At 43.3% G+C, this 72089-nt stretch overlaps 2 protein-coding genes across 2 annotated transcripts; both read left to right on the top strand.

Moving 5' to 3' along the window:
- The first annotated feature begins 1350 nt into the window (after positions 1 to 1350).
- Positions 1351 to 14781, top strand: snx25 (sorting nexin 25). Its single transcript, XM_070913233.1, has 21 exons — positions 1351 to 1701; positions 2495 to 2579; positions 5036 to 5252; positions 5869 to 6041; positions 6433 to 6619; positions 7240 to 7310; positions 8285 to 8475; positions 8700 to 8831; positions 9111 to 9260; positions 9439 to 9564; positions 9662 to 9826; positions 10348 to 10479; positions 11051 to 11191; positions 11574 to 11687; positions 12181 to 12258; positions 12519 to 12602; positions 12713 to 12830; positions 13049 to 13115; positions 13321 to 13502; positions 13600 to 13700; positions 13824 to 14781. Exons 1-21 carry the CDS (start codon positions 1351 to 1353, stop codon positions 13887 to 13889), a joined length of 2931 nt encoding a protein of 976 aa, XP_070769334.1. The 3' UTR covers positions 13890 to 14781.
- A 1868-nt stretch (positions 14782 to 16649) lies between these two features.
- LOC139291503 (centrosome and spindle pole-associated protein 1-like) lies at positions 16650 to 29067 on the top strand. The gene is made up of 27 exons (XM_070913549.1): positions 16650 to 16748; positions 17018 to 17090; positions 17319 to 17422; positions 18250 to 18306; positions 18765 to 19090; positions 19229 to 19323; positions 19562 to 19658; positions 19748 to 19805; positions 20132 to 20409; positions 21369 to 21487; positions 21584 to 21725; positions 22023 to 22116; positions 23467 to 23614; positions 23721 to 23897; positions 24306 to 24418; positions 24636 to 24785; positions 24892 to 25035; positions 25421 to 25534; positions 25784 to 25850; positions 26114 to 26240; positions 26650 to 26789; positions 26881 to 27009; positions 27609 to 27649; positions 27787 to 27847; positions 28074 to 28183; positions 28314 to 28470; positions 28808 to 29067. Exons 1-27 carry the CDS (start codon positions 16650 to 16652, stop codon positions 28987 to 28989), a joined length of 3402 nt encoding a protein of 1133 aa, XP_070769650.1. The 3' UTR covers positions 28990 to 29067.
- Positions 29068 to 72089: the final 43022 nt, after the last annotated feature.

Raw genomic sequence — 72089 nt, forward strand, 5'->3', positions numbered from 1 at the left:
TCAAGTTTGCTACTTTAATAATCTTTATTATTATTATTATTATTATTATTATCATTATATTTTTACAAAATAGAGAAAAGGAGAACAAGAAATAATATACAGGAGATGTCCAGAGTAATATGTGTGAAATTATCTGAGTTGGATATAGCTGAAATATCATTTTTCATCACTGTAAAAAAACATCATTTTGTATTTACACTTTATGACGCCTTAGTACTACAAAAGATTTTTTTTTATAATGCCAGACAGCAACATAAACCAATGTCTGAAACTAAAATCAATCGTCAGAGAACCGAGGCATGATCCTTTATCTCCTTGTGTGCTTGATTACCATCTGTAGCTGCCCCAGTTTGTTTGGTATCTTTTTCCCAGCGCATCCACAGCAACGTTCAAACAAACCCCACCCCGTCCACTCGGGCCGCCGTGATCCTGAAAACAGGCGCACAGTCCGTGGTTAACACGGGCGCTGATTGGCTGCCACCCTTTCACGTTCAGAGAGATTGTCAGTCAGCTGGAGCTCGAGGAAAATAACAGTTGCTTGTTTTTATCTGTCGGGGGTTTTGAACCTGACATATTTTGTCGTTGCGTTTATGATACATTCAAGTCGCCGCTGCAAAGCATCCGATACGTTCTTTTACAGAGAGGAAGGCGAGAATGTAGCGTAGTTATCGCACACCTTTTTTAAACGATAGGTAAGTAAGCTAACATTAGCTGATGTTGAATTGGTTACTTAGCAAGCAAGCTAATTAGCTAGCTGTCGTTATTGTAGTTATTGTAGTAGCCGAACCATACAGTAATTCGAGATTATCTGCTGGCTCTTCCTTGTATTTTATGTATTTTCTCGCTTTAAGTCAGGTGGCAATAACTTATGTTGGCTTCCTAGCTTAGCTCCCTGCTAGCCCAGTTGGTTAGCAACAGTCACTAAGCTACCCCTTCCACCTATTTGTCTCCAAGGTGACGGCGGATGTTGCTCCATCCAGCCCATCACCCCGGGTCTCTCTCTCCGTCTGCTTTCAGGGCGGACTGTCAGCTCCTGTCGCCCGTTTCGAGACAAGCCTGGAACTTGCCCCGTTGTGTTGTCCGGAGCGTCGTGTTGTGGATGACTGAGCTGACGGCGCTCCGTGTCTGTGGCCGCCCGGCGGGCCGATGCTAGGAGCGTGGAACACGTAGCGGTGTGGGTCGGCGAGGAGATGTCAGAGCGGGGATGCCTCGTCTTGGAGACAGTGTTGTAGTCGAGGGTATACACGCGTGTACACAGTATACCTCCCTCTCTGACTCGGCGTATAGACTAGCGGACCAACTTTTCAGCCTAACTAGCAGTGACACGTATATGGATGGTGGGGTCGCAGTATGCCCACCCCCTCAACTACCACCACACCACTGGCTGGAGGGAGTAGCAGCACCGGAGGAGAAGAGGGGCCCATGTCTGCCACCCCCACCTCTTCCATCGGCTCCTCTTTCCGGTTCGTCCCGGCTTTCTGCCTGGGCGTGGCGGCAGCAGTAGTGTTTCAGCTGGCCTGGGGAGGCCTGACTCTCACCTCTTTCTTCTTGAAGTTGTTCATCTATGTGTCCTTCGCCCTGCTGTGTTTCCTGGCTGGGAGCTTTGTTCTGCTAGTCAGGAAGAGTCCCCTCAAAGTCAGCTGCTTTCACAGAAACAGGAGGCAGTCAGCTGTACGGCTGGAGTTCTTCAACAGGCTCATGGTAAGACACTCTTATTATTACTCACATGTAGTACTCTGGCACCAGCCCCCTGTGATGTGTTATATTAGCATGACACCAACCACTGGAGTTCATTGATGGAGAGAAAAACTGCCATGTTCTCCTATTATCTGATGGCACCTCTGCCAGATCTAACCTTTATTCCAACAGACTGGAGTGCACACAACACCAACAAAATGTTGAACACGTTTCCATTTTTGCATCCCTAACTGTCCCCTTTTGCTCCCCTCAACTGCTTCACCTCCCTCAATTTCCCCCCTCCCCTTCCCCATCTTTCCCCCTTCTCTCTCCCTTCTCTCATCTTCTCTCCCTGCCCCCGGATCCTCACTGTGCTGTTCTATAATAGATGAGGTGGAGTCATGCTGCTGGATTTAGACACACTTATACACACACAAACATGCACACACATAGGGGGATTTATTCTTCAAGGAAAGTGATTGTGTCCTTGCAGCCGGCTGGTGGTTTGCCTTAACAGGCAGCTGCCCAGCGGCTGCCTTTCAGCAAGTGTTTGTTTGCTGCCGTGTGCTGTTGACTTATTGATGTTGACAGTGGAGGGATATTGTCACAAGCATTTGTCCGGTCGACATGTTGTATGAGCTGTGACAAATTTGGGCCGCCTTGTTTTGTAAGAATTTTAGGCTTGTTAGCCACACAGCTCTCAATCTTCTCTTCCGTCTCTTCCTGTTGTTGCCCAATATGTCCTGATTTTACGCCGTCGTCAACATCTGTGTCGTGAAGAGAAGAGATGTGATCTGATGCGCTTGTTGTTTTTCAGGCCCGTTTCTTGGTGCCAGTTCAGGAGTCGAGCCAGAGCAAGAGGGTGGTGGTGTCGCACAATGTGGACAAAGCCCTGAAGGAAGGTAATGGGATCACCTTTTGCCTAAGAGATTTTCCAAGGTGTTTTAAGACCATCTTATATCCACATTCACGCTAATACATTTGGAAACTGTGAGAGTAGTTTCGGATCATTGTGTAAAAGTTAGCTGCGGACATTGAAACATCGAAACAACACAAAAACATGCATGTACCACTCAGCCCGCAGTGTTACCGTTACTGCTAAGTGTTCTTTGTGTTACCATTTCTGAAGTGTTTCTTGTTCTTTACACAGCAAGCATGGAGAGCAAAGTGCACCAGCTAATCAGGCTTCTTAAATTGAATCATGTGACTGATGTTTGCTGCTCACACTATAACAATAAAATGTACAGGACCTTTATTTGCATTCATATATACAAGAATATAGGTTTGAATTTATCACCAAAACACTACATATTCAACGAACTAAATAATTCAACATGTCACAATATTTAATATTATTATGTTAATATCATTTTACGTGTATGTATGTTCATATCATGTAAAAAATGATACCAGTTTTATCATGTACAATATGACACCTCCACTGCTTTTGGAAAAATCCCACAATGCAATGCTTGCCTTTTAAGTGAAGTCACAGTTATGCAACACTACATTTGACAGTGTTTATGCCAAATGGTGACAATTAGGTGTCAAAAATCTCCCAATTTAGAGAATAATGTTTAAACATCCCACAAAAAAATCTGTCCGGGTGTCTTGGCTGGAGTGTTGAGGCCCTTCACGAAATGTTTCTGACACTCTTGGAAAAAACTTGCAACTTCTGTTTTTGAGAAAACTGCTGACTAGTGGAGCTCTGTTTCTGTCAGCCACCATGGCCTGTCAGTGATCCCTACCACTCATACTGGATTACAACAGTAGAACGTCCTGGTCATAATGTCCCCACACACACACACACACACACAGGCACAGTCAGTTGAACTGTGTGTCTGGCTGCCAAGTAACAGATGGTTCCAGGATTTACTCCATGGGCGTGTATTTGCACATGCTCCCGTGTGTGTTTTTTGGTCGTAGTGTGCTCCGACTTTATGATGACATTATTAAGCTCACAGTCACCGGCTGTGTCAGTTATTTAGATGCACAGTGTTTCTGTGTCAGTTTTGTGTTAGTGCCCAATTCTTTGATTCAAATCAAGCACTCAAGTTCAGAGCATTAGCTTCGCAGGGGAGCTATCATTGTTATTAGCTTAGCTTTATTGTTGTAAGAATAGCCCATAAAAGTAAAAGAAAACGGTGCCTGATATTGATCTTGACAGGTGATATTTCAGTAAAATGATTTGGACTGACAATTGAGAAATGGAATTGATCTACCAATGTAAAATTTGCACTTTAACTTTCTATCCATCCTCTCATCTGTAAATCTGATTTCTGAACCACTGACCCTTTTCAGGGTCACGGTGGCTGGAGGCTACACACACTCAAGAGGTCGCCAGTCCATCACAGGCCTAACTCATACAGACAGCCAAATGCATTCTCACCTACAGGCAGCAGAGTCACCAGTTCACCTAACCTGCCTGTCTGTGGACTGTGGGAGGAGGGATAAAACCAGACAAAAGGGAGAACGTGCAGAACCCTTTTGTATGGTTTAAATGAAAAGGGCACTGATATATATATACCTGCCAAACCTGTTTTTATGTGAGAGAAGAAGGTATATACTGCACATAGTGACATGTGACAGTCTTAGATCAGATCAGATTCATCAAAACCCCCTTGACTTGCCATGACCCTGGTGTCTCATGTGATACCACTGTCGGTTATTAGAGTAAAGATGTAAAGATCTCTTCAAGTTCATACAGTTGGAAGGCTAAAAGACGGTTCTTTTAGTTAATAGATCAGAGAAGGAAACATTGATTTGATTCACATCTATGGCGCTTCACTTTAGTTACGATTCAAAGGGGGGGGGGAGTACCATACTCTTTCATTCAAAGCAAATGTGAATTAGTGCCATCAGTATGCAGTTATTACAGCATTAATGTACATTTCACTGTCGAATTTCCCTTTAAATGCATGAATAGTGCTGTTACTTTCAACAGTTCCATATGCTACTTTACTTCTTGGCTTATAAGTAACATCCACTTGCAGCCGTGGAAAGCTACAACAATATGTGGAGAAATGATGAAATTCACCGTTACCCTGCACAGGATAAGTGCATATAGAAAATGGATGGATGGAGGGACAATGCTTCCTCCACCTTTCAAATGCTGCACCAGTGTTAACCTGTGTTTTGAGGAAATGAAACCTGGTGCAATACCCACACAGTGAGTAATTCAGGTGGCCTGGGAGATTAGAGCATTCACATTGAAAACAGAGCCGCAATCTCAGCCACCATTTGGTAACAGTGGACCGGCATTGATCAGCAACACTTGTTGGTGCAGACAGTGATTGTCATTCTTCTGGAAAAACAAAATACCTATATTGTAATTCTTTCTCGTTCTGTCTTTCCCCAGTATTTGACTATGCCTACAGGGACTACATCTTGTCCTGGTACATCCCTTTGAGTCGGGATGAGGGTCAGTTGTACTCCATGCTGTCAGAGGACTGGTGGCAGATGATTGGACAACTGAGATCCAGGCTTGCTGACATCGACCTTGTCAACGTGGTGTGTTATGACACCATCCGAATCCTACACTCGCACTTCACTGACCTCAAGGCTGCATCTGCAAGGTACACAAACACACACACACACACACAGAATTGTAAATAGTTGCATTAGCTTACTCAGTGCTTGGGTGTCTCGAGTGAAATAATGTGTTCATACAGCACAGCATTCTGTTGATTGACAGGAAATATGTTTCAGCTTTCATTTGTTCCTGGAAAGACTTCCCATCCCAACAGCGTCCATACCCACCATCATTTTATGTGTGCATATGGGGTGAAATTATGGCTACTCAGTCCAGCGTAAATAACACTAAAATCCTCCACTCACTTCCTTCATCTCCAGGCAGCATCTGCCAGGTGCACTTTACAGACAGAGTGATGATTCACACATCATCTGGTTTCATTATCCTGGCAAGTCAGGCGAGACTTATGATTTGATCACACCACAGAGATGCCCCCCCCCCCCCCCCCATCCTCAGTAGCTCAGGAACGAAGCAGCAGAGCAGCAGTGTGTTTTGCTCAGACAACTTTTAGGAGGAGACACAGCTGAAGTATGAATAACAATGGCAGTGCTGGCTGTGTCCATGGAGTTGCATCTCGTATGATATCATCTGACACCTAGCTCTGCCAGAGTAGCGTTTCAAATCCCTGTGTCTCTCTCTCTCTGTGTGTGTGTGTCCAGACCAGAGGAGTGTGCTCGGCCGTTTCCTCTCCATCCCTGTTTGGTCAGTCCGGACTCAGAGCTGGCCTTCCTCCGCTGTGTAGCCAGAATACTGCTGCTATGTCTGCTGCCACAAAAGGATGCCAAGTCACATACACTTCGCTGCTGCCTCACAGAAGTCATCACTACTAAAGGTACTGTGAGTGTGCGCCTGTGTTCTTGCCACTGTAGTTATCAGAAGTTACGGGTATGCCGTGATGGGAGAATAAATAAATGGACTGAAGTTGATTTGAAATCACCTTGTTCAGGACATCCCAAATTACAAGTTAGTGAATCCTTTTCACGGTAGACTTTTTGATATTACAGCAGGAGAAGCACAGGGGTAATTAATAAGAGTACTAATAAGGGGGCGCCCCGGTAGCCCCTTTGCTGCATCACTATCCAATAAAAGCAAAAAAAAGTACATGTACAGTCACTTCATTCAGGGTTCGTACAAAGTCTTTAAAGTCTTAAAACTATTCTGTCAGTTATTCTCCATGTATATTGACCTTTTTATATGTGTTGGTACGTGTCTGTGTGCTCCAGTGTTGAAGCCTTTGGTAGAAGTGCTGAGCGATCCAGACTCCATAAACCGGATGCTGTTGTCTCAGCTGGAGCAGAGGGAGCAGCAGGCCGAGCAGCAGAAGAAAGCCTACACCTACGCTGCCTCCTACGAAGACTTCATCAAACTCATATCAACTTCTGCTGATGTCAATTTCCTCAAACAACTCAGGCATGGCACCAACAGCACGCGCACAAACACACACACACACACACACACACACACACACACACCTGTGCTGCCTTATTAAATGGAGACTATCCTGTACTGACATAGACCTCTTTAAATGAAGCATACTGTGTGTGTATATATATATATATATATATATATATATATATATATATATATATATATACACACACACACACACAAACATGTTAACCAGACTGTGTTAACCCACCGGTCTATTTGCTCCTGTGGGGTTACCATGGGAACAGACAGTGTCTCTGCGGCAATATACTGGATCTAAACGCAGGGGAGATATGATACTGCTGTATTGTCTTGTTAGTTTGAGAAATAATGGCTCAACGCTGACTTGTTGCTGATATATTCGATCAATTCTGTAAACAAAGATTGGGTTACCTCCATGTTTACATACTGTATTATATGCTGTTCTTGCTTTAGAATGACAGCACATGTAACATGTTCTCATTGTGTCACGTCATGCTATATTTATATCTTGTTTACTTCAGTGGTATTCTGTTTATTCATCCTAAGACAGCCCATTTTGATTTTATTGATGGATTCAGACAGCTGATTGAAATTGAACATCCGTCTGTCTCTCCCTGCAGGTATCAGATAGTGGTAGAGATTATTCATGCCACCACCATCAGCAGCCTGCCTCAGCTCAAGAAGCAGAAAGGTACAGAGACACTACAGTTCACCCTATGACAGAAAGAATGTGGGGATTTAAGCATTGTGGTGCAATTTTAAATCCACTGCAGCTAAACAGCTAGTTGATCTGCTGTTAATACACCATGCTGGGAAGTATTCATTATAGTGACTAAAGCAGTTGTACAATTCTCCACTTTGTTGCTGCAACAACTCTGAAGGTCCCTTGTATAGAGCCGGGTGGTCAGGTCTGACGTGACCTTTGAGCTGTGTCAGTCACTTGGCGAGGTGGCCTTTAGGCACCGAGTTTACCCTCACGTCAAAGTAGGTTAACGAAAACTGAACCTGAGCGTTAAGGTTCAAGTGACGTGTAACAAGACTAAGAATTGAGCTAAATGCTAATGCTAATGCAATGACAATGTCAACATGCTGATGTTTAGCAGGTATAATGTTTACCATGTTCACCATCTTATATTGATGTATGAGCATGCTAACATTTGCAAATTAGCACTTAACAAAAAGTACAACAAAGGGTACTGGTAAAAAAAAAAAAAAAATGTTGACCTATATAGCACTAGATGAAAAGTCACGGGACCATCGAAATTACTGTCATCCTGAAGACAACATGAATGTCACTTCACGCATTCATCCATGGAGCCATGCCGCTAACGTGGCTAAAACCAAACAAAGACCTGACAGTGAAAATCAGTTGTTGGACATTGGACAAATGAATAGAGCCGGCATAACTGAATCTGTGACTTCACTCTCTGTCACAATTTACTTGTTTCTTGTTCGCAAATGATGTTTTTCAATTACTGTATTGCTTTCTGTGCTTACGTTGGGATTTCAGATTTACAAAACTTGCCTGAAAGTGTGTAACACAAGATTAGCAATGTCTACTACGTAATCCACATCGGGTGATTGTCTCGTTCTGTATTACTGTGTGACCAAAGATGGCTCAGACTTTTCTGCCAACCACTGCTTTCCCTTTCCCTTCTCTCCTAGAGCGAAAAGGTAAAGAGTCAGCAGCCATGAAGGCAGACCTGCTCAGGGCCAGAGATACGAAACGATATATCAATCAGCTGACTGTTGCTAAGAAACAATGTGAGAAACGGATCCGCCTACTCGGCGGGCCAAACTATGAGAATAACGAGGAAGGAGGGGCTGATGACAGCGATGAGCCTCAAAGTCAGAAGGTAAGACTGTGGTCTGTGATGGAAAAGAAGCTTGAGAAACTTGTGTCAAGTTGCCAAATGATTTTAGTTTTTGGAACATAAATATGATATGATATTGAGAGTTTGAATGATATATTCTTTGTAAGGAGCATGGCATTAGACTTTGCTTGAGGGTTTGTGCTCGGGTTAAAGCGTGCTCCGCATGGCTGATGTTTTATCATTTTCTCTCATCCCCTCACATCCAGATTCTCCAGTTTGATGACATCATGGGTAATCCAAGTTACAGGGAGCATTTCAGAGTTTACATGGAGAGAGTTGACAAGAGAGCTCTGATAAGCTTCTGGGAACTGGTGGAAACCCTGAAAACTGCCAACAAGGTGACGTGTACACAAATTCCAGAGGGCTTAGCCCAACACTGCTCATAGTATATGGTATTATGGAAGTGGGGATATAGTCATGAGTGACAGTGTTTTCCTACTAACTGAAGTAGTGTGCTTTTCCAGTGCTGGGCCGAGGTGTTGTTTTCACACAACAATGCAAAATGTTGGTACTGTTGTTCCAAGTGGATGTTTCTGTACTGCGATATTAGTGCTATAGCAAAGCACATTAATGCAGTGTAAAAAGTGCACGAGTAACTGGTTATGTGTTTGTGACAGAATGAGGTGCCCCAAATCGTTGGGAAAATCTACCAGAAGTTCTTTGTGGAGAGCAGGGAGATTCCTGTGGAAAAGTTTCTCCTTAAGGAGATCCAACAGAGTCTGGTGGGGAACAGAGGAACGCAAGTCTTTGTTAGACTACAGGAACAGGTAACTGCTGTTTTTGCTACGAACTAACTTAACTAACTGCAGCCAAAGTGGAGGGAAGGGACTTGTAGCTTTCCTTATTAAAGGTGCTCAGAGGTGCAATAACAACGGTATGCTTATGTTCCACAGTGTTAAAGTGTTTTTACAATGACATTTTCTGTTGCTTTCATACATCCTCTAGGTGGCTGAGACGATGAGAGAGCGCTACTATCCCTCCTTCCTGGTTTCTGACCTCTACGATAGGCTGATCAGACGAGACGAGCACCATAGCCAATCACAGTGTAGCACTGAGGAAAAGGAGGAAGGGGTCAGACATAAACAATGTTGTAAAAAAAATCGTTTTTACATTTGTACCTCTGCTATTGCATATTTAAAAATATATATATATTTTTTTTTTTCTGTAGTGTCAGGGTCTAGATGCAGGAGAGGAGGTGTGTGATGAAGGCAGTAAAGGAATCAATGAGCAGGCCAGCTATGCTGCTACGAAACTCCGCCAACTCTACGACAAACTGGAATACAAGAGACAGGCCCTGGGCTCCATCCAGAATGCACCCAAACCAGACAAAAAGGTAACAAAATACAGGCAAATGTGATAAGACACACCCTGAGGTCAAATCAGAATTCACTCCAAAAGGTCACAGTGGGATAGCATGACACACACAAGCACAAGATCAAAATTAGTGAGTGTGTACATCCAGACCCTTCCGGCATGATGCCCTGAACTTGTCTGCAGTGTGGAGATATTAACGTTAACATTGACATGGAAAAAGTGACAATTAATCTTCGAATAAAGAGCCAATTTTAGCACATCTGATTTGCTTAAAGCCCAAATACCTGCTCTTGTGCATTTTTATACTCTATTGTTTTCGAAGTGGAGTAACATGAACAAATATCCAACAACACTCATGACAGATTTGTGATGCGGTATAAAAACATTACGTTACTTAACTATGATTTGCATGCTAGTTAAAGTCAGTTTCTGTGTGTGTGTGTGTGTGTGTGTGTGTGTGTGTGTGTGTGTGTGTGTGTGTGTGTGTGTGTGTGTGTGTGTGTGTGTGTGTGTGTGTGTGTGTGTGTGTGTGTTTTGCAGATCGTGAGCAAACTAAAGGAAGAGATAGGAACCATGGAGAGAGAACACAGTGAACTCCAGCAACATATCACCAGGACTGACTGGTGGTGTGAAAACCTGGGGCACTGGAGGGCTACTATCACTACTGCTGAGGTAATGTTTATTTTTCTTCACAAACAATAAAGGGCTGATTCTACGAATGCTGAGGAGACAAGCTAGCCATAACTAGCTGGCTGATATGCACTGGAGTGCTCTGATGATGACATCAACATGCTTTTTGGAGGAGCAGAGAATACGTGACGTTGGATTAAAGATGCAGTCACCCAAACCATTTACAGAAGTGTGCAGGGATGCATTTGACCTCATGAACAGCAAAGCCTAGTGGGCCTCCAGTCCACACAGAACGACTACAGTATAGAAGCATTCGTCATTCTTTCAGATGATTTTATGGCCCCAAGAAAACTATATTAGTGCTAAAGTAAGCACATAAAAACACAGCTAAATAGAATATCATGTAATGACAAAGTCTCAAGTCAGTATAAGTAGTGGAAAGACGGGAATCAATACATATCGATGTCAATTTAATACCATCGAACTTTAACCTTGCTACACCTAATGTGCCAGGCATTATTTAGATGTGCATTCATAGTTGTTGTCAATAGATCTGATCAATGAAGCTAATGTTAATGTTGTGTGTGTGTGTGTGTGTGTGTGTGTATTCCAGGCCACAGAGGAAGGTGGCGAGACAGTAGCTTGTTACAGTGTGTGCGTTAGCCTTGTAGAAGGAGAGGAGACGGCCAGCAGTCGCTGGAGCGTCCAGAGGAAACTCACTGAATTCCAGATGCTGCACCGCAAACTCACTGAGGTAACACCGAACGCCAAACCTGCACATGCACGGACACGTTTTCTTTCTGAACGTCAGAAAGCAGTTATCGCCGTGCTTTGTGGTTATACTGCATTACCACTAGTTGAGAAATGTCTGTTGCCTTGCTGTTCCAATGCTTCACCCCCCCCCACCCCCCCCCAGTCTCTATTGATTTGATGATGGATTTAATGCAGACTGCACACCATACAAAGCGGAGACTGAACTTCTACGACTTCCCCACTATACACTATACTATGTTATCTAAAATGGAAGAAACCATTTGGAAATGTAATACAAACGAACTCCGTTTTGGCAATAATGTGGTATATCTGTCATGACTTTGAAATCACATTTCAAACTCTTGTGTGTCTGTCTTTCTCAGTGTTTTCCATCATTGAAGAAACTCCAGTTACCGTCACTCAGTAAACTTCCCTTCAAATCCATCGACCAGAAATTCTTAGACAAGAGCAAAACACAGCTCAATGCCTTCCTCCAGGTAAATATGCAAACGGTACATATTACACTTGACTAATATGACTTTTAACTTGGCAAGAGGATACTTTGGTGCTTCGTGCCTTTTCTACTGTCCGCTGTAATAGTGGGATTGAAAAGTGCTTCTCTTTATACTGACAAGTAAATCCATGTTAACTTAAACGTAATGTCACGCAAATTTAAATGAGAGAATCAGAGAAGATGTTCTGCAGGTACGTGGACTGATTGTGAAAATGAAATTTAAAAAGATGCATATTGAGTCAGCTACAACGCCTGAACACCGTGTGCCGCGATTGAGAGTTCATGAAAACTGGTCACCAAGCGGGCAGAGTAAAAGTAATGGAGAAACAGTTGAAATAGTTTGATAAAATATTGGATAAATGGTTGACATAGGTTCTGACAAAAAGGTTGGGAGCCACTGCATCAGAGAACATCACCCAGCTCTTGCTCAACAATGTTGATGATGACTTCAGCTCTGTGTGTGTGTGTGTGTGTAGCGTCTGCTGACAGATGAGCGATTGTGCCAGTCAGAGGCTCTCTATGCGTTCCTCAGCCCGTCCCCAGAGCACCTCAAGGTAACCAATTTCTCATACTTGCATTTCAAATAAGACAGGGCTACTAATAATATACATATATATTCATTGCGCTGCTTTTATCTCAATACATGATGACACATGCAAGTGAGATTATTGGGTCCCTTGCAAACTCACTTGACAAATACCTATTCTACTGATCCAGATGAGATCATACCTTGCTTTGGCCTATTCGGGCATTGGTAGTATAGTATATTGTAGTGATGATATCCAAGTGACGACATCTTGTTCAATGTTTGAAGGTGATGTCAATCCAGAAGAAATCGTCTTTCTCCCTGGCCTCCTTCCTGGAGAGGCTACCTGGGGATTTCTTCTCCCACACTGAGGTACACATTCACTCACAACTGGGGAAGCGACAGTAAATTGTGGACTGCCCTTGTGCTCTAGCTGCGTCCTCATTTGGACTGCGTGTGCTGTGTGTAATTGTTGTTTACAGGAGGAGGCTGACGATGACAGCGACTTGTCGGACTACGGCGATGAGGCAGACGGGAGGAGGGACGCCCTGGCTGAACCCTGCTTCATGCTCATCGGAGAGATCTTTGAACTCAGAGGAAGTGAGTAATGCACTCGTCGTCTTTTCCACTTTTTATATCAATGTACAAATAAGTCTTACGTGACAAAGACAGAGGCCTATATGAAGAAACTAGAAATGTATCTCTTTGACAAACAATGAGGTTACATCTTTGTCTTTTTGGGACCAAATCATGAATTCTAACTGCATCTGAGTGAAGTTATCTAATCAGTTTCCTTCTCTGTCTGTCTGTCTGCTCAGTGTTTAAGTGGGTGAGGAAGACTCTAATTGCACTAGTCCAGGTGACATTTGGACGCACTATCAACAAGTAAGTTCCAGCAAGTTGGCATTTTAATGAACTATGCCTTTGGGGGCTGTCACATTTTCAAAACAATCCAGTTTTAACAAATAACTAACACATAATTTGTTCGAATCCATTGAATGATGTTCTAAAGTGCTAGAGATTGTAACTATGTGATCACTCGCACTTTTCTGAGATCAGTTGTGAGGGACCGTCTATGCTTTTATCTTAGACAGATCCGGGACACGGTGAACTGGATCTTCTGTGAACAGATGTTGGTGTGTTACATCAGCGTGTTCAGGGACACCTTCTGGCCCGACGGGAAGTTGGCGCCACATGTCAAAGTCCGAACGGACACTGAACGCAGTGAAACTAAGGAACGGGCTCAGCAGAAACTACTTGACAATATCCCAGGTAGCAACTGAAACACATGTTAACATGACCTGTAGATCTTAAACGTATGAATCGTCTGACCTCTTTTACTTTGTTTCAATGTGACCTCTTATATCAGATGCACTAGCAAATCTAGTCGGCCAGCAGAATGCCCGCTATGGAATCATCAAGATCTTCAATGCCCTGCAGGAGGCTAGTGCCAACAAACATCTTCTCTATGTAAGAATGATACATTATTATTATGTTAAATAATATCTTTGACATAAAAACAGATTTCATAGAATTGATTGTATAATATGTAGAGCCTCAAACATGATTATTTTGTCTCACCGTCTCCGTTAGGTATTGATGGAAATGTTACTCAAGGAAGTATGCCCTGAACTCAGCGCAGAGGTGGACAACATCTGAACACACACACACACACACACACACACACACACACGTATCACTTAACACACACACACACACACACACACACACACACACACACACACACACACACACACACACAGTCTTTGGATCTTTATGGCCTCTCTGTAGCTGACCAATCATAAACTGCCAAGCTAGACCGGGAGACGGCCTTCTGGTGAAACCTCAGACAGAAGCTGTGTTGGTCAGAGCTGAGACACATGCTGATTCCTGTCGGTCGAACCTTGCTGTGAAATGATGAAAAGCGGGGCTGACGGCAGACCGAAAGGGGCTGATGTTTGACTTTGTCGTGGTACAGATCTAAACGTGTCTGTCTGAACAGGGAGAAACCTCATAGAGTCTGACTTTGTCCTATTTAGGCAGCAGTCTAACTAGACGGATCACATTTGTAGCCGACAGTCCACATTCACACGAGAACAAATTGTCTTTTTGACATCACTTCTGCTGTGTTTTCTTTTCTTATTTCAACAGCACAGAAACATCAGATCTGCACCACAACAAACTGAAAGGAAACCTTTTGTTCCTGTGTAAATCATGGCGGTCTATAGATCACAGGGCAGAGTAACAGTTTGTGAAAGTACACTACTTGATTGTTTGGTCATCAGTCACAGCTGATAATCTAAAGACCTCAGTTAAATGCAGCAAAGACAGCTGAAGTTGGGATTCTCTGTTGCCCTCCAAAGGCAACCAGCGTGCGTCATGGCCCACGGACCTCTGAACATTCCTCCTACACACAACCTGAGCAACACTTGTGTTCTGTGATTCTTGTTAAGGCTTATAATTGTGCAATATAATGTCATGTAAAAGTCATTGTGATGATTTTATTTATGATTGTTATTGATAGATTTTATTTTTACCAAAAATTGTTTAGAGAGCGTTTATATAAGCAATAAATTGCAAACATAAAAGTTGATGTGGCGTTTTGAATTTTTCTAAAATGGCCTTTGATACTACAAGATTGATTCGATTGAAATATTATCCATATATCCATTATCATTGACACAGGTTGTCCGCTAATCCAGCGCCCGGAAGCTGAAAACACTGAACAGCATAAAATCTAGTTAAAAAAAGTAAAAATGCATTCATTGCACCTCCCTGTTGCGAAAACAATTCCATAAAATATATATATCATACATTTCCCTATTAACTATTCAAGTGTTTTCAGTGGTACTCTGCTGCATTCATATCACATGGGATGAATTTAGTGTTTAAGTGCTGCCCACGAATGGATAGAAAGTGTTCATCCGTGACCCAGTATTTTGAAACTGCTTCTGGAAGTGGTTGAGGCTGAGATTGCAAAAGGTTTTAGGCTTTTAATAGTTTTTTGAATGCACGAACACATGAATGCAACATGTGTTCCCCACAGGGTGGATTGAGTGAGTGAGTGAGTGAGTGAGTGAGTGTGTGTGTGTGTGTGTGTGTGTGTGTGTGTGTGTGTGTGTGTGTGTGTGTGTGTGTGGGGGGGGGGGGGGGTAGGGTTAGGCTGATAAGTCAAGTGTGAGAGTGCACGTCAAAAGACAGGAAGTGTAGCAAAATAAGAGCACAAAATAAGCAGCGTGAGCTTGATTGACATACAGTGAGTGCTGTAGTAGTACAAAAAAGGAAGAGTACACCTTATTGTAAGCCTTAGAAGGGCAATGGAAACGTGGCACTTGACTGAGTATGCCTGCTCATTGTTTGATGGATGGATAGTGTGGACACCAGCCAGTCTCTTCAGTATGGCTTAGCCAAAGGGTTGTCCTACTTCTAGGGGTTCTAGGGTTACTTCTGTATTCCTTAAATGAGATGTGATATTGAACTGTTAATATCTACTATCCTTCTAACAGATAAACACATCAAATGCTTTCAGTGTTGGAGAATTGTATAACCAGCTGAGACATAACAACAGGTGAGCCCAAGGAAACAGTTGTTGCAGCTGGTTTTCTCAAGCGGGGTTTTATTTTGATACTTAAAACCGGAAGTAGTGCAATATTATCATAAACTTGCTGGTGATGTTTGGCTCAATCAAGACGTCCCAGGCGCCGCCAACATTTGGAAGCTAGCAAACATTGCCTTATCCGGTAACGTTATATTCAAACACCCCTCAATGGTATGTTTTGTTTAATGCTAACGACAATAACACTGATGGTTACCTTAGAAAGCTAACGCTAGCTGGGGAACGAGCTAGTCATTAGCTAACGTTAGCTTTCCTAGTTTTTGTGTCATTCTTAACGTTACTGGCTTTATTTTGGGGTTGCCTTTCCTTTAGTTAAAGCTAACAAGCTAGCTAACGAAAGCTATAGGTTACTTTAAACCAACTGAACACTCATTATCCCGTATGTTGTTATTATTATTCGCCATACTCATAATAATTGTATTGCCATAATGATAGGCGCTAAGCTAATACAGTTAAGCGGGTTAACGTTATCTGTATGGAATGTGACGCTATCTTGTTCATTGTGGTTGCCTGACAACGGAAAATTAAAGAGACAGTAACGTTAATCAGTATGTGCCCAGGGTTAGAACTGAAAGGTGTCTCGCAACAGTATAAAGCCGATAGTGTGTTTTCAGTCCAGCTCGCAGGTGATTGAATTGATTAGCACTCGTTAGACCAGAGAACAGGGAATAATGAGTGAAATCACCTGCTGTGGTCTTTGCCTGTAATAGAACCTGTATGCATCTGGCTCTCTCTGCAGTAGCTAGTGATGAAGCATGGCATGTTGTAATATCATTTGGGTGGTATAACTTTGCCAAAAGGAGATGGACGAGGAGCTGGAGAACTTCATCAGGGAGAGGAAGGCGAGAGTGGCTGAGGATAAAGCCAGTTTAGAACAAGACCCTCCGTACATGGAAATAAAGGTGTGTTGGAATGATGATTGTTAGGTTCACCCCCCCCCCCCCCCCCCCCAAGGTGCCTCCAATGATAAATAAAACATGATAAAATACACAAAGTAAATAAGGCAACACTAAGTTCAAAACTGCAACTGATAAAAAGTATTTGACCCCTTTTTGTATTTGCTGTTGGAAATGCAAAGTTATAAACGGAACACTGGGAGGAGCCTTTTGCAGTGATCCTATTGTATAATTCTTTTTAATTCATGATGTTCCTCTATTTTTTTTACTGACAGACAAACCCCCACAGAGCCTATGAATCTGCAGTTAAGGAGAACATCCCTCCCAAGTGTATAGCACAGGGCAAAGGTAAAGTACATGGCCACATTTTATTCCTTTTCATTCATATGTTTGTGTTTTGATGGTTTTCATAAAAAGAATGAGCATGTACCTTAAGTCTGTGACTGATAGTGACCCATGTCATGTGAGCAATGCTTTTCAGGTTAGGTGTTTCTTTAAAGTGGCAGTTGTCTTGTTTTGGCATGAAACCCTTCACCGTGTTTCTCCATTAAAAATGGATGGATGATGTTTTGTCAGATGAGAGTTGCGGCATGGGGCTGCCCCTCGGTGTAGAGTACGAGAGGAAGAAACAGAGGCTGCAGCATGAGCTCCGTATGGACTACAGGCGCTACATGGCTCAGGTGACTGACCCAGACTTTACCTGTTTTACTCGTATTTTGGCTGTAGCAGACAAGCTTGAAGGTCAGTTCATGCTTTTGTTCCAGACCTGCCAATATTTTGTGCTCGTTTAACATTTTAGATTACTATGAGGGAGATACCACGGCTGAAAACGTGGACTGTTATGAGAGCTGTGTGTGGCGTTTACAGTCCTTACTGAAACACAGACAAAAGCTGCTGTGATCTAGGACTTGATCTGCTGAATTCAGCACTTCTGAACTGAATATGCTGTATCCGGCTGACAGTGTTGGTCCCACTTTCAAAGCCTCCAAATGTGGTCGTGAAATGCAGCAGCCTTTTGTCAGTATTCCAGTCCAGTTGGTATATCCTTTGCAGCTCTCAGTATCCCATGATCCATATAGTGTTCAGGTATCCTCAGCATTGTGTACAGGTTGGAAATATCATATGACCAGGTTGTGTTTACCAGGCATGTGACTTCAAGTGGGTATCAATCATGGAAAAGCTGCTGCATGATGTAGTTAATATGGCAACCCAGCATAAAGTCTACTCCTTGTTCTGGATCTGTTGTTAATCATGAAAGTGTTTTATATAAATGTCTGATATTTACCATAAACCTGGTATACTGAACATTGTATTACATTATACGGGAGGGTACATTTAAGGATCCAATCTTTGGGTTGGGGCCCAGCCATTAGCTTTTTTTCCTGCTTTTAATCTCAGCTGTAGCTTGGTCCTTAGGTTAACACAGCTTTATATTTTTGTTGAGTATGTGTTGTAGGAAGAGTAAAAGTCACAGTTGGAATCATGACGGTAAACTTTTATGTTACAGAAAAAACACTTTGACCCTGGACCATTAATTCACCTCGATAACAGGAGGTCTGTCAAGGTAAATGTCTCTCTTTAATGACTTCATGATGTCAGGATAATTATGTTTTTACAAAAATTGGACTCAGTTAACATGCACTGTTTTACTAGCCCCCTTTTTTTTTTTACTGAAAGAAAATAACTGCCTTATTACTGGATGGCTGTGATACAGAAACCTATTTCTAACTTTCTCATTCATTCAAAATACGATTAAGGTACATTGTGAAGATCAATTAGTCCCAACCAGGGGTATATATTTACACATTTATTGCACAAATATACACATTTGGAGCATCAGGGTTAGTGTTGATGAAGGGGTACTGAAGTTCAGAGCTGTGGGCCTAATGTCTGACAAAAAAGGTTGGGAGCCACAGCAAACCAAAAAAAAAAAAAAAATTGTGCAACTGGTTGATGTGGACCTGATGATAGCTTCACACCCTGTTTTTTTTTCTTTCTTTTTTTTCATCATGTTTCCTCTAGCAACACCTACTTGAAGAGCAGGCAGGCGTTCTTCCAAAACAGCGACCCCCATCACGCAGGGATGCAGCCACTCTAACGGAGGACAGTAGGGGGTTTCACAGGGCTCTGTGCCTCTCTGAGGTTACGACCCTCTGCCCTGAGGAGGACGAGGAGCAGCAGCAGTCGGTACTTACCAGATATCGCGACAGGCTGGGGAAGCCAGTGGACCAGGAGTCAGAGGAGGAGGACTTCAAGGAGGAGCTGGAGCTGATGGAAGGCAGGAGGCGCAGACATGCGGGGGTTGAGGCCGGTTATGAGAAGAGACGAGCCAATAGGACCGATGGCAGGTACCTCGGGAACATTTACAGTATTTACACATAAACAATACAGTGTATTGTTTATTTATGTGTGTATGTTATAAGATACCTTGTTGTTGTCCTTATTTATCCTTTTCCTTCGATCTGTTTTAATTTGGCTTTTCCCAGAGAGAAGAATCCAGTAGGTGTTGCCAGAGAAGGCAGGATATCGAGAGGACCGTACAGAAATGAGGAGGCTGAGTTTGCCACTGGCCTTATAATAGGTTAGAGGACATTTTTGCATTTTACAACTGAACAGTTTGTTTTAAAAAATCATGTCCAACATTTGATGAACATGTATTTATAAGAAATGCAGAAAAAATCAATTTGAACCTGTGTTGTAACCTGTGAAAGGATAGATGACCAAACCCTTTTTAATGGCATGGCATGTTCAGAAGACTCCAACTGAACTACTAAAAAGAAAAGATAAGTCTCTTTTTAATTGGTGAACCATCTTTTCAGGAGCAGCCGATACAGAAGATGCCTTACAGAAGAGGAAGACGCGCTACAGACAGGAGCTGCAGGAGCAGATAGCGGAACAGCACAGGAACAAGAAGAGGTACACTGTCAGTGATTCTTGACTTTTCTTGATGTAACACGTAAATACACTGCATTAAATGCATAACTGTGTGCGTGTCCTTGTTGCAGGGAGAAAGATTTGGAGCTGAAAGTTGCTGCGACAGGGGCAAATGATCCGGAGAAACAGGTCAGTGGGTGGATTCAAATTCACTGACCATTTGTAGAACATAATCTGTGAATGATGGTTGTGTCTCAGCCAACATGGACAATATTTTTGATCATAGCAAACTCTGGGAGTGCAGTGTGATCTTATTTTTTTTATTCCTTTTTTAATTTGAATCACCAATAGGCAGTCAAAGGCCAGAGTCACAATGCCCCGATGACATTCGTATAACTGTAAAATGCTTGCGCAGGAAATAAAATGAAATTATAGTTATAGGGAGATATCAAAGGGATTTTCAATATGTACAGTATATTTGTTATCTTTCAATTTTGTCTCTATTCACAAATCAGCCGGACCGAATCAGACAATTTGGACTGTGCAGGAGAGAAGATCATCAGGTTTTGGAGCCTTCGGCAACAGGAGAGAGTGAAACATCGTCCAGACGCCTACCTAATAATGAGAGGATAGGCGTCCGAGGCAGAGAGACGCCTCCTCCCGAGCAGCCCCATGTGGCCTTCCAGTCCCCGATGCTGGAGTACAGCTCTGCCCTGGGCCTGGGGGGAGGAGGCCTGTCTCCCAACAGCCAGCCTGCTGCCCCCTCCTTCCCCAGAGCCATGGACACTCCCAGGTATCCCTTGAACTCAAACCATAATTGTATATGTAATCCTCAAGGTTTCAGTCCTGGTTGATTTGGCGATACGCATGATCTCTGTGGTCACAGCACATGCAGTTTAATACTACAAAAAACCCTCATTAAGCAGCTACATAACAGAGGAGCAACTGGTGTATCTGTTTTACAGTGCAGCCAAACAAACTCACATTGTTTTGATAAAGAAGTCAACAATAAAGCAACTGTGAACAGATTTTTTGCTGCACACAGTGCAACAGGTTTTCCACACAACGCCAGAGAGTTGGCTCTCTTGCTGAGGAGTTGCAGATGTGCGGATCGAACTGATTCATTGTCAAAAAAATGCCAAAAAAATGTCTTGTTTTGTAGATGCATTGTTGATGAACAGCAGTTTGCGCTAACCTCAGTGACAAACACATTGCGTTTCCTGTGACTGTTTCCACAATAAATACCACCCAGTTTTTTTGCCAATTTAACAGTTTTAATGTGAAGCAGAAGGAATTGTTTGGGTTGCTTTAGCAGTAACTTATTAAAGCTCTGATATGGCTGTGTCAGAGTGAATACTGAACAGTGAGGGTGATATCAGTGAGATGAAATTAGACATGGTAACCTTTCGATTGCATGCGTCATTTCCTGTGGATCTCCACAATCTGAATCCTCATGGGAATGGCGGACATCTTAAGGATTATAACTTTCGACTCGAGTCTACATGTTGTCATTTTTGTTATTGTGAAAAATAAACTTCAAACTTATAAAGTAAGTTTCAACTCAAGATTATTTTGGCCTGATTGGTTAACCTCAAACTGTGTAGCTCTTAGTAGGATACTGAATATAGAACACCTAGGCTACATCTTCAGATACAGCCAGAAAAGTAAGACCTGCAGAAAGTTTTAGATTTGCAAATGAGACACTGTTCTATAACGCCATTGACTATTTGATATCCTACTTTGTTCCTCCAGAATCCCTTTGTTCCTTCCTCATCCTCCTTCAACTATCAGCGAAGCCTACAGGAGCCCGTATGGAGAGCCTCATCATTACTACGGCTCCAGAAACTTGCTTGACCCAAGCATGGCCTACTGTAAGCACTGGTCTCCTCTGTATAGTAGTAGGCTATACAAACATGCTGCGTTCAGCATTATCGTCATAATTCTTACATTTTCATTTTTCTGTCCAGGCGGTCACTTGTCTGTTCCTGGTGCTGTCCCTCCTGTGTCCTACTGGAACATACCACAGGGGGGAGCTGTGCCCAGCCAGCTTGGTAACCACAGCCCTCACAGCCAGCACAGTGGAAGCAGCATCCCAGAGCCTCCAATACAGTAAATATCTCTTTCACTTTTTAGTACTTTTGGCTTGGAAAGCCAGGTCAGAATATAATTAGAAGCCAACATCAAAGTGGCAGTAACTACCAGGACATAGGCTTCTTATGGCATTAGCACCTTCTGTTCTGATAGAGGAATAGTCTTTTAATTGTCTCATTAAATTGGATAGTTGTGTCAAGTAAGTTTGGATGTCATTTTAGTGAGAGAGAGAGATGTAACAAGCATAATAATTATACTAATGAATAAACATCACGGTCGAATCTGAACGGTGTGATTCTGCAACTCTCCTGCCAGGCCCAGCAATGCTACCGACAGGGTTTTCCCCTCAGAGGGATCCAGATCAACCAGGCAGAGGATCCTGAGCTACAGGGAGGCTTTGAAACAACAGGTGGGTTACAAACACATTTTTAATCTACAGTTAAAATGAGTTTTGGTCTTTTCAAAGATTGGTTCAACAGATGAGCCTCTTTACTGCCATCATCATCCATTAGAACTAAAACACAAACAACTCTAGTCCGGATATTTAGGTCTAATGTATTATAATGACCTATCCAACTATGGATGAAATGACCAATTAGTGCTTTTAGTAGAATAAATCCAAACAATAGTTGGCAGGCTGAGACTGCACAGCAAAACGTCGATGGTTGTGGATTACGTATAAATTGATTACTGCATAAAAGCAGAAGGAGCACCTTTTCAGAATCATTCTGTTATGTCTTTAACATTTTCAGAGGATACTGTTGAGTACATTCTGAGCGTTGTCTGTATTTAAAGTTCATTTAAACATCGTCAACGCACACATTTGATGAGTAAGCTTTTGAACGTTGATAGTTAAAAGTATCCAACGTGACATGAATGTACGAATCCTTTACTGTCTTTTTCACACACTGCAACCTTTCACGGGCTAAACACACAAAAATGGCCGTATGAACGGAACTATTTGGTTGCAAACGAACATCGTTAGAAATAAAGTGGTCGCAGCAGGTAACTTTAAACTTTCACTGCATCCTAGTCTGTGATATGTTGGCAGGAAGCTTCCAGGAGTGGGAGCAGCGAGCTTTACAACAAGGTAAAATTGATGTAGTTCAGTCTAAAAGTTATAGTGTAAGTTAGGTTACGCCTTTAGACCCTCCATTCATTTCTTGATACAGTTAGCAGTAGAAGTGTTTTGCGAGATCTCCCTCCTGTTCAGGTGTTAACACCTCAATCCCATCCCAGTCCCCCATCTATCTCCTCTAGTCGCTCCATCATACTGAAGCTACAAAAATCTTCTACTGCTCCCATTGTCTTGCATTTTTTTCCACATGACGGCTGCAGGCTCTTTTACCAGGTGGCTCATCACAGATGTGGGTTGTTTGTCAGGCTTATGTCGGAGCTTAATTCTGGCTGTTATTCAATAAGTCACCGGGGTCAAAGTACCCATTTTTCCTGGACACCGCAGTGTATTGTCATCACCAACACATATGCCTGAGTTCCTATTACATATTCAGGCATTGTGTTTGGAATTTTTATATTTCACATATTTCACACATCTTGATGAATTTGTCTGAGAGTAATATAGCTCACTAAAAGGAAACGTAACAAAGGCTTACCCAGTGCACCGCTGGGTCAATGGGGAAATAATTGTACTTAAACAAAGCACTGAGAAATAGAAAATTAGCTCCTGATGAAAAATGTTTCGTAGAGAATAACAATCATTTGAGGATTTAGATGTAACCTAGAAAATACTGCACTGTAGATCCAGGAGCAGCAGGAACGTAGATGTCTGGAGAGGGAGGAGACGGAGCGTTACGAGGCCCAGCTGGAGGTCGACATGAGGAACCACCAGCCCTGGGGTCGAGGTGGAGGAGGAGCTCCGCTCAGAGACAGCACTGGAAATCTTATCGGTATGTCCGAGAGTATAGTGTCTGTTTTTTTTCTTGCAAGATAATTACATATCCTCTCGTGTCCGCGAACTGTCAATCTTTACCTCATATTTTTTCGGGTGGCCAGCTGACCTCAACCAGATGCACAAGCTGAATGAGGAGGCCTACAGCAACCCGGAGCAGCGGCAGAAGAGAGCCATGGTCGCCATGACGGCCCGCCGGGCAGAGCTCCCTGACCCCAACGAGAGGGTCTCTGGTACTGTAGCAGAGTGCCGTATCCATGACACTAGTGACAGGCTCTCTGGTATCGTAACCACCTTTCTTTTCAATCTATTGTAGCAGTGTTTTTGCCATTAGAGCATTTTAAGTAACACGGCCTGCACTTCAACAAAACTGGAATATTTAAATGGCGATTTAAAGAGGAAAGATTGGACTGAAAACAGATGAAAACATGTGAAAGTGAAAATAAGGATTGTTTTAATCATACCTTCCACGCAGCCACAAAGCATTGTAAAATACAAAGAACAACATTAACTGAACTGCTGACTCCATGAATGCCTACACTGTGGAAAACTATATATGCCATAGCGTGGCAGTGAAGATCGGCACTACGTCTTCCAATGTAGTCACATCTTTGACTACTGCTTATTTCGATTTATCCAAGACTTGAAGGAAAATGTATGTGTCTTTCTTCATGTTTCTTCTTCTGCAGGTTTCACCCATGTCCAGACCCCGCAGTTTGCCCGAGGCAATGTGTTTGCCAACCAGCCCTCCCAGCAACAGCTCCACGAGCAGGACAAGTACAAGGCTTACCTCAAACAGCAGGTACCGCTGCAAACAGTTGGTGCTTCTTCTACTGGCTGAGCTTTATAACAGGCTGTCGAGCATCACTTCTGCCAGCAGACGACCATCCTTTTGGACATTCTGTCCTTTAGAAATGTATCAGCACAAACCAGAACGTTTGAAAAATGCTAGAGCCTCAGCCTTCCAGCCTGCAAGTGAAACTTAATGTGTGCATGGGTTTCTGTTGCCTTGTTTACAGATTGAGGAGAAAATGCGTAAAAAGATGGAGGAGAGGGAACAGACGAGACTGGAGGAGGAGAAAGAAGAGAAGAGGCTGGAGGAGCAGAGGGCTCGCATCCAGAGGGAGTATGAGGACGAACAAGAAAGGAGGAAACGGAAGGAAATGGAGGTGAGGAGCTGAAAAAAAGTTCAAATGGACTCTTTCCCTCCATCTCCCCCTCTCCGACCTCTCACCTGTTGCTGCCTCGCCCTCTTTCCTCTCCGTCTCTTCTCAGCAAAAGGCCAAGAATGAGGAGCTGATTCAGCTGGCTGAACAGAAGAAGAAGGACGCGGAGGAGAAGAAGAAGAAGGAAGCAGAAGAGGAGAACGCAGTACTGAGGAGGCAGTATGAGAGGGAGAGGCAGGCTCGGGTGGAGGAGGTTAGTTCACCGTCAGCTCCACAACCACTTGGCAACAACAAGTGCACAATGAGAAGTTATACAGTTTTGAAACTAGTACCAGTATCGTCATTTAAATGATGTAATTATTATTATTTTTTTATATTATATATATTTTTTGCAGCAACACTTTACTTTGAGCCTTATCATCAGTACATAAACATTTGATAAAAGGTTTATAAAGTTCTATAATGTGGTTCAAACATGCAGACTGTCCAGTGGCACGTCCCTCGTTACCATCTGAAGCCACTCTTAATGTTTGCTCTTTGGCAGTCCTGAATTACACCAAAGCACAGAGACAGTGGGCGACAACCGTCAGCTTAGATTGAAACTTTTATGTAGTGAATGGGTGGCTGTGTGTTCTTAGGTCCGCAGAGAGCCCTCGCCTCCAATCCCCACCCTGCAGAAGAAACACGGGCTACACCAGTACACCCCCAGGCCCCCCACTGTTGACAGCCAGCAGTCTATAACTGCCCTCTCTGTGAGTCTCACACACACACACACACACACACACACACACACACACACACACACACACACACACACACACACACACACACACACACACACACACACACACGCACGCACTTGACAAAAACTTTGTGTCTCTGTGTAAAAGAGATTTTCTGAGCAGCTTCTTCCCTGGATAAATAAAGGCTAATGTGTTCCGTCGCTCCCTCTGGATATCGCTGTTTTCTTACCTGTTCCCTTTTCTGTCTCTGTCTTCCAGGAGCGCTCTTTGTCTGGTCTCCAGTCCCCTCCCGTCCCCGCTTGCAGGAATCAGCTCCGAGCTGCAGGTGAATATGCCATTTCAGCATAGCAGTTAAAAGTGACTCTCCAGTTGTTTGCCAGACTTGCAGTGGCTTAGTGTTTGGCGCAGTCTGTCCCATGGACAGTGTTGAAATGTTTCAGTGGTTCAACAAGCAGTGGTTCACAGCTGTGATAGTAGTTAAATCCTAGTCCTGAGAATTGGTATTGGTAGTGAAAACACTATCACATATAGAGTGTGTGTGTGTGTGTGTGTGTGTGTGTGTGTGTGTGTGTGTGTGTGTGTTTTCAGGTGACCAGCACGATGTGTTCAGTGAGCTGTCAGCGTTGCGTCGGCAGCTTCGCAGTGAACAGAAACGACTGGAGGGTCGTCTTCAGCAGGCTGACTGGGAGGACTTGGACTCTCCTCTTAGTGACAGGTCACTCTTACTGTAATCTGTAAAGATATTTTATCTCATTTTTCAAGTACCACAGGTTCCCAATCTGTGGTACTTGTACCCCAGGCGGTACTTCTACAGTTGCTTGGGGTGAAAGTGAAGTAGCTCAGCTAATTTGAAAAATGAATGAATATGTAATATCATATTGAGTGTGCACGTAAACGTTAGCTAGCGAGCAGAGAGAAGTTGAAACCATTTTCATTTTTCTCTGATTTTAAGCAGATGTTAAATTTTATTTTTTTTAAATTAGACTATCGGTTTGTGGATGGCGTTAGTTCAATAAATATCATCTGATCTGATCATTTGTAAGGACTCTACTTTTGAGAGTGACTGATAACTCGAATATGTTTTTTTGTTTTTTAAAGTGTTTGTGTGCGTTGTTTGTCCACAGACATCGGGAGCGTCCCATGGTGGACGTGTTTGACATGGCCCGGCTGCGGCTCCAGGCTCCGGTCCGAAGGCCGACCTCCAGAAACACGGAGCCCAGAAACCTGCTGCGAATCCACGACTCCCTTCAGCTCAAATACACAGGTAGCACACAAGTCTTACAGTCTTAATTGTACTTGCCTGCAATACCAGCACAATTAGCTGTGACTGGTTCATATGTGTGTTTGTGGGTCAGACGGTGAGTCCAGGCTGGGCTTCAGCGAGGTCCCGAAGCTGCAGGAAGTGGGTGTGGCCAGCAGGAGGAGGCGGGACTACAGGGATCCATATCGCCACTTAAGCAGCCAGAGGTCTACAGTGCAGGATGGTGAGAGCTGGAACAGTTTATTTTCGTTCACTTGTTTAATGCTAGGTCGACAGTTGGAGATTTATTTTAATTAACATTCAAATCCAACTATGTTTCTGATGTGGTTGTTTAAGATAAATATGTCTTCTATATGGCCCCATTTACACCTGATATTGACGTGATCCCTATCTGTGTAATGAAATTCAATCCAGCATTTGTATTTACACTCTGCATTGTGACATGATCTCAGTATGCAAATTAGCTAGGCGGGGCTGATGGGCCTGTCAAGGGCGTCGCAAGTCAAGAGACGCAATGCCATGGAAAGGCGTCAGTAATTTTTAACTAATTTTATGCCATGAAAGCCGTGCTCGCTTAAGCTAGCAGGAACAGGCGGAGCTTGGTGACCTTTTAAGTTGCTGTACGGATTCCATGTAAAAGTGACTGAGATCTGATCACAAAGCGGTTTGCATGCATTCAGACCTGTGTCACATGCTTTTGTCCATATTCAGATAAGCGATCCAGATACAGATCACGTTAATGCCGGTTGTAAATGAGGTCTATGGCTTTTGCTTTTTCTGCGGCAGTAAAAAAATGTAATTAACGTCCTCCTTGTGTTGCAGATTATTTTGACCTGTCCCCACCTCAGCAAAATGATTATCTGGTGAGTTGAAAATAAATAATGTTTTGGTTTTAATCAAGCACCTGTGCTTCAACCACAAAAATGCCCGACCTGGTTTATTTGTAACAACTGCAAAGTGCTGGAGCAGAGTTTTGAAAAGAGTTGTGTTTATGTTGCAGAGGAGTGTGATGGGGGGGTCTGCAAGAGGTTCTCTGCTGGAGTCAGAGAGTGCTTTCATCAGTAAGATTGATTCAGATATTGTGATGGATTTTTACTGTAATTATTTAAATCAACATTTTTCATCTTGCACCATACATGTGCAGACATAATTGTGCAAACAATTAGGAATTTTCACAACATCCAAACCACCCAAAAGTCTTGTAGCTACAACAGCACAATGTATCCTGTGTAAGTTAGAGTAGTCGAGATGTCGGAGGCTAATTTTGGTTGTGTGCGGTGTGTCAAGACCCCCTAGGCGATGCCTTTCCAGTGCCGCGCACCCCAGAGCTCGAGAAGACCCCTCTGCTGTCAGCCAGGGAGAGGAGGAGGCTGGCCAAACAGTCACAGCACCCCCAGGTACTTTAGAATCCACGCGTGTTGTGGCGTAGCTTAAACAAACACCACGTGAGCTCAAAAGCTGTAATTAGCTACGTGAGCTGCAGCTTTAATCGCAAAGTCTTATTTTCATGTCCTCTGGTTTGTTCAGGATCGAGCCGATTCCAGCCAGCCCTGTGGCCAACATGAAGACTACTGTGCCCACACAGGTGGCAGACTGCAGCAGGAAGCAGAGCCCAGCGGTGAGGGGAGAAGCCGGGACAGGACGGGTCGCCTGATGGCGCTCGGTCACCGTGGCAACACAGCCGGTGCGACTTGGAAAAATTCAGTTCTGCTGGTTGTTCTATTTTATGTAATTATTACATCAGCAAAGCAGTTTAGCAGAGTATTTTTCACAGATGTCTGAATTAAATTCTACATTTTAATGGCTTTAATGGGTTTTCAAAGCCCAGGGGTCGTTAAATTCAGCCAGTATTCAAATAACCATGGAAACTAGTTGGATAAAGAACAACATTGGCCATTTTTCTGCAGCAAATGTTTCAACACAGGGGAGTTCTGCAGCAGGTTTAAAGACAAGGCGTTTATCTAAGCTTGGTGTTCAACTCTTTTAGTGTTTCACTCTGTCTCCCTGCTCCTGTTCCTCAGGACCAGTGGATCTGTCTGACGATGACGACTCCTCCCCGCCCCGCTTTTCTCTTCGCAATCTTGACCATCAAAGGTCTGTAGAAACCGTTGCCTCGGATCCGTGGATGCGGCCAGGAACATCGGAGACGCTGAAATGTTTGGGCCGACCGTCAAGGAGGGAGCAGACGCCCGTCTGTCTTTGAATCGGAAGATTATGTAATGTCTGTGTGTATGAATGTCTGAAAAGTGATACTTGTATGGTGTTAAATCATTGTTTTCATCAGAACGTCAAACTGATGTCAGTGAGAACTCACATGTTCTTGTTTATGGACATTACTATATTACTATTTTATGAATAAATTATGTTTTAAATAAATTATATTTTAATTATGAACTGTGTCATTTGATTGTATGCTTTAACAATGCATCGGTCTCAAATTTACAAAACTTTAATTGGATAATACGGCTGCAATTTTGACTTCGCTATTACATGTACACTATATTAACTATATTATAGTTAATATTATTGATATATAGTAGTTTGACATTTTGTGAAATGCACTTATTTACTTTCTTACCAAGAGTCAGATGAAAAGATCAATACCCCGCTCGTCCGTTCACCAGCCGCCAGTTAGCTTAGCTTAGCATAAAGACTGGAAATGGGAAAACTACAACTGTTACTGTCCAAAGGTAACAAAATCCGTCTACCAGCACTTCTAAAGCTCACTCATTTTCATATTTTTTTCCACTTTGAACTGTGTAAAAATGACAAGTTGTGGCTTTACAGGGGATTACATGCCGGACTATTTGGTGGCTGGGTACAGCGACTTCCCGACAAGAAATGGCGAATCGTTTATTTCCCAAAACGTTGAACTACGGCTTTTAAGAGTTGGCTGATGTTAAAGATTGTGAAACCATTATTCAACATTGGGAGATGACGATAACCATCATATCGCCATCCATAGCTGAACCACACTGTTCATTATTTCTTTACTTTTGACTTAGAAACTTTCAAAATCTTAACTCACTGAATAGTTTCAAATTGTATTAAATACAGAAATAAAAAGCAACCGTTCATGCCCAAGCTGCTGAACGTAGTATTCAGTCTGAAACGTTCCTTAAAGCAATGAGACGAGAAGGAAAACGTGACATTTGCTTGATCGATATGGAGAGATTCCAAAAGAAAGGGCTGAACGCGAGGTTACACCTGCAGAACTTCGCTTCTTCTGTTAAACTAAACATCAGCATGTTAGTATAAGCATTTTTAGATGTTATCGGGCTGATGTTAGCATTTAGCTCAAAGCACTGCTGTGTGTAAGTACTGCCTCGCGGAGCTAATGGCGTGGCTGAGGACTCTTCATTCACAGGACTCGTCCCGTATTCCTGCTGTTAGACAGCAAGTGTTCTCGTATCTCAGTGAAATCTTGCGCCGTCAGTCTCCAAGCAGTGGTCACATTATTCACCGTCTGTGGATTAGTCTTACATCACAGCCTGAATAATGTCCTTTCTCTGTTCAGGCAAAGGAAAGACTCGCACACATTAAAACTGAGCTCTTGGAGCTATTGAAAGACGATACGTGAAACCATTTAAGGCTTTATTTTTCCTCTGTCTCTGATTCTTCTGAGACGTGGATTACCACCCGAAAGAAAGAATTTCTGATGATTTGTCCACCAAAGTCTGTATTTAGACAGCAACTAGCAAGTGTGACTGCTATGCGGTCTGGATTTGATGCAGCCTGGATGACACAGACTGGAGTGTTTGTTGTGCTTAATGAGGCTTTCGAGCTTTGCAGTGGTTGAGCTAGTGGCTGACGACTGTCCTCGCGTATAAAACACTTTTCATAGTGCCGGGAAGCAGGTCAGCGTGTGAAAACTGCATTGTAAAATGTGAAAACACATGCACAGCAGGAGGTTGGAGGCCATGGTTGTAGTATCCCAGAAGACAGAATGCTCTTGCATACTTGGGTACACACAAACGCACCTTCTCCACTCGCTCTCTCTCTCTCTCTTTCCGTCCACCAATCCTTTCTCATTCTCCTTCCATCGCCTTCGTCCCTCTCAGTCCCATCGCTCTGTTCTGTTCTCTGTCTCATTCATGCTCTCTCGCTTGTCCACACACACACACACACACACACACACACTCGTACACACTCTCTCTTTCCTGCCTGGATGAGCACTGTCGCTCGCTCACTCTCCTCTCTCTCTCCCTCTGTCTGTATGACTGATGACCTTCTCCAGCATTGGATAGGAAGGAGGATAGAAGCCATCTAAACTCTGCTACGCCCCCATTACTCAGCCAGACACCCCAGTGTCAATATACCTACACACACACACACACACACACACACACAGTGCATCCCACTCAGCATTACACTGACTCAGGAAGGCCACAGCAGCATAGCATGGCTAGCAACTTCATCCAAAAATTGATTGTCCAGGCACCCCCCCCCCCCCCTCCTCCCTCAACTGGTCGAATTTATTGCTCCAAACTAATTTTATGGTCTTTAACTTTCCAGAAGCCCAACCCCAAAACACAAGAGGGGACCAGGAGGCCTTTTGCCGCACCTTCCCAGTCGGCGTCGAGCCTGGAGCCAGCCATGTTAAGTGCCCACATTTCATGCTTGTAGCTTTTATGATGTGAAAAGGCATCTAAAATGTCAGATTTCAGCCATTCAATTATTGTTAAAAGGGAACAACTCCAATTTTACGCATGAAGACCAGTTGTGGGGAGTATTACTCGGCCTGTGAAAACAGATGTGTAATGTCTGATGCACCAATTCTGAATCAGTCCCTTACAAGTCCCCTGGAAAACGGGTTTCCTGATGGTACTCTATATTTCAGCGGAACAACCTTTAAACACAGCATTACTGTTAGCAAACAGTAGTCTAATGACACATCCAGCAGCAACATCAGCATTCATTAAGTGTCATGTTTCTGGCCACAAAGCAAGTTACGCAAGTCCAACACAGTTCACTCAAAACTCTCCTTTAAGCTCTGTTTTGGTCTCCACCACCTGCTGAGGGAAATAAATATCGGGCTCTTTAGCTGCTAAATGCTCCATTATGTTCACCAGTGGGTTCTCTGTGGTTGGACATAGCCATTTAATCAATTTTTGATATAAAAAATATCAATTGGTGCAATTCAAACTGAACATTTAGAGTGAACAAAAAATATGTATTTTGGGACACCAAGAGCATTAGCCTAGCTTTTACCGACTGAATTTATGGGTATGGACTTAGCTGGTAGTGTATCCCAATTTAATTTCCCACTACTGCATGCAGAAACATTTGAATATCGTCTCTTTTAGCCCGTCATGTCTTATTCTATGTTTCAGTTCCTAATGAACCACCATGTTAGCAGAGACAGACACGAGTTCGTCACAGCCCTCTATGCTGGCTGCATTTCATATTTAAGCGAGTGTTATGTTAACGTTACAGTCATTTTGTTCAACTTTCCTCTCCGTTTACCGACTGAAGGCAACATTGCCTGAAAAATTGCCACGGAATATGTCTAACCGCTGTACTGTACCTGAGTGTGTGTGTGTGTGTGTGTGTGTGTGGAGAGAAAACATAGCCTGCGTAAATGACTGCAGTGCTTGTCTTGGACAGCGTTTAGAGGATCCCATTCATTTTGGTCAGTGTTATGAATTCTTGATAAGGCTAATGAACGCCATAGCTCACTTATGCTAATCGGTTTCTTGAATCCGCCTGCCACTGGAGTGGCCTATTTGTGGAGATCACAGCGTAATGGATGATATTAGGGCTGCACTGCCCACTACGGTTTGGGTGTGTGTGTGTGTGCGCGTGTGTGTGTGTGTGTGTGTGTGTATTGAATGAGTGTTTTCTAAATGAGTTAAGTGTCTTTGTGCCGCTATACGTGTGAGTGTGTTTGAGGGAATAGCGGTGCTAATGAAGCATAAACAATGTCCAAAGTTCATAGAAACTGCACACGGAAAAATATTATATCCTTTTAATTATGTTTGGTGTCACTGATTGAAGTGATTGAAGTTTTTTTTTTTTTTCTTTTTTTTTTTCATTATCTTGAGATACTGTTTGTAAGGAGGCCACTGGAAATGAGTAATATCAATGCCTCACCACTGGATGGCAGTAGTGTATTACACAGGACTACCTGAAGTACCGTAATTCAAAAGACCCTCTCCAAGCAATAAACTTCAGACTGTGAGAAAACATATTCACGCACATGAGGCCGGCTAGACTAGTTTCAGTAGCCACAATGAGTATGATTAAAAAAAACAAAAAAAAAAAAAAGGGAGAGAATGTATTTAAATGTATTCAGATTGAGACTGTGATCTCTGCTCGCAGTGCATCACGCTCATTGTCTCCTTCAAAATGTACAAAAACTCACCTCTTCTTTGTTTCTTTGCCTCTCCCCTCCCCACTTTTCCTTCCATCTCCCCGTCTTCATCTGTCCTGTTCCTCCGGTTTTTTTTTTTTGACCCCCTTCCCTCCGCTCCTCCCCACGTTCAAGCCGGCCAGGAAGCATCAAACTCAAATTTTGGATCAATCGTTTGATCATTCCATGCAGCATCACTGCTACGCCTAATTTAGCTGACGCGCACTCGCGCAAACACACACGGATACACACTTGTGCGGCCTATCCCTTATGTTACCTCTGGGATGTAGCTGACAAATGACAGCGCTGCTCGTCTGCCAACCCTGAGTCTCTTTCTCGGCAGGGTGTGTGTGTGTGTGTGTGTGTGTGTGTGTGTGTGTGTGTAGGTTGCTGGAGAAAAAGAAATCGTTGAGGGACACGGGGAGATGGAGGGGAGCATTGGCAACATTCTTGCTTTCTGATTGGTGGAAGTGAACATCCTGCAGAGTTATGGATTTTTGACTGAAAAGATAGTTTGCTTCGACCATGTTGCTCAGCAGACTATGAAAAACAGCATATTTTCTTTCTATCCAAGTACAAACCAAATATTTGTGCTGGTAAAATCTGTTATTTGGCCACTTATGGATTTTCCCCGGTGGGGGACATGAACAGAGGAAAACAACAGCACACGAAGGGAGAGGAGGAGGTAAAGCTGAAAATAAGGGGAGGTTAAAGCTGCAAAAGGCAAGACCTTTACTGGAAGGTATCAGTCTTATCAGACCAAATGGCTGCTATCTGGTTAATTTACAGCCAGACATGAAGACATAGAGTAGCTGTTTCAAGCCGAATGCAGACTACATGACTTTCGCCACGGTTTGCCTGTCGCAGAACAATGTTTGAGACCTGCAACAAAATTTGGAATGGACTCCGAGCTTGGGCGGCGTTGTTCCATGTTGAGAGGTGTCCCAGTCACAGATTTCATCACTCATGAACTCGACCCCAAGAGAGGCGACATTCGACGTCCCTTGCAACCTGGGGTCAGCACACCATGGCAGAGACCCTCACCTACCGCCCCACCGGTAACATACCTCACACTCAGGCCTAGCCTTGCAGGTGGTCGGCCCCCATATTCTAGGCCAAGTCTGATTTTTTATCATAGTCAGAAACAAGATGTGCTTGTAGTTGGAGCACCTTGAAAAAGGGAGATAAGCAGTATCCAGTGAGACCTCAACAGCAAGCTGAGGCAAGTAAGTGGACGCACACTTACACACACACACACAGTCTTCTTCCTTGTATCTGTTGAACATTGCAAACATTTGCACCAGTCACAAATCCTCCAACTGCACTAATCTTTAAACAATCTGAGAGGAGCTGCGCAGTTATGACATTTTGAAAGTCTTGCAGTCTGCACTAGCTTTAGCTTTAGTTTTTATGGTACCAAAGTACAATCGTTAGCCGCCTCCTCACAGGAGTTGGACCAACCAATCAGCAGGCTTGATGTTCAGGCTTTGCTCCGACCGTTACGCCCTTCCCTGCGAGGTCCGCGGAGACGTTCAGGTGCATCTTTTGCGTCAACCTGCCTCCTCGACTCTGTCACGTCAGGAGTAGCTTCATACATGCTCGGCTGCTGCTTAAAAGAAAGAAAAGGTCCAAATGAAGATAACAGTGATCCCTTTCAACAGGCGGAGAATGCTCGGAGAACGTCACACTCTCGTTTTGTCCACATGAAACCCGGAAGAAGAAGAAAGACAGTGTAATTATGTATGTCAGCATTCAAATTTGACAACCTCTTTCATTATATTGCTTCTTTGATTAGCCACATCAAAAACAAATAAATACTAAACCCTGGTGGACGCTTCTTAACAGCTAGCTGTCAAGTCACTAATGCACTCTAATGAATGCTGGGAAACCACTTCTTTTATTGTTGATAATCTAACAGGATTTACCCCTGAGTGTATTTAGCAGCTCTGCCTGACGTGCTTGTCATGTATAAGGTGTTAATGTCTCATTATTAAAATTGCTGGAATGCCACTTCAAGGCTTCAGAGAATAGTTGTTGTTTTTTTTTCCCCCCGCTGAACTGAGGTTCACCTCGCTCGTCGGAAATGACATGCTGGTCCCCCGTGTAGTGAAAAATCTAAACTCCCCATAAGAAGTCTGCTAAACGGTGGCGAGGTAGCACTGGGGTCACTAATGATGGCTGAGCCTGTCCACCAGCAGGGGTAGAGAGGAGAGAAGTCCGGTGAGGTGACGGCGGGGAGGAAGGATGACAGATTGAGAGGGAGAGGAGGGGTAAACCGATGCATCTGCAAACCCTGAATCAATCCGCGTCTTCACAGGAAATGACACAAGCAGCGTAAGACCTCGCAAAGGGCCGAGATGCACAAGTGCTTAACCAGCTCCCGTCTAAACGCAGTGAAAGAGAAGAGCGGCCGAGGCCAAAGCAGCGGTGGCCAGGTAGAAACAGATGCTTTAATTAGAGGACTGAGAAATAGCCCATAGCCCTCTGTGTGTGTGTGTGTGTGTGTGTGTGTGTGTGTTTTTGATGGCTTTAATTAGTTGAAGTGTAAGATGAAACACAGAGGAAAATCAGCAAAGTGGCATCTCTATAAAGGTTAACAACCGCCCACCTCCTTCTCTCCCTGCCTCTCTTCCCTTTCCTTTCTTCCCCCTCTGATTCTTTCCTTCTGAGGGCTCGGAGCGGGAGGGAGGGGAGGAAATGAGAAAGAGAGCCTCGAAATGAGAATGAGGGGAGCGGAAGACGCACAAGAAGACGGAGAAACTCTCTTTAATCAAAACAGGAGCTCAAAGTGCCATCAGCTTTATTACTGTGGCTCCAAACACAACTCAACACACTCACACACACACACACACACACACACACACACACACACACAATGCAATTTGTATGCCTTTGAAAACAAGCATGTTGTTCGAGGGCATACAAATTGCAGTCTGCCCTCCGGAAACAAGGGAGAGACTTAGAGTTTCAAACCTGCGTCTCACTGCACAGATTACAGGTAGAAGCACAGAGATTACTGTGGAACTTCAATTGAGTGTCTCGTTCCTGATGTCTTGCCTGCGGCCTGTCTACTTCTCTGCAAGGGTTGCTTTAAGATTATTTAGGTGGTGGTGGTGGTGGTGGTGGTGGTGGGGGGGGGGTGATTGATAGGACAGTTATGAGACAGGATGATATGTGACACGTTTCAGTCTGCTGAGCCTGTAGCCCGGAGACAGAAGACGAAGTGGCAGGAATTCAGATTTTTTTTTTTTGTGTGTGTGTGTGTGTGTGTTTGTGGTTCCTGAGAAGACTTTTTTTCATCCCGCCCCATTGTCCCCGCTGATCGGTGGTCGCATCCTCTCTTACTTTCACCTGTCAGGATCATTTGGTTTCCTTTCCCGCGGCTACAGAGAACCAATCAAGTGATGACATCCAGCGTTCTTTTTACTCAAAGTCTTCGACGTTATGCAGTGTCCCTCTGTGCTATCTCTGGGAGAGGATGACTCATCGAGACAAAAGATGGTGGCATTTAGTTTTGGACAAATCAGGTTCAATATCACATTCGGCCATGATGACCAGAGTGAAATATCTTACTATTGAAAGGGTTGCCCTTTGGTGCATTTGGACATTCATGGTGCCCAGAGGATGAATCCTATGACTTTGATTCCTCTCCTGACTTTTCATCCAATGCCACCAGCAGGTCAAAGTTCACCTTCGCCTACTTGGTGGTAGGTAGGTTTCATATGGGGAATCAAATACGTCTCCGCACACTTAAGAGACTTGTAACAATCTTGGATTTTCAGATAGTGTGAGTGAAGTGGAAAATCTTGAACAAATGAACAGCGTCTTGGCCCCACAGCTCTCTTTATAGCCCCGTCTCTCCTACTGTAAATATTAATGTGGTTAATTGATTTTTAATCCGAAAAGATCAGAAACACTGGCAATCTAGCAGTCGGCCGTGATCAAATATAAACTGCAGGAAATATCCGTATCAACTCCGTCATTTGCTCCAATGTTGACTCTTAAAATCAATTTCTTTCATTCAAACTCGAACAAACTCCCGTAAGAGAATTTCCTTGAATCACGTACTGTTTTAGCATGTGAAAGCTTGGATCTAGAAAACCTGAAACTAGTGAAAGTACTTTGGAGTGGTTCTCATGGTTGACCCTCATAGTGTATTTCACCTTATAAATATGGTGGAGGAGGTAGTGCAGGGTAGTGAGGGGGGCAGGAGAAATGACCCGGGGTGATCCTCGAAACTAATCCCCTGGCTACAGCCTCAAAGACTCTTTTATCAGGGCTGGAGAGCTGTGTGTGTGTGTGTGTGTGTGTGTGTGTGTGTGAGTGACTGTTGTCTAATTCAGCATCTATTCCTATTTGTATTCCTCCATTCTATTTTCCTGTATTGTGGTTATTGACATTTTCCCGCTGGCTGAAAACCACTTTTACACACAATGGTCGATGTTGTAGAAAACAAAAGTTCAATTGTCCGGCGGCATGTTTGTTACAGTTTATTTATCATTATCATTTGATCTATGGCAGTCTGAGGAGGTCTGCGGCAGACAGAGACATGGCTTGTGTGTATGTGTGTGTTATTTGGCCTGTGAGGGTAAGTGTGTGGATTTTACTGCTGTTTTATAGTCCATTACAAGCCCATTACTGCAGCCTCATGGCCCCATTCTCTTCCTTTTATTCTGTATCTCTTTATGGCGTTAAGTAGCTAAATAATGATAGCAGAAGGGGCGTCAGTGCTAGCAGGGCGGCTGCACACTCAAAGACACAGGCGGGAAGCTTTTGGCAGGAGAGACAGCTAACAGCGCTCGAGCTGCGTTGCCACCCGACTGTCAAGCTGTCCAACCTCAAACTTTTGAAATGTCTGGATTCGGTTTGCCTCCGTCCATTTGCTCGATGCAGATAAATAAAACTGTCCGACGGATAATGGAAAAGTCTTTAGGGAATTGATTTGTATTCATCAAGTTGTTTTCATTCCTTAGTGACAGGTAGAATACAGGTAGGGAAAAATAAAAATCACATTTATAATGCACACCTCTAACGGCCGTGCATCCACGATGGAAACTTAACGTGGAGAACCAGCACCTGGAACGTTTTTCGGAGGTTTTGTTCGACAGGTGGTTCACACTAACCTACAGTGAAGAGTCTGGTTTACGGGAGCAAAGAAAGGCCAAAATAATTTGAATCTCATACGCGACTGCGTGTCTGATCGTGAAATTTAAACCACTGAATTCACAACATTGAAACATTTTTCTGTATCAATTTGTAAACCTAAAATAAAACTACTGTAAATCTCCAAGAGGGGAATTCAACGCTAATAAACACGAAGCTATGAATTCAGTATTTCTGTGTTTCATTTTCAACGTTTAACAACCATTTAAGCATTTAAATGGTGGTTAAAGTTCATTGAAAGAATACTGCAAAGTCTTTGCAACATTAAACGAACAGTCCACTAAAAAGCTGTATTTAGAGTATCAAAAGATTCAAAAGAGTCCTGAGAAGTGTTCAAATCATCCAAAATAGGTGGAAACATGTGCCCCAGATCCACAGCTCTTCTACTTTGCTGTAATAGACTTTTAAGTAGGTGCAAACTTGACAATCAACCAAAAATGCAAAACAATGTATTCCAATGGGGACCCAGAGTCACTGCAGGGAAAAACCCCCCCCCCCCCATCAGAATAAAACCTCTTAAACCACTTCTGCAGCGAAATCCACTTATCTGCTGTTGATCTGTACTTTGAGTTTCAAACTGTCATTTTGCCAGTAAATTGCTAAAATGTGTTATTTCTGCGGAGCTTCAGATCAGTGTTAGAGAAACTACGATTGTTTGGATCACAGAAGTTGATTTTGTGGGACAAGTTGACAAGACGTTTCTGTGTAGTTTTGAGATATTTCGACTTGGTTTTCTGCCAAAACCCTGATGTCAAAAAATAAGTTGGTGTTGTTTCAGGTACAGGTGAGACAATCAAACACGATCCAGGAACTAAGCCAAGTCAGCAAACCGAATCCGAGTCCTTCAGCTTGTCGAGCTATCCATGAGGGCGAATTGCACTCTGATAACTGCAGGGGCGGCAAGTCGCAAAAAAACCCCAACCTATTCTTGCATGATGTTGTTTTCAATCGCGTGCACTTAACCACTTAAAACATGATACACGGCTGGAAGATGGCCTCCTGTGCAGCCCACAACCTTATGGTTATTAATTAAAAGAACTACCTCGGGGGCCGAGCTGCAGCCTCCGGCTTTTTATGGCCAAACGTAGTAGCCTCGGTCGATTGGGATGGAAAAGAGGGCAGAGAGCCAGACAGCTGACAGGACGGAGCTAACGTGTTCAAGGGTTAGAGGGGTCATATCTGGTGTGAAGAACGATTCCATCGTTCATTCGACTGGTTTCAAGAAACTCTCATCGTCCGGCAATTAAAAGACTTGTCACAACAAGTCATCATTTAAGGGGAACATGCAATGAATCCACAAAGGCTGTTTTCCTGTTGGTTTTAAAATGGAGCAGCTGCAGGTTTTGTCTGTGTGTGTGTGTGTGTGTGTCATTGTGAAGCATCTGTTCGACAAACAAGAAACAAAAAGGGGACGGCAGCTAAACTCTGCCTGGCCTGGTTGCAATCCATCAACACGCATCATGAACTGTGTGTGTGTGTGTGTGTGTGTGTGTGTATTTCCTGGTGATGGTGGCCTCAGAAGTGATCAGGGAGTGTTTTCAGCTCTCAGACATGTCATGAAGGAGAGGAGTCAAACGACGCCCCTTAACACCCACACACACACACTCAGCGCCACAGTTTGACCCTAGCCTGTTGTCATCAGGATAGCTTGCTAATTAAGAAGAGCTTCTCTCATGCTGACACACACACACACACACGCACACGCGCGCACACACACACTGACAGCTTGTCGCTTGTCTCTCTACCCTGGAATCTCGTGAGAGGCCTGCGTATGTATATCTGTGTGTGTGCGTGTGTGTGTGTGTGTGTGTGTGTGTGTGTGTGTGTGTGTGTCAGAGCGCTGTTGTGTGACAATTCTGTTCTTCTGTCAAAGAGCTGTCTCCTGCTGTGAGGGGCCAGAGAGGTGATTTGTCTCCCTCAACTCTGCTCTGCGTGACAAAGTGTGTGTGTGTGTGTGTGTGTGTGTGTCTATACATGTACATCTATGTAGTGTAGGGCAAACTCACTTTCATGGTTAAAATAGAGCTAATTGTGTTCTAAAATACAAAAACCAAACCAAACGGCGGACAGGGAAAGCTAGCGACTAGCCGGTGAACATCGCTGAGCATTTAGCAGCACGTTGGTCTGTTGGGCCACCGATCAATAATTATTAGATGGATTGCCATGAAGTTTTGTACAGACATTCACGGTCCCCAGAGGACGGTCGCTCACTAGCTTTGGTGGTCCTCTGACTTTTCCTGTAGCGCCACCATGAGGTTGACATGGTTGGCTTTTCGTGAAATATCTCATTTCACTCAATCTTATCTTGTCAATGCTACTATAAAATAAGTTCAATATATATTTTTAACGACTCCACTCTTTCGGGAAATTGTACTTGTGCATATTGTATTGAATCTATTTTTAAAATGTATAATTATTTGATCTATCTTTTGTGTACTGATGGACTGACTGCAGACTTGCGTTAGTTTTCTTAAATAAATGTGTTTTACTTTAAAGAGTATTGTGTGGTCTCCACATTTTGCCCTTCCTTTGAGTCGGGTCATGACAAGATGGGGGCTCGTCCAGTCAGGTTTTGGGAGTAATAGTAGTTAATTGCTACTTTTGGGTGGAGTATCACACATGACAGTAGTAGTTTTGTTCGTTTGGGGAGCATTAATCTAGTCCATTTTGTTTGTTTGTTTGTTTTTGGTCATTGTTTCGAGGTAAATGTTTGGTGTGGCATTATGTTGACTGGTGTTCTCCTCTGTGAGGTGTAGCAGCAGGTTCTACTAGAGAGTCTGTTGCAGGATGTTTTTTTTTTTTTAGTGTGACAGAGAAAGTGGTTAGAGCAATTGGCTCAGGATCACATCCAGGGTTTCTTGGGGGGGGTCGCTGTTTCATGCAGTTGCCTTCCAGTGCCATTGGGTTACAGTGAATAAGTACCCGCCACAAGTATCTGTACGAAGACTAAGGATGAGTTTAGTTAGCTAGTTCATCTTGCTAGTTAGTTTAGGATGGGGAGACTCCAGTTTTTTTTGCCACTTGTTGCATAATGCAAAGGTTTTGTAGAGTTTACCTCAATTTGACTGTCTCGGTGGATAGATATGGTTTGTGGTTATGGCTAACATTGTGGAAGATTTCATTCAGTCTCCCTCTGAGGAGTTGCTAGAGCAATGCACCAAGGAACAGTTGATGAAGATTGCTCAGCATTATTCTGTTGAAAGTTGAGCCCAAGCGTACAAAGGAGAACCTGAAGAGTTAGATATATTATAAAGGCTAACTTGGAAGACTGTGGTGTACTGATGGAGATAAGAGTGGTGTAAATACTTCTATGGCTGGCTCAACATTTGAACTGCAGAGAGAATTGCTGCTCTTGAAGTTCGACCATGAAAAGGAGTTGGAAAAAACTCAGATACAAAAAGGGAACAACTGAAGATGGATTTGGAACTGCAAAAATTAGCATTGATGAAGGAAGGTAAAATGTTTGCTTTAAATGAGACTGCTGGTTCACGTTTGGATGTTGCAAGTCATTTGAGGTTGTTGCCAAAGTTTATTGAAAATGATGTAGAAACTTTTTTTTGTCTGTTTGAGCTCGTTGCTGGTTCAAGAAGCTGGCCTGATGAGGAGCGAACTTTAATGTCACAGTGTGTCTTCACAGGTGAAGCACGAGAAGCTTACTCCACCCTGTCTTCTGAGGACTGTAAAGATTACAGTACTGTGAAATCAGCTGTTTTGAAGGCGTATGAGTTCGTTCCTGAAGCATATCGCCAACGTTTCAGGGGACGGCGAAAGAATGCTAAACAAACCCATGTGGAATTTGCACAGGATTTGATCTTGCATTTTAATCGCTGGTGTTCCTCATCTGCTGTGAAAACTTTTGATCAGTTCCGTGATCTAGTTCTTTTGAAACAATTTAAACAGTCTGTGCCTGATTACATTGCAACATATATTAATGAACACAAAGTCGCATGTCCTAGTGAGGCTGCAGTGCTGGCCGATGAATATGTGTTAACACACAAGAGGATCTTTGGTGAGCGGTATAATAGGGACAAATCCCAGAAAACAGACTCTTTGTCCCTTAGGGTGGAACAGCAGCCTAATGGAAAAAGTGATCCCAATGTGTGTCATTGTTGCCATGAAAAGGGTCACTGGAAAAAAGAATGCCCTTTGCTAAAAGAAAAAAACAAGACATTCCATTTCAAGTCTGCTGGTTTGGCATTAAACCAATAGACACCTCTGAGATTGATTTGGGTCATGCTCCATTCATGTTTGATGGCTTTGTAACGTTGAGTGGGAGTGACCACAAGGTTCCAGTCAGAATTCTGAGAGACTCAGGAGCTTTGCATACCTTTTGTTCCAGTCAGAGGGATGGGTCTACAAACTCTTTTTGTGCCTGTACGTAAAATGTTTTTGTCTTGCGATTTGGTGCAGGGGAAAGCGGAGGTTGGTGTTCGTCCGGAACTGCCAGTTGAGGGGGTTGACATTGTTTTAGGTAATGACCTGGCCGGTGGCCGTGTGTGGCCACATGATGTAAGACCAGGCCGTGTACAAATGCCTGATGGGTTGATGCAAACGACATTTGCTTCATCCATAGAGCCTCCAAAGGTTGCTGAACCAGAGAAGGCGTTTTTTACCGGCTGTGTTCCAGAACTACAAGGAGTCACTGAATCTGAAACTGAAGCTGTGACTACAGTCTGTGCCGTGACTCGAGCAATGACCGCTGTTTCGGCTGATAGTGATACGGTTTTGGGAAAGTCCGGTGATGTAAAAAAGTTTGCATTTTCAGTGCCAGATCTTTCTGTTTCTCATTCAGAGCTGGCGAAAGAACAAAGAGAGGACCAGTCTCTGAGGGACATGTATGACTTGGTTTTGCCTACAACTCAGGTAGGAAAAGTTAGGCAGGGGTATTTTCTTCAAGATGACCTCTTACTTAGGAAGTGGGCTTCTCATGGAGAAGAATTCAGTGGCGATCCTATTGTGCAAATTGTGCTGCCTTCCAAATTTTCGACATCAGTAATTCAGATAGCTCATGATAATGTTGCAGGACATCAAGATGCTATGAGGGTACTAAAACGCCAAGGTTTTCTATGTTATATAATAAGTGGAATGAGGAACAAACAAGCAATAAATACATTAGAAGAAGTTTTATTTCGACAAACATCAGCCACAAATGGTTTATCAATCAGTGGGTTAGAGATTAGCTGCAGTGTGTGTTTGTGTTTCTGATTGTGTGTTCCTGTGGGGTACTGATTGAATCGGTGTTTCTCTTTTTTTTACAAAGCACAGTCTGTATTTTTCTGTATGGAACCTCAGGAAGCAGTTGCTGGTGGATGTGAAACAGAGGTGGACGTCACATTTTTGGCACTTGGCTTTAGGTGTACCTTTGCATCCTGGTACCTTGCATCTCCCTTTCTTTTCATCCATGACCATCCAGTGGGCTGTGGCGTCCAGGCGCACATCAGGGACCGGAATGGGTGTAGTGGGTCCTCTTCTCCTCTTTTCTTCATACTCCCCAGCAATTGTGGAACTGGGACGACCTCTCATACGCTCCAGATTCTTGCCACTTTTGCACAAGCTTTCTGCGATATACGACTTGAACGTATAAAGCTTCATCTGTTCCTCTTTTCTCATCCCAGTGCTGCTGCAGTCTCTTTTGTAGAGCAGCCAGGCAGTCACGCTGGTCATGTCGATATAGTGGAACATCAGCCGGTGGTACCACTTCTCTGACCTGATTTTGTTGCGGTACAGTGCAATGAGAGAGTCCAGCAGACCCACCCCACCCATATTCTTATTGTACTCCCTCACCACAGCAGGACAGGGGACTTTGATGCTTTTCTTTTGCTTGCCATCCCACCTATCAACCTCGGTGACTGGGTGTGCTCCAATGTAATTACTGAGAAGACTGACTGAACGGTTATCATACCACTTAACAGCATGCAAGGTGGTTTCTCCACCCTTTTCAAAAGATCCACGTCCAGTTCTCTTCAACTCAGCCTCACACATCAAGTTGACACCTGGTAGTCTGTTGCTACGAACAGTACCAGTACAGTGAATTCCCTGCTGAGCAAGTGTGAGTATGAGAGGGACACTCGTGAACCAGTTGTCAAAGAACACCTTGTAGTTCTGCTGCGTGGGTATTGGCTGAGCCAGGCGGAGGACAACGTTGCCACTTGCTCCTACATCTGGCAGCTCAGGTGGTTGCACAACTCTCTGTTTCACTTCATTGTTGTTGAAGTGCAGGGATTTTTTTTTGATGAACTCCCATCTGTTTAGTGCCATGGTGTCAGCTACCTGGGACACTCGGGGGGCTTTGTTCCAAAACATGCAGGTGCCTGGTAATCCAAACAATGACATGTACACTGCTGTACCCATGAACTGCTCCAGTTCTTTAGTAGTGAGGTTAAGGGCCTTGTTGGTGTCACACTGACTGGCATATAAATTTGACTGCTCTACAACTACTTCCAGAATGTCTTCAGAAAAAAAAACATCTTGAAGTATTCGTAGGGGGACATGATATTGTCTGATTTTGGAAGGCTGGCCTGCCATTCTGGGTAATCAGTGATGTTGGCACTGTGGGGTGTTCTCCACCGGGGTAAGCGTGGAACATCTTCCTTTGATACATCATCATCATCTTCATTTTGCTCTTCATCCACAGACTCATTGTCATCAGACGGGCCATCTGTTTTCAAAAGAAACCAGGAAGCATAAAATTAGAATAGGTCATATACCTCTCTTCACCCACTGATGCACGCGCACACACGCACACACATGTTCATTACATACTGTATGTTACTCTACTGACTGAACCCTGATCTCCTAACTGTCCCTCAAACCTGATTCTGGGGTCCACTCTTCCTCACTGTCACTCTCCTCAAGCTCACTGTCCTCACTGTCGGAAGGAATGAGCCTAACTGCTCGATCATGTTCCGTACACCCATAAAATGTTCGTGCATCCATTTCCTGTGAGTAATAGTAGATAGTACAGCAAAAAAATTGATTATGGTGATAACTATGCATCCCTGCACATCTCCATCCATGAGCATGTTATTGTTCAAACAAAAGAGGTCTAACTGCACAATGTTGCCCTGAGGCAACGAATGAAAAACTACCATTTTAGTATATAAATAAAGACAAAAAGTGTCTTTACTCAATCAAATATGCTTCTTCACACATTCATGCACATCGCAGATATTATTTATACAAAGTTATTTAAATTTAAACATGTTAAAAAGTGAAATTTATCTTACCTTCTGCTAGCAGTGTGTCCGAGCCGGCTATGGTCCCAAAAAGGACTGTTCCACCCCCAGACGAAAGGTCAAACCCACGCCCACCTCAAATTGGTCATTGGTCACAGACTTATCATCAGACTTTTAATGTGATGTTTTACTTAAAAAAATTTAAAGGGGCAGTGTGTGGACCAAAATAGTGGTTTGTTGCCTGAGGGCAACACCATGCCATAGAGTTTCAGGCAAAGAAATGGCAAAACAGAAATTACAAGTCTCTCAGAAAAAAAATGAAAAGGTTGTTTGACTGCAAAGTAGAGAAACAGGAATTTTGTGCTGGCGACCAGGTTTTGGTTCTGCTGCCGCTTGTTGACTCCCCTTTTCAGGCAAAATTCTTTGGTCCATGCAGTGTTATCCGTCAGGTTTCAGAACAAAATTTACTTGATCGAAATGCCAAATAAAAGGAAGTTTACTGAACTCTGTCACGTTAATTTGCTTAAACTGTATCATGTGCACGCTCCTTTGTGTGAGGCTGCCCAAAGTTATCCTGCTCTAATAGCAAATAATTCCATGTCAGCACTTGAGGAAGAGGAGGAAATGTCTGAAGCGGTGTTGCAACCTCGGCTAAAGAATTCAGAAATGTTGGAAACAATACTAGGACATTTGGATGACGATAAATGTAGACGGCTGGCAGATGTTATTCAGAGTTACCTATGTCTGTTCTCAGATACTCCTACTTGCACTAACTTAATAGAGCATGATGTGAATGTGGGGGATGCTAAGCCCATCACTCAGCCGTTCTATAGAGTTTCTCCAGAAAAGCGGAAAATTCTCGACTCCGAAGTGTCATACATGTTGGAAAATGGTATTGCTGAACCCTCTTCATCTAGTTGGGCTTCTCCCTGTCTCTTGGTCAGCAAACCTGATTCCACATATTGGCCGTGCACTGATTTTTGAAAGGTTAATGCAGTGACAAAGCCTGATTCCTTTCCTCTTCCGAGGATGGAAGATTGTGTTGATCAGGTGGGGGTGGCCAAATATGTTAGCAAGTTTGATCTTCTTAAGGGTTACTGGCAGGTTCCCCTTTCTAAAAGAGCCAGAGAAATGTGTGCTTTTGTGACTATATTCTATAGTCTATATTCTTATACAGTCATGCCATTTGGACTGCGAAATGCACCAGCCACATTTCAGAGGTTAATGAACAAAGTTGTGTGTGGGCTGGAGGGCTGTGCAGTTTATTTGGATGATGTGGTCATTTTTAGTGACACCTTAAGAGAGTACAGGCTCTATTTGACAGGCTGGTTTGGGCCTGCTTGACTATTAACCTGTCTAAATGCGAGTTTGCGAAAGCTAAAGTAACCTATATGGGTAAGGTTGTGGGGCAAGGGGAGTTTCGTCCCATTCATGCAAAGGTTTTGGCAATACAAGCATTTCCTGTTCCATCCACAAAGCGGGAGTTGTTGCATTTTCTGGGTCTCCAATTTGTCAACAGGCATTTGAACAAGTGAAGAGCCTGATGTCTTCAGCTCCCGTGCTCGCGGCACCCCGGTTGGACCTGCCATTTCAGTTGCAAGTTGATGCAAGTGATGTTGGGGCTGGGGCGGTTTTGAGGGATGAAGATCAGTTAGCTACTTCTCTAAGAAGTTTAAAGGGTACCAAAGGCATTACTCTGTCGTAGAAAAAGAAGCACTTGCTCTTATTTGGGCCCTTCAACATTTTGAGGTTCATGTTTGTTTTCCGGATCCGTTTTGGTGGTTTATACTGACCATAACCCGTTAACCTTTTTGCGTTCACTTCAAAATCCTAACCAAAGATTGACGCGGTGGGCGTTGTTCTTGCAACCTTACCATTTGGACATAGGTCATATTCAGGGCAAAGACAATGTAGTTGCGGATGCATTGTCACGTGCGCCTTGGTCGTAAGACGTCCTTTAGTAGCCTCTCATTGCTTTTTTGTTTTCCTGCTATCCCAGTTTTGATGTACCCTTCTAAATGTGCTTCCTTCTGCTCTAAGGTTGCTGGGTCGTTATAGATTGGGGGGGTTATTGATAGAAGGTTGTCGATGATCTTAAGGAGGGGGGTGTGACAGCCCCCGGTCTCCAGGCCTATTGTCTGATTATTAGGTTTTTGGGATCTGGGGAGTGGCTTATCAGGAGTCATGGCTGACACCGGGGTTGGTGTGACGCCTCACCTATTTATATAGGTGCCTGAGCAGCCAGTCTCTCTCTCTCCTCCCTGGGTTACTTGGTTTGTTTGGACTTTGGTTGGTTTGGTTTTGTTTTCTTACACCTGTACATACACACACACCCACACACTGCACACATTACTGATGGACTGACTGCAGACTTAAGTTAGTTTTCTTAAATGTATTTTACTTTAAAGAGTATTGTGTGGTCTCCACATTTGGATTAAATAATCTTTATATTAGGTCATTATAATTAGTCATAGTTAGTCATTATCTTGCTGTGGGTCATGTGATGACAACCAAGCTATCTCCTTGACAACTGAGAGTAAGTGAACCTCAATTTAAGATTTTCTATTTCTTTATTCATATTTTTGGCATTTTAACATTTAATTGCAAAAATTCGAGATGAAACAAAGAGAACAGAAACTGAAAAAAGACAGGATGGGGGCGATGAAGAGACGATGAATGGGATAATCATTAACAAAATCCCACTTTCTGTCACCCCTCCTCCTCCTCTCTTTCTCATTCGGTCTCTTTGGGCAAATGAATGTCTTCATCGTTGATATAATCAACTGTTGTACAGCTGTTCTGAGGCTCCTCATGGGAAAACACAGAGAGGAAGAGGAGGGGAAATAATCTTTGAAAGGAACTGAACTGACAATGAGATGAGAGCGCCTGTTTGTGTGTGTGTTTAAGTGTGTAAATGAGACTGAATTAGAACTTCAGTGAGCGAACGAACCTCATCCATATTAATAAACTGCAGGTCTCGCGCCCCACTCTGGGGACCAATACCTCCCCTCGCTCTAATAGACCACACTCCATCTTTGATCACATGGCTGTTTGTTTTCATAATTAACTCAAATTCAACTCTGTCTGTGATATTTCAGCCTTATGACATTTGCTTGGCATTTCAGCTCCATTATGGCACCGCCTGTCTCCTCTGCTGGTGGGCACTCATGATATTCACACCAGAGTCCCATGGTTGTCATTTAGGTTTCTGAGAGTTACATTACTACCACTACACTGACTAGATATTCACAGCTGCAGATGTTATCTTGTTACAGAGTGAGCCTGTCACTTTAAGACAGTGGCGCATTATAGGCTGTGAGTAGCTTTAAAGCTGTGATAATCACCATTTTATATAAACAACGGGTCAAATGACTATGAGCATGTGTTAGTTACACTGATGGACTCTCCTCTCTTATTCAAAATACCTGTGACACCCTTTTCCACAAGTGCACTGGAAGTAGCGTGTAAATGTTTGATCTCATACTCTGGATTCAGATGGTCTGGGTGTGAGAGTCTGGAGAGTGAGCTCTGACAATGCCACTGTATGTAGTGTACAGCGCTGCCCAGCACTAAATGGCAGACAGACACAGTTAGCGACTTGCTGGTGAACATAATGGAGCATTTAGCAGCTGGAGAGCCGGATAGTTCGCTCAAGAGTTGGCGGAGACCAAAACAGAGCCGAGAGGAGAGTGAACGTCACATTCATCAGGTGGACAGAAACACGCCTTATGCTTCTCTGTGTCAGCTGGATGTGTAAATAGGCAACTGTTAATGCTGCTGTCAAGTTCACCACATTACCGTAAAAAGTGATATGTAAATGTTATGTTTACAGCTTATTTCCGCTGCTCCCGAGTGGTCAATAACTAAAAAACCCTGTCTCCTCGAAATTACGTTTGTATAGTACTTATTTCCAACAGCAAAATATGTTTTGGAGGAAATATAATGTCACCCGGATTACAGTTGTTATCAGCATAATGAGGAAATGTTGTTTGTATATAGTATTCTGGAAAGTGTTGAAACTAAATGAATCAGTAAAATTTGTTTTCCCTCAACATATCCGCTATACAATACAATATGTGCTCATAGCGACGAAAGCATTATCAAACTTTTGTCGGTTATGTTCAGGCACTCATGGCACTTTGTTATGGTTGGGGACAGAAGGTGGTTGGCACTTAAAATGACAGCATTAGTCACGACTCTTTACTTTATTAACATTTAACCGAAACCATGATCTTTACCGAAACAGTGGTTGACTACGAGGAGGATGACCGTCGTGTTTATGAAGAGGGGGAGCCTCTTTCCCTCCTCAAGGAGGACAATGTGCCAGCAGTCCATCGCTATCCCCTCGATGACCTGCCTGGCCTGTTTGACTTCGCAGCGGCCAGAATGGTGACACTGCTGCCACCCCAGCCGCCCTCCAAGGCTTCCACCGAGGACATTGTGGGAGGCCTCGCCCTTGTGTTGGCGATGCCGTACAGGCCATATACCATGTCAAGGGCTGGAGTGGGGAAAGAGAGCCTCCTATCAAGGATGAGGTCAGGGTCTGCCTCTTCCCCTCCGCCTCCCTCTGGCCCGGTCAAGGTCTTCCGTTGCTCCCGTCAGAAAGGGACTGGACGACGGCTGTCTTCCTGGATTGCTATTATGCCGGTCCCACCCAGGATGTCATGATGATAATAATATGGTGTTCCTGGCAGGGTCCCTGGACCGCCTCACCCACCAGAGGTAAGAGCTGATGGCAGAGGAGAGCACTGAGGTCCAGGCGGCGGCTGTGTTCCAGGCCTGCGACAAGCGGATAGTGATCAACGGGGGCAGCGCTTCTTGCTGAATGCCCCTCTCTCTACCGACTCGCTCTTCAGCCCCAACAACCAGGCGATGGTCGAGCGACTGGAAGTGACGTGTCAGAGCAGCTGGGCTCGCACTTCCGTCCCCAGTAGCCTCCCCCTCGCCAGCAGGAGCAGCTGCTGTCGTCACCGCTCCACGGAGAGGTCCGCTGGAACGGCAACCGCCAGCTCTGACCATTCCGGGCCTGGCCACTCGGTCCTGCCTCCTCTTCTCAAGCACCGAGCTCTGTCTTGGCGGCTAACAGGCTGTTTATGTCCTGTACTGGCTGGCTAATCGCCCTGGGCCCTGGGCCGGGCGGGGTACCTGTGCACCCTGTCTGCGCACTCCTCCTGTATGTCAGTCGGTGACAACAGCGTTGGTGGAACTGCGTCCAAATCTGTCCTCCCGGCCCTCAGGTCATCACCTCCAAGAATATATACATTCTACTGTTGCAACTGAGATCACATGTACGTCTCTTTATCTGCTGCACCGGTACACACAGAGGCTGCATATGAAAGTCATTTTACTAATTGTTTAACTCTCACCACAGCTCATCTTAAACCTGTCCTGAGCAGAGGCCTGATTAGGCCAGAATAACTGATGACACCTGTGTGGGTGCGCAGGACCTTTTAAAGTCCGTACAGTAGAGCTTCAAATGTGTACTGAATTCAAAATTTAGGCTATGTGAATCACAGTGGTAATCCCATTTATATTCTTAAATTCACCAAGTGTTTTCTTACCAGATGGAGTTCTTTGGTACATTTGTAGAAGAATTCACAACAAGCAAGGACACCTGGCTAAAGAAGAAGAGGGCGACACATTGTCTCTGCAGCAATTTTGAGACGCACTGTGGTGTACAGTAAGATTCTCTAATGTCCTCATCCTTTTAGAATATTTAATTTGGATCAACGGTCAGCTTTTACATCTGCCCTCTACTTTTGGTAGGTAGCAACAGCAACCTGGTCAAAGAGGACATCTGTGAAGGCCTAAAAAAGCAGGATAGTTTAATTCAACTAACTTGCAACGCACTTTTCTGGCTTGTTATTACCCTTCGAGACCCTCCGGCCATCTTCCGGCCCCTCTAGCCCTGCCAAATACTGTGACGAGTACATTTTGGCTGTCATGCTTTTGAATGTTACGACACATTCACCAACTTTTTTTTTTTTTACCAATCACAGTCCGAACAGTGTAACTCTGTCACTCACCTCACTTTTTACTGTATAAATAGATAGAATATAAATGCCTTAATTCCAACGAGGAACACAGCCATCGTTACAGTTGTTAGCTACACCTGGGGACTTGATTTAGAGCGGTGGTTCCCAAACCTTTTTTTGAACTGAGGCACCCCTTGTTGAAATAAACCTTTAAAATAAAATATAGATCAAACCCCTGGTTTTCTCCTGAACTTGCTCTTGCCGTTCGCAATAGAAATAGACTGGCAGACGTTTTTACATGTCATCACCTTGATAAGAACAGAAACTCTAGACTATTACCTATCCTCCTTCTAAAAATGGAACGGACCTGAAACGGCTTTCTTCATTTTGACATTGAAAAGGTTTTCACAACATACACTTCACTTTTTGCAAATGGATTTCAGGTTGAACTGTGTGTCATTTTTTTCCTGGATGGCGACAGGTCATGCTGGTTGTCCTGCAGCTGCACTGATTGCTGATTGTCCTTCCCCTGGGGCTGAGGCTATGGACTGGGGATGGTTGGTCTAGTGCCTGCATGCTTTGAAGGTCTGTGACCAAAGCATCGGTACGATGAACTGAGTTTGTATGAGGACTGTGTGTGGAAAATGTAGTCTCTATGTGATGATTTTTGTCTCAGCAACCACATAAATTCTTCCTCCAGACATCCCACCATGACCGTATAATATCTCTACAGGGATTTGTATTGTCTGTTTAATGTTGCTTTTAATATTCTATCAATATAATGATCCTATTGGGATCCGGTGTGTGGTTCTCACCGTCTGGTCCTACTTTAATGTAGCTATAATTGATATAATATTGGTAAAATTCCCATTGGGACTTGGAGGTTTGCTTTGAGATAATTGAATGTTTGGATTCAAGTATCCTTCTAAAATGTGTAACAGAATTAGCAAATGTTTTCCTTGTGAGTTAAAATGAACACCAAGGGATTTAGAGAGAATTATGGCAAATTCAGATTCCTCAACCACATCTGTCCTGATATGTTCATCCACTAATTTACCCTAAAACCGTCCTCCATGCTTTTAGTTAAAGTGAATGGTGTCTTCATTTCTCAGCCTTTTGTAGGAAACACTGACTTGGTAGACAACTGCTGACGATGAAATACTTGCTGCTACTGAAACCCGCTTCAAAGCAAAAACTCTGCTTTGCTTAAATACAAAACTTTTATTAACACAATGGTGCTCTTTATTTTCTGTTTCTATTTTACAAAAGAACAGTTTTTATTTTGATTACAAAAAAAAAGTTTCAAAAATACTGTTTGCGGTGAAAGAGTGGTTTAGCCATTTATCGGTGATCAAACTGGAAATGTATAAAATGAGAAGCACTGGGATGCTTACTTTCTTCTGCATCAGCTTTCAGCTTTGATGTTGATCACATTGGCGTCATGGAGGTGTCAATGATTGTGTACCACTAGCTACATATAACTGTCAACAGCAGACACAGTACCGTCAGGCCATTTTTTTTTTACAATTGCTAACAAACATCAAAACTCTTCACAGTCAGCACAACAGAAGTCACTGTGGACTAAACTGTGGGTCACTTCATTGCTTTGACCCAGAATGCATGCAATGACCACATCTTTGACAATTCATGAACTGCTTTACTCAAACTCAACCACCAAAACTCTGTTTTTCCGCTCTATTGCACATGTTTACATACTATTGTGAAAATGGTTTAGTTCAAAAACATAAAAATAACACAAAATTACTGTAAAATAGACTGCAATTTGCTACATTCTGCTACATCTAAAAAAATAAGAATGCATAAACTGAAAGGACTGCGACACAGATTGCCTATTGTCGTTCACTGATGACCTCTTTAGCTGTTCATACCTGGTATTAACATCCGTCCTCTACCAGCTTTGAATGCACCCAAGATGCATTGAGATCCGATCCCTCAGACCACATTCGGATGTGGCTTGGGCCGCATGTGTCCACATTTTCTTTTAGCAGTGTGTACGCGAATGCCACATTGAAGGATTGCCTGCTTAACTGACGTCCTCTGCATAAGCGGAACACATAGTCGCTCATGGAAGCACGAAACGAGAAGAAGCAGCCACAACAAGGAGAAGAAGTACACACAAAACACATTGTCTGATTTCCATTTGGGCCGAAGAGTCAGTACAACGGAAACTGGATGATTGATATCGCGATCGGGCGATTTATGAGGAGATTTTGAAAAAGATGGGGAATGGTTCCAGTCGATCATGGCAGCAATTGGCAGGAGCTGGATGGGGTACTAGGAGACCGACTGTCATTCTGTCCCAGTGAAGGTGACGTGTTGGACTCAGAGCTTGAAGAGCCTTTCCCCCGCTGGTTAAAAACAACAACAACAACACATTTGGCCTTTGCAAACGGAAATGATGTCCTTTATGTTTATTTGCATATAGAGCTGGGAGGTGAGCCCCGATCACAAGCGGTCACTCGAGACGCGTGTGGCGACTCACGTTAAAGCTGGGTGTGAACAGACGCACCTGGAGCTGTGCACTTGTGATCGGATCACCCAGGACGCATGTGAACACCGGGTGTGAACAGGGCCTATGAAAGACTTGTGCCGGGTGAGGAAAGTGAGGCAGAGTGTTTTTCGAATTGTATGGGACATTCACCGCTCTCTTCCAGTCACAGGGTGGTTTACAGCCCATCCCAGGAGGGGGTCACTTTTCCTTCCACCTTACTCTCCATTCCATTTTTGCACATGTGCCCTTCATTCAACACCGTAGTGCTCGACTCTGCACACGCTACCAATGGAAGATATACCGGCAGCTGCTTTGAAACATTCTTTGACGATGGCGGAGGGGACTTATGAACTTATTAGATATTGTTGCTGTATTGCAATAATGTCTGTGTCTAGTCACTTTAAAGTACTTGAGGTAGTATAAATAGCGACAGTCCATGTGGGGAGGAGGTCATGGTGTATGAATGGCTCCACCAGAGGACTTTCACTGAGGAGACGGGGGTTTGTGCCTTGTGTGAAAACACAAGTCAGTGTTGACTTCATTGATGATCATTTTCAGATTTCAGATCAAACTACGTCTTTTGTTGTTGTTTTGACTGAATTACTGTGTGTTTAAACCAGTGTTAAACGTTCAAGGTTCTCTATGGCGGTTTAGACCTCTGCTAGCGCTATGGAGCTGTTTTTTTGTGGGTCCCGTGTTTGTTAATCTCGTGCAAGCATACGCGCCAATGCGTGTTGACGTGATGCACAGTCCTACCAATGGTGTCGCACTATTTCCACTGTAGATTCCAATCTACAGGTGGCAGTAAGGCACCAAGATATGCTGCAATGCGCCAGCAAAGGCAATGAAGAAGAATAATGAAAGCTAGCAAACATGGATGTAAACAATGCTGGAATTTAAAATACTAAAGAAAGCAGCTTTGCAAATGTTGCACTCGACACATTTGTTAGACGTCAAGGATTCACGCAAATCGTTTTGGTGAATGTAACTAAATGTAAACATAAATCTGTTTGTTTACAAGGAAACTCCACAGGGCACCTTTTTTAAACCACAGCTAAGCTAACGTCAGGGCAACAGCCCCCAAGTGCCCCACAAATGTGATGCTTTTGTTGATGATGCGATCATTTCTCTCCAAGATAAAATAGCTCCAGGTAGTCAGCAACAACATTTACTCCAAATCACAAGTGGAGCATGAAACATTACATGAAAAATCACACAAAGCCCCCCCGAACAAGTGCTACATATCGGGAAAGGTAGAGTCACTTCTACTTTAATGGTATCATTTTACAGGTCAAAGGTCAAAGACGGTGCCGTTGCCATTTGGAGCTTAAATGGTCTCACACAGCATTTCAACCTGTCTTTCTGTCATCTTTGTTTTTTACAATATACGTTTCCCTCCAATCATTAATCAGCATTATCAGCATCTCCTGCAGTGCTTTCAAATACTTAACTAGAACCTGTTCCCTGCTGCTGTAATGACCCAATTTCCTCAAAAGAATAATTTGTTTCACCTTAATCATTATCACTTTTAGACGCTTTATTTTCCCTCTAATCTCTCCTCCCTGTTTCTTCCTTTTGGAAGGGGAAGGATGGGAGAGACCCTTGTTGCTATGGTGATGTGTTGTCATGACGCCAGTGCCCTGTTGACCTTCTGATGCCCTTTCCACAATGATACCATTTCCTACGGGAAGAAAGCGAAGCTGTTACCATAGTTTTTTCTTGGGAGGACAGTCTCTTGCATCTCGTGTAGCTCATACAAAAATATACTGAACACTCATTCGCTGCAACGGTCCGCTTGTTCCAAGCACAGAGGTGCTTTACTTCTTTCAGGTCAACATGGTGAAATAACTGCACAAACTCCACTGTTATTGTATGTTGTGGTGTCAAGGTAGTGCTAGAAATGAAATGAGAGCCGTTCGACCGTCCCACAGACAGTTCTGGCTGAGTATCCTGGCACCTTAAGTAAGTAAGCAGGAACTGTAGCAAGTATTTTCCACCCAGCCAATCCAGAACAACTATTTTCTGTGGCGATGTTGTTAAAGCATGGTAACTTTTATCAATGGAGTTTTACTCAGTAACATTTCGTCAGTTGTTTCACAGACTGGGAGAAATAGTATGCATGTGGTTGATATTTGGCTGTGGATTGGACAGTGCATTTGTAAACACCGTCAGTTACTCATGAATCCTCACACATGTTTGTAAATCTTGTTTTTATTTGTAGGTCTTAAAAAAAAAAATGGCATTTGCCACGCCATGGGTAGTGACTCATTAGTCTGTGAGCAAACGCTATTAGCTTGTTTAGGCTGAACGTTGAACTGTGATCTGGTAAAATGCAGCAAATTGAGTCATTTTCATGTAATCATTGGATTCATCATTTTTTTAAATGGAACAATCATTGGTATTCGGAGATGTTTATCTAACCTCTGAGCCACTGACATACTGATACTGACTCGAAACAGAGACATTATTCCAAATGCAGTCCAAATGTTTCCTGTTGCTTCTGCTGTGTGTGTATGTGTTCATGAACTGGGTTGAAAATATCTCTCTTATTGTTCCTGCAATTGCAATAGCAGGAACAATACATGTCACCCCCAAGTGCGCGCACACACACACACACACACACACACACACACACACACACACACACACAGCTTTTCTCTCAGAAGTGTTAAAAAAAAAACATGTAATCACACACAAACAAATAAATACTGTACACTGGCATTCAACCAAGAGTGGACAAAAGCACACATGCATACACCCACACATTACACATACAGATGCACACCCACACATTTGACACACACACACACATACACCAACAACAACAGCTACAGCGACAAAGCCGTTCTTCTCGGCTTCAAACTGACATGGACCTGAATCATCGGCACTCTGGGCGCGTTTCATTCGCGACGGCGTGCAGGGCATATGGGAGGGAGGACGTGGGTAGCAATCATCCCGATTAGCAGAACAGTGGAGTAACAAAGTGCTCGACACCTACAGGGCGACGTGAGGAGCAGAGAGGAAGACAGAGGGGAGTCCTGTCTCGTCTTGGAGTTTCTCTCCGACGCAACGGGTTCTAAAATATTCTCAGCCAGGCGTGAAGGCAAGAAGAAGAAACGTGTGTGTGTGTGTGTCTGTGTGTGTGTGTGTGTGTGTGTGTGTGTGTGTGTGCAGGCTGTGGACGTGGGGGAGCTTGTTTCACAGTGATGCCATGATGTTTGACCACCTGCGTATGTGAGAGAGAAAAAGAAGAGAGTGAAGTAGGGGATGAGAATAATCGGAGAGTGACAGGGAGGAGAGGCAGAAAAAGGGAGGATGGAGAGAAAAAGTCAAGGTGACGCTTACACTCCTCTTTATCCCCCAACACACACATTCTCACACACACACACACACACACACACAGAGATCTGTGGCTGAAGTTGTCACCTTGCCGATCATCACACGCCTAATTCAGAGGAACAAAACAGGTCAGGACACACTTGCACAGTCGCCCACAGATGTAGCCGGACTTGTCATGCTGTGACGTAAGTCTGCTGATCATAACACGACCAAAGCAGGTCAGGGCGTACGCACTCACACACACACGCACACACACACACACACACACACACACACACACACACACACACACGCACACGCACACGCACACGCACACACACGCACACACACACACACACACACACACGTACACAGACATTGTGGAAGAGAAAGGAAACAAGACGGTGAGATGATGCTTTTCCATTACATACATTTGTGTGATGGATTGTCTTTCTTATGAATATCACCCCCCCCCCCCCCCCCCGCAAGAATCAACTGTAGACAAGAAAACAAGTTACTGGCGTCCAATCACAGTGTTTATAGTGTTTATCGGAATGGGTCTGTTGGTTATTAATCGCACATTATTATGTAAATGTTGGAGATGAATTTCAGGTTCATGATCTGTAATGAAGATAGATTCGGGTCCCGTGAGTTGATGTGTCGTCTTATTTTCCACCGTAACGTTCTACTTTACTTAAAGCAATTCAGCTGCGACTATATGAGTCAATATTTGTCTTTTTCCACACACTTATTCATTTTGCTTAGAGATGCTTTCGCTTTTACACACGCCATCAGTGTGATTTGGAAACAACAAACAAATGTCACAAATTGCTATTGATGGATAATGGTTTTCTTTGTTGTAATCCCCAAATCACTACTGGTCACAATAAAAACATTCCTGATAGCACCAAGTAAAAGATGGATTGGGGTCATATGAGTTCAGTTTATTTCAGACTTACAAATGCTCACAAATTTAGGACAAGTTACAATTTCTTTTGCCAACCAAGACCACATTAAACAGTCGGAGTCAGAGGTTTTCAACCTGGCGTCCCTCTTTAAGCTGTCAAAACTCACTTCTCCATCCATCCCTTCACTGCCAAATGTGCCTTTGTACTTTGGCTGTTCAATACGAATATTCGACTATCAAGCGACGCTTTATTGAACTGCCAGATTTTTGAATGGGGTTTGGCGGGACATTCAGGGTGACGGCAATGTTCAGCCAAGTTAGCCCTCCGAGCTAATGCGCGCTAACTAGCCTAAAGATTACGCCGTCTTAAGTCGCTGTGAGCTGTAAATTGTCCCCAGAAACACACGGGCAGACAAAACAGAACTGAAACGACTGAACAAAGAGAGGATGCAAATAGGCTGAAAAAAAAGTGCCATCTGAACGGCCACACCAAGACAACGCACCAGAGCAACACGTCAACAGCGAGTTCATCTTTGGTTACATAACTGTTTATGATGAGCCTTTAGGGCCTCTGAGCATGACTCTTGCAGCACTTGAGGTTCCCCGGTCGCACGCATCTTGGAACCATCACAATAAAAAGATCAAGTATTAAAAATCTCATGAGATTAAGTGTGAATAAAAGGGGCTACCTTTGTCACATCAAATACATTCACTTCATGTTCATTAGCACTTTACGATACACTTGGAATACATTTTCTTTGTCCTTTAGCCGATGTCAGTATAGTAGACTAGGCACATGAGGAAGAGTGCCGAGCTGCATGTGTGGCGAATTTACTGTCGTGGCCTGAACTGAAGGTCAGAACGTATCCAATCGTCTTAATCCGTTCATGGTTTGACTTGTTTGGCTTCTGTCAGCCACATTTTCACTGATGCCTCAGCCATTAAAAGATTAAAAAAAATATATTTTTCTTAGGTCATTTCCCTTTGTGACGTTGAACCTCCCTGGAGACTGAGAAAAGGCTGATTGTTGTTTCTTCTCTGACCTGCACTTCTCTCTGTAGCTGCTTCTCTCCTTGCAAATGTATTCAATTATTGAATTCATGTTTAAAAAAGCAGCAACAGGCTGCATTGTATTTCATGACTTTCTGTAGGAAGTCATTTTTGGTAATGGTTTTTGGTGATGGAACTTTAGTTTTAAATGATTACACAATCAGAAATGCTAACCTCTGCCCCTCCAACTCTGTGATAGTAGATGCAGCTGCATCTTCTTCAGTGAGGTCCTTACTGCTGGATGCCCCCCTCCTGTCACCAAAACTGTCTCTCTCCGTTTAATAGCCAAATCATGTTTGGCTCTCCTTCTCATGTCATTAAATCTCTCTCTCTGCACTGGGCTCCAGTTCTTCAGTGCCATATATTCGTTCTTGGCAATTTGGCAATTCCTGCACCAGGACATCAGTTTCTTCCTGGGACCAGGAAAAAAAAAATTGGCACATAAGCACGCTACATGATGCCCTTCCATCACCAAATTGACAGTGTCACACTTCTTTTAAAGGGTTAGGGTGTCTGATTCCACCCTATCACTGACACTGTGCTGCACCTGCTTTTGCCTCACGTTGCGTTCAATATTGATGAACTCTGACATGCAAGTTTGTGCTGTCGATCAATAGCAAATGGTCTTGACAGTGCTGACCTTTTAGGGAACAGACTCAGACTGTGCAAAACAGAGGAACAGAGCTCATAATGTGTTTTTATATAACCCTCTGCAAGAGTATCAACTGCGCCACCGGAGAGGCAGGCAGACAGTTACGAGACGAGAGCCAATGGTAAAAATACATCTCTTGAATGATTTGTGTGAACTTTGCTACTGTGACTGACGAGCATGTTAGCGGTTCGCTCAGCAGCTACAGTAGATCGCCAACTAGCCCTGGAAGTAGTCACTTCGTCACCAAGCTTATAGCGCCACCTATTTTCGCAGCGACGCGCAGATGAACTTCACTGTGCAACTTCCTGGTGTGACAGGGCTTTATACGTCAGCACAAAGTCGGGAGGAGGTCAGTGGATGGGCTCTGCGAAGCACAGGACTATTTGGACTGTTTCGATATTTAATCAACACCACGGTCTTTTCTAACCTTACTGAACTGTACCTGTGAAATACTGAATAGCTCTGCTGGCCTCACTTACAGGATTGTAAAGTAATAGCCTACATTAAGTCATATTTTCACATTTCCATTTTGCTATTTTCTGCCCTGCAAAATACTTTACCCAGGTCATTCTCTACAGCTCTACGGGCTCAGTGTCCTGCAGGAACCGTCTGCTGCTGCACAGGAAGTGATGGGCTTTAAAGTTTCGTACGGCAGCAAACAGCGGCGTGTTTGGAACACACCCCTGGCCATGCTGCTTGATTGATGAGGATGCAGCCCAGAAACGCCGCAGCGATGGGCGCTTGAAACCAAACATGAAGACAAAAAGAATAGAAAAATGGAAAATCGTGGACTTTGCAGTGAAAAAGTAGAGCCTGTCAAAAGTTCCGCGTTGGTTGTCCCACGTCCAACACAACCTTTAGTCACAGAGTGATGATTTTCCCTCCAATTAAAGTCAGTTTTCCTTATTTCCTCTCCTCAGTCTTTTTCTGCCCCCCCCCCCCCCCCCCTCCCGAACGTTATTTCTCCTCCCTCCCTCCTCTTCTACTCTTCCTCTTCTCCAAACTAATTATCTCCACGTGTCAGACACTCACAGATTGGTGTCTGCCGTGCTGAGAGAAAAAGGGTAAAAAAAAAAAAAGAAAGAAAAGAAAAAGAACATGAAATAAGGGAAAAATAACGATTAAACAGCCTGTAAGAGTGGAGAGAGTGGGGATAGCTGCTAAGAAAAAGGGGGAAGTAAAGTGGAGAAGTCAGAGGAGTGACAGTTAAAGTAAACAAGACAGATCGTGAATCCGCATGCAGCTGGCCTCTGCAAATCTCATCTCCTCCTATCTGCCTCCTATGTGATAATTATGTCTGTCTGTGCATCTCTGTATCCACTTGTTTTCTCCCCCCCCCCCACTCCAGTCCTCTTAACAATGATTATCTATCGCTTAACCTGTTTTGTCTGTCTGAAGCTGTTCTCTTTGCCGTTCTTTCATCCCTCCATTTTTTTTCCCCACCGTGTGCCAGTCTTCCTCTGTGTCTGGGCTCCGACGTTCTCCCCACTGAGTTCGCCAGAGAGAACAAGACGCTCTGTACTCTTTGTCCTGCCCTGGAGGCCGTCATGAAACTTTAATCTGCCGTGTTTGTTTAAGCGCAGATTCAGGTGTTGGAAGGATGTCATCAAAATGTATTCTCTACCCCCCCCCCTCCCCTGTCCGTTAACCAGGGTTCACAGTGCACGACAAAAGCTGGGATGTAGCTATCCCACGCAAGTTGGTGGAATCAGAGACAACAGCTTCTTGTTGGACTTAAATTGGACGGTTGTTCCATGAGACCGTGTGCGTTCCTGGAAATGCAATTTCTTTTGAGCACGTTTGATTTTCTCTGCGCAGGAGTTTTATTCTGTGAAGAGACTGAGCAAAAGGTCTGAGAGCTGTGATGTGCTGTACTGCAGCCAGTGAGAGCCTGTGAAGAAGCCAGGCAGAACAAGTGGGCACTGTATTTAGAAATAGCAGGTTTGGTTATTTATATAGCACTGGAAGTACAGCATACAGAAAACAAACACTGGCCAGACTCTCTGGAACACACGATGCATGTCTGCTGTTGCTGAATGTCTACAGATTTTAAGCCACATTCACCGCCTCATGAAGGCCACATCCATTATAAATTCATTCACAGATTTGATTTTTAATCAGGCGACTATTCAAAATGGAAATGATTAACTCCCAATTGCTCATGTTGACCTTATGGTCAGCTTCATACCATAATCTGTATGGTGAAACTGTCTGCCACCCGTGGTAAACGTATTCCCTTTTTTCCCCCCCAAAAGTTGCCGTATGATGGCAGCAACTCGGAGCGACCCCCGTCACAAACGCGACGGAGGTTAGCCGGTCTTACATTAGGCAAAACAATTATAGCACGCAGCTGGAAACATTATCCGAGCAGGAATGGCTGCTTTCATTATTAATGTGGCGTCTCCCAATGGCTCTACAGTAAGAATGGATGTTGCTCAAATCTCAGACATGGAATTCTTGGAGGCTGTGTTGATGCGGATCAGGTCATGTGGGGGTCATTCTGACATGGGGAAAGAAAAAGACACGGCTTTCTTCTGTGATATCTATGAAAATGTGCTTCTTCTTCTCTTTCACTTACAGCATATGCAAACACATGACATACATACATCTGGGTCTGGATGTATTGATTTATGCGCCGTGTTTGACCAAACTCTAGTACATATGCTCAGTCTGGAGTGTATACCGCTGGTACCCCTGTAACATCAGGAAGAAAGAATATTTTTTTATGCACCCACGTTCCATTTCATATGAAGTTTGACTCAGCTTAAGTATGGTACGCGCTCTACCCCGTGTATCGCCTCTGAATGCCTCTCATGGCGTCTCTGAGCCGTACTGAAATGCACTCGTCATAAACTTGGCCATGAGTAGGACTGGCAACTTGAACTGTCCTCAACACCACATTTGCTTTTATGTTTGCTTTTTTTCCCCCCTACAAACAAAGCGCGATAAAGCTTTGAGAGTTTCCAATGGCTCATGGTGAAAAGAGTAAAACAAACTCAAAAGTCTTCAGAAAAGCGTTTGCCTTAGTTTTCTCATGCATTGTCAGTATCACTGGCTTAAACTTGACATGTTGCAACTTTAAAGGACAGTTTGGGAAATCTGCTTATACGAGAGTTAGATGACGAGATTGTTATCACTCTCGTGTCTGTGCAGGCGTAAGCCAGGAGGTGATTAGCTTACGGAAGGTCACAAGACACAGCAGTTGGTGTATTTTTGAACTTTTGAGTCAGCAGGCTAGCTGTTTCCCCCCTGCTTCCTGTCTTTATGCTGAGCTAAATGTAAACTATTACTATAATGTCTCACTATTACTATAATATTACTATACTTTCTGAAACTTTAAGCTACCATTATATTCGTCACTGGAAATTTACTTATCTTGATTTCTAGCTGCAGTATGTATTTCCTTCTCCCATATTTGTTGCAAACCACGCAGTGTGCAGTCTGGTTTAACTGTGACTACAAGGCATTTTATAGAATCTGATGAACACCTTTAAGTGTCTGAAAAATAACCTAGTATTTTTCAAACCAGCAGGGTGTTCATTTTGAAATGCACTTGTATATTGACGGTTATGGGATCGTAAAGCTGCTTAAGGGCCAGCAGCAGCAGACTGTGATTGCAGCAGGCAGCTCCAGCTGTGAATGTGTGTAATCATGTGAGTGCGAAGAAAGACGCTGGTGAAGAAGAAGAGCTGTGTGCTCAGTGAGCCTTCACTGGAGGAGGGAAGCTTTTTAAGTCAAACTCTCAATCCTCCTTTGTCTGAAATCTTCCCCGTAGGCTGGTGGGTGTAGGAATGATACTATTATCTCCCCTTTTTTTTTTCTTCTTTTTTTTTAGATTTAATCACCTGTCTGGACTTGTTGCATTTGGTTTTTGATTTGTGAAGATTGCATTTCTGTCAACATTCTATTATTTTATCTGAGCATGATAACAACAGAGGGAGGAAAGAAGTTGCTATGGCAGCAGAGATTAAAAAAAAAAAAAGCAAAAAAAAAAAAGCAAGATCTCCTCTACTTTCACTTTGAAATGCTTTTACAAGTCAGGATGCTATTCTAGACGTCAGGGTACATTGTATTATTTATAATGCATACTCCCATACCGTGAACTTCTGATTTCAGACTTTGATTTAAAGGCGTAATATGTCACATGTCTACATTAGAATGTATAAAAATGACTAGACCAGTGTTATACATATTGTTGAGTTGTGTACTTACGTTACTCCAAGAAATTCACAATTTGAATAAAGGTAACAGTGTGTTTCATTGGTTGACTGTCAGTGCCCTCTAGTTGCTATATCTTCTGGGGAAACACCAAGGAAACTATAAAAGAAGAGTCATTATGTCATAGTGACGGCGTTCGAATTTTGCATTGGCGCCAGACTTTGGGGACACTTCCATTGAAGTGAACAAGTCCCAGTACAACCGATCATACCTGTGTTGTTTCACCTTTTGACTAAAAAATGCTTCCACAAAATAAAAAAACCCCCAAAACACATTACGTAATGTTAACTGATGTTTTTCTTTTTTATCTAAATGTACTTGTTCTTTATTCCTCATTGCTCTCCAAACAGATGATGCATTTAGCTCAACTCAATTTAGCTCAACTCAAGCCCAAGTTTGGTCCAAGATAGCTACAGCAAGATCATGATACATGGCCAGACGGGGAGGGTCCAGCCTATTATCTCTGACCAGACTGCAATTATAACTCCTCCAACCAGAGCATGCGGAAAGAGGCAGGTCTGAGACCAGGACAGTCCAAGGACAGGGCATGCGTCGATCACCCTTGCTTTAAGGGGACATTTCTTCTGAGGAAAGAATGAAGAAACATAATTTACCCTCTGACATAGTGAGCCAAAGATTAAACACATAATAAACAAATGTCAAAAATGTAATTAACAACAGCGCATCTCGCTCCATGCGAGACGACCTGATTTTTAGAGGTATCCCCGAGAAGAAAGACGAGGATGTTGAGGAAGGTTTCCTCATCACGGAAGCATCCCGCATCTGCCGACAATCGAGATTTGAGCATCATAAAAGCACAGAGACTTGGTTTTTGGCTGAGGTTGGCGCCTCTGGAAAGCCCTGTAGCATCAGCGAGCAGTTTCCCGTTGAGATTGTGGGCTGAAGAAACAAACTTCTCCCCATGCAGCGAAGGAAAAGCAGGGTACGGCTTGTTGCTGATAAACTCTACACTGATGGCAAGCTTTACAAAGATATTAATATTACACCCTGGCTATTTCCACCAACTCATAGTGTTGGGCCCTGACGTTGATGAACGATATCTAACCAATGACACCCCGCTGTCTCTTTCTCTTTCTGTTATGATTCTGGCCCACTCGATATCGCTTGCCAGGTATTCCTTTAGTATTGGGCTCATGTTACCCCTTTTTCAAAAATGAGTTCTTGTTGTTGTGTTTTACGTTTGTTTGTACATACAGTTGTGTTCAAAATAATAGCAGTCCCACATCACTAGCAAGATAAATCACTGTTTTTGTTAAAATTTCAACTTCTACACTGCAAGTAATTTTCTATTAGGTTTAGTAAAGGTATAGAAAACCAACAGACCCAACAGGCATGGCGTGCATGCTGCTGATTCTGTGAAACTGAATCATTAACTGAAAGGAGCGTGTTCAAAAAAATTGCAGTGCTGAGTTCAATAAGTGAGGTTATTGATAATGTGAAAAAAACAGGTGTTAAACAGGTGGCCCTCATTTAAGGATCAAGGCAACTGACGCTGCATATGCTGGCTGTGCATTTGTCCTTGAAAAACAGAGTAAAATGTGTCGTTCAAGACACTGTTCAGAAGAAGAGCGTTCTTTGATTAAGGAATTAATCAAAGAAGGGAAAACCTATAAAGAAGTGCAGAAAATGATAGGCCGTTCAGCTAAAATGATATCAAACGCTTTAAAATGGCAGCCAAAACCAGAAAGGCGAGGAAGAAAAAGAAAAACGACTGTTCAAATGGTTCGGAGAATAACCAGAATGGCAAAGGCTCAGCCAATGATCAGCTCCAGGAGGATCAAAGAAGATCTAAGGTTGCCTGTGAGTACTGTAACAATCAGACGACGTCTATGTGAAGCCAAGCTACCAGCAAGAAGCCCCCGCAAAGTCCCATTGTTAAACAAAAAGACATGTGCTGAAGCGGTTACAATTTGCCAAAGAACACATTGACTGGCCTAAAAAGAAATGGCGTAATATTTTGTGGACTGATGAGAGTAAGATTGTTCTTTTTGGGTCTAAGGGCCACAGACAGTTTGTCAGACGTCCTGCAAACACTGAATTCAAGCCACAGTACACAGTGAAGACGGTGAAGCATGGTGGTGCAAGCATCGTGATATGGGGATGTTTCTCGTACTATGGTGTTGGTCCTATTTATCGCATACCAGGGATCATGGATCAGTCTGAGTACATCAGAATACTGGAAGAAGTCATGTTGCCGTATGCTGAAGAGGAAATGCCCTTAAAATGGGTGTTTCAACAAGACAATGACCCCAAACACACCAGCAAGCGAGCAAAATCATGGTTCCAGACAAACCGCATTCAAGTAATGGAGTGGCCAGCACAATCCCCGGACCTTAATCCCATAGAAGACTTGTGGGCTGACATGAAAAATGCTGTTCATGAGGCAAAACCAAGAAATTCAGAGGAATTGTGGAACGTAGTACAATTGTCCTGGGCTGCAATACCTGTTGACCGGTGCCAGAAGTTGGTCGACTCCATGCACCACAGATGTGAAGCAGTTATCAGAAACCGTGGTTATGCAACTAAATATTAGTTTATGATTCTCAGGAAAGTTGAATCTTCAAGCATTTCTTAGTTTATACAGTACATTTGAGTTTGTAAAGACAGATGTCAACACTGCTATTTTTTTGAACATTATATTTCTTGACTTTCTGTAAAATATTATCAAATTCAATTACTTTTTCCAATTTTCTTGCTTTGAAATAGAAAGTGCTGTGTCCCCAATGCATTTGTGTTCATTAAAATACAATTTATTTGAGGGATTTTGACGTTTACTCACCTTTTTAATCACACTGCTATTATTTTGAACACAACTGTACATGATAGACAAGCAACAGCACATTATAAATAGCCGTTGCATTGCCAGCTACACTTAGAGTGGGCTTGCCGATACTATGGAAAGAATTGAAATATGCACTTGGCTGAATAACAGAAAGGAGTTTGATATTTTTAGTTTAATCATGGTTCAAGAAGTCAGAGGGGTGTTGCAATCCTGTTAAGAGACCACCTGTTGTTTACACGAGATGTGGGTGGTCGTATATTTATTCTAGATGTTACAATGAAGAACTTTGTGTTTGCCTGTGTTAAGTTAATATATATGCAGCTCAAGACAGAGCAGGAGATGGAAGCGATTATTAAGACCAGAAACCATATGCCATTGCATGTACGATGTCTGCTGGGGAGTGAGTTGACATATGGAGGCTAAAGAATCCAGATCTAATCAGACATACTTGGCAAATAAAATCAATGGCTAGTAGAAATGACTTTTCCCTGATTTCTTTCTCCTTAATTACAAAAATCCGTCAAGTTGTAATAGCTGAAAGATTCCGTTATGATCATCATCTTGTTATGTCAAAGCTTAATCTTGCTGAAATTAACAGGGGTGGAAGTAATTGGAAATGTAATCAATCGTTACTGGAGGACAAGACCTTTATCTTAACAACAAGAAGGCAATTTAGTTTGGATTTTTCTTTTTTCTATTAATACTGGTTCTGCAAATCCACACATTGTGTGGGATGCCTTTAAATGTGCATGTCGGGTTCACGCTATAAAGTATTCTTCTCGGAAACATAAATAAATGTACAACAAAGACAAAACATTGTTGGATGAATTACAAAATATTAGAACCTGTTTGGAAGAGAACAGATCATGTTAACGATTACTTAATAATTACTTGATGTGAAACAAAAATAATTAGAGAGGCTCTATCGGCATACGATTGAAGGGATTGTATATAGACGTAAAGCAACATGGATGGAATATAGTGAAAAACGCACCAAACATTTCCTGCAACAAAATGGAAATATATCCAGAAAAAAACATTGTTAAACCTGTGAATGAATATGGAACAGCTGTTTGGAGAGTTTTGCTTTGGAATTGAAAGCTTCTTTTTTTTTGGCAGACGATGCTTCGTTCCATGCAAAAGCAGATGTCCTCTCTGTAGAGACACTTATTCTGGAGTTCCATTTCTTTATCAGGCTTGAATTCCGAATTATGAAAATTGTTGTATTCTTAGAATTTGATCATTGCAAAGTTCAAATTTGCAGATACCCCGCCGGGCCCCTGTTACATGGTCAGATGGCCCTGTGAATCTTTTGGGAATACCAGCAGATCAAAACATTTGAGTGAAAACGAATTGTGTCTTTTGTCGTCTCCTGATGTTATCTTTTCTTTTTTTTTTTTTTTTTTGTCTCATGTTACCAGAAGCACTTGAGATGGAGAGAGGACATGATCCGCTGACAATAGATAGGTGGCTACATTGAAAGAGCTATCATGTGTTTTAGCTGTTTACTTTTACTTATTAATGTCGAGTGCGTAAATCATTCAGTTCAACAGTCTTTATTTTCTAAAAACACATCAAATAAAGTGGTGCATCCTGTGTGGTACCGTTGATGGGACTCTACATACTATGCTTTATTGCAATGCAGCAGTTTTTCAGCCTGTAGTACATACAGTATATATTTTTCATTAATTGCATGCCTTTTTTGCAACATAGGAATCCAGTGGGGACCTAATTTGTATTTCAGTAATGTTACAACGATGTTCAACGCGCTCATAAAGTTATTTTTAGTATGGTTGTTTTGACCACAGATAACCGTGCTGGACTTGATTGAATCCAGACCCCAAGTGGCAGAAATTACAACACTCAGCGTTTATCATTTTGAAGTTCAAACATTGTATGAGACTCACTGTGGTTCAGTTCCAGGCTGATGCAACAGATTGGTGCTGTGTCCACTTGGGAAGAAGCTTTGGAAGATAGCTGCGATGTTAATCAATAAATAACAGTCTAGCTTAGGCCTGAATAACAGCAGTGGTGAATTAATTAAAGAGTGGTATTCCTCTTTAAAAAGGCTCTGTTGTTGCGATGTCCGTTTTAGAAACATTATTTGAAAGAATGGACAGACTTTAAGGCAGCATTGATTGTTTTTTGTCCATTGGGGGCAACAGAACAAGCTGTATTCGCAGTGACATATCACAATGTTATTGTGAACGGACTGTTTATCTGCTGTTTGGTGCTGGGCAGGTAGCTTCCATTGAGTTTATCTCAAACTTTGTTTCATAGGGCTTCTAAAGGCTGTCCAACAGAAATGTGCAAATGTACTCATATCCATGTAAAATCACATCGGGAACTGCCACAGCGCCTGTAAATCCGTCCTCTGTTCAATATTAATGAGCTAGCTTCAGGATTTGTCTCTGTTTAAAATCACCTGAGAGTCGTGGCTGTCGGGCCTCTAGCTTTGGAAAAGCTGGGAACAAACCAGAGGACTTTAAAATTCTGCCCAACTGTGCACAGGCTCACCATCATACATTCAACAATGGACTCTTGTAGCGTCTCTGTTCAGATCGGACTTGCACCGTTCATCAGTTTGATTCACCATTAAACAGTGTGTCCTTATTTTTATTTTATTTTTTTAGAGAATAATTTGATTGCAAAAATATTAAAATCTTTAACCCTTGCACACTGCAGGGTGCTTGTGTTTCCAGCTTTAGGAAATCCAAACAATTCGAAACTAAAACAGCACCGTGTTTCAAACAGGCGGCACTGACTGTACCCTGCAGCACTGCATGAAAGTCTAATCTGGACAAGAAAGCAGCAGAATACAATCATTTGACCTTCCACTGACCCGTCGACTTGGCCTCTCTATTGGTCATTAGCTTCAAGCTTTCACTGGTCGCGTTTGAACTGTGGCCCCAGGCTGTGAAATCCCTTTGCTGATTGGGCCCCCCCCACATGTATTGCCTATCCTTGAGATTTGATTGGCTACGCTGAAACTATGAAAATCTTCTTATTGGTCCATGTCATCTGTTGCGTTTGCATGTGCATAATTTGATTGGCTGCGGGTTACTTGTATATTCATATTAATGATATGTTTAATGTATTTAATATCCATATTTCCATCATGTTATTATCAGCAATATAGAACGCATTCGTACATACAAACACAACAAAGACAATAAGTCTTATACGCTAAACGGGAAATGAACAGCGGCCTCCCGTGTTAAAGTCCAACGTTTCCACCTCGACCGCCTCCCCACGAGGACCGCTGCTCTATATGAAAGCCAGCTGACTTCCTCCTTTGCTCCTGTCATACTTACTTCCTTTTGATAGCCAATTAGGTCGGTGAGAAAATCTCTGGCTGAATACTACCAGCAGACATTGACCCAGCTAATTCTCGCCAGAAACGAAATGGTCCAGCATGTGGACGGCAAACAGAACAGCCTACTAACCAAACAACCGACCGTTGTTCATAAAGAAGGGATAAGACAGAAAATCCTTGTCTGCTGCTAAGATAAATTGATTACAAAGTTGTCTGGTCAAGTTTGTCAATACAATTTATTAGGCTATGGCAATTTTACCACAGCATTTTTTTCCCTGCTTTGCATCAGGATCCCCATCCTTAACGTTAACATGGCGCCAGTGGGCACACACATGCACACAGGTTTTTTTTTTTTTTTTTTTATAAAATCCCAATATGAGGAGATAAAAGATTTTCTGCAGGAAGCATGACAATATATGAATCAAGCTTTGGGTAATCTGTCTCTCTCTCTGTTTGGCCCAGAAGGTACACCAAAGCAAAGCATTTGATGCAGTATGTGAGTGTAAAGGCGTTTTAGTCATACTGAAATGATGCACTCATGTCTGTATTTTTGCATGTGTGCATCCTGTACCTTTTTTTTTCTTTCTTGCACGTCTGCTTGCACATACAGGTGTCAACTTGTATGCGCAATGTTATGTGTGTGTGTGTGTGGGCTCGAGTTTCGCTTGTGGTCTCTGGATGTGCATTTGTGTGCGGGCGAGGTGACGGAAGAGAGAGAGGACAGGCAACGGTGTGAATAAGCCCTCTGTGTCACTTCAACTAAACAGTCAAAAAACTCTGCGCAGACTAACAAAGTTAACTTGGACAGGAGAGGGGGAGAGGGGGGACAAGAGGAGGAGAAAACGGGGGTAACGTGAGGGGGCAGTGGGGAGGAGGACAAGGAGAAGGGTTTGAAAATGAGGGAGAGGACAGAAAGGGATAAAGACGTTAAGAAAGAAAGGTAAAACAGTAGAATAGAAAAGGGAACGGGGTTGAGGAGAGGATCGGGGAGGAAGGGGGTTACTCAGAAAGGAGGGGTGGAAGGAGGGGTGAGGAGGAGGGAGAACCGAAGAGGAATTGAGGACAAGAGGAAGGAAGAAAGATGAGGAAAGGTGAGTGGAGGAGACAACATAAAAAGGACAAGGCAGGAGGTGTCACATGCAGCGTTTTGCTTGTGTCAGGCCGAGTGTGAGCACAGAGTGTGTGTGTGTGTGTGTGTGTGTGTGTGTGTGTGTGTGTGTGAGGAGGGGAAAGGTTGACAGGCTTATGATGTCATCAGGTGACATTGAGTTGACAGGGGCCATGCAACAGATGGGGCCGGGGGTTGAGAATGAGTGTGTGTGTTTGTGTGTCTGTATCTTTACCCTCGTGTGTTCATGTCTGTCTACATTAGTGTGTGTGTGTGTGTGTGTGTGTGTGTTGAACGCAGGGACACCTTTGGTTTCAGAAGTGATGGGATGCTAATTGGTCCAAAAGGTTGCCAGGTTCAAGTTACACGTTCGTCATGTGGGCATCGCGTCTGAATGTGATCGCGGTCAAAGTTTTCAGGTATTCTGGCCTTTCAATGACGCGAACTCTTCTTCTGTCAGGAGTTGGCCCTTTGGAGTTTCTTCTTGAGACGTGGACGGGATGAAAAGTTCAGAGGACGTGGACTGCCCATTGTTCCAACGGCCCATTATTTCGAAACCTCGGCAGTCCGAAAAATGTCCCATTCGACCTAAAGCCCAGAATCAACTGTTTACGGTTTGCATCTCTGTCTCCGATTGGCTGTCGCTTCACTTCCCTGTCGTTTCCCGTCTGTCTGTGCGTCAGTGATGAAAGATCTATGCCGTCCCAGATCTCCTTACCTGTGGCCGACCTGTAAACAACACAATTGTCTCATT

This window comes from Enoplosus armatus, chromosome 10 (genome assembly GCF_043641665.1).
Source record: "Enoplosus armatus isolate fEnoArm2 chromosome 10, fEnoArm2.hap1, whole genome shotgun sequence".
NCBI classification, from domain to species: domain Eukaryota; kingdom Metazoa; phylum Chordata; class Actinopteri; order Centrarchiformes; family Enoplosidae; genus Enoplosus; species Enoplosus armatus.

Bases quoted from the DNA above. Each gene is read 5' to 3' on its own strand.
- snx25 (XM_070913233.1), top strand. From the start codon at position 1,351: ATGCCCACCCCCTCAACTACCACCACACCACTGGCTGGAGGGAGTAGC. The intron at 5,253-5,868 runs GTACACAAACAC...GTGTGTGTCCAG, and splicing joins CTCAAGGCTGCATCTGCAAG to ACCAGAGGAGTGTGCTCGGC. The intron at 6,620-7,239 runs GCATGGCACCAA...CTCTCCCTGCAG, and splicing joins AATTTCCTCAAACAACTCAG to GTATCAGATAGTGGTAGAGA.
- LOC139291503 (XM_070913549.1), top strand. From the start codon at position 16,650: ATGGACGAGGAGCTGGAGAACTTCATCAGGGAGAGGAAGGCGAGAGTG. The intron at 25,036-25,420 runs GTTAGTTCACCG...GTGTGTTCTTAG, and splicing joins GGCAGGCTCGGGTGGAGGAG to GTCCGCAGAGAGCCCTCGCC. The intron at 26,241-26,649 runs GTCACTCTTACT...GTTTGTCCACAG, and splicing joins GACTCTCCTCTTAGTGACAG to ACATCGGGAGCGTCCCATGG.